Here is a 65,390-nt window from a genome sequence, read left to right as displayed (position 1 = left end):
CCAACCAACCAATCAACCTACCAACCAACTGACCAACTAACCAACCAAACGACCAATCTATAAACCAACCAATTAACCAACCAACCTACCTACCAACCTACCAACCAACTGACCAACTGACCAACCAACCTACTGACAACCAACCAACCCACCAATCCACTGACCAAGTGACCAACATACCAACCAACCAACCAACCAACCAACCTACCAACGAACCTACCGATCGACCTACCGACTGACCAATCAACCAACTGACCAAACGACCAATCTACCAACCTACTGACCAACCAACCAAATGACCAACCTATAAACCAACCAATCAACCACCGAACCAACCAACCAACCAAACTACCTACAAACCTACAAACCTACATATATATGTAAAATTTATAAAAAAAATGACAGGAAAGCATTATCTTATGATACAATAACTATGGGATTAAAATTTGTTTTAACAGTTTATTCAAATGTGGCCAAAGTTCTCCCAAAAGGAACACATGGGTGTGGTAAAGTTACAGTGAGGTTAAAAAAAAAAAAAAATGAAATAATGAAATTAGGACTTTTAGGCTTTGTCAGGAAAAAAAAAAATCATGTGTGTTGACTGCACCAAAATAAATAAATAAAAACACAGACAAATATAAACATGCGACTATTTTACCCCATGCGACAATACAAGAGTTAAGTCAACATTCGAACTGTCATCATGTGCCTCACTGTCAAGATACTGTTGATGATCCTTTTTAAAACGGAAACAGTTTTAATTTTAAAATGGTCAAATGTGAGTTTCAACATGAAGTGTTCAGCTGCCTGCTTTGAGTTTGTGGCAACCCCCCCCACCCCCCCCCCCCAAAACCCCTGGCATGGCTCTGCCACAGTCGCCGCTCCATGACTGCCTCTCTAAGCTCTCCAGAAGGCTTCCAAGGAGAGATTTCCATGCTTGAGCTAATCTCAACACCCAGAACCAAATCTTGAAAGTGGCAAGCGACTGGTTGACTGTCAGGAGAGATCCTGCTCCCTCTACCTCAACAACCAAACCAACCAAGCATGCCCCCCCCCCCCCCCCCTTCCCCACTATCCCCTGCCTCAGTGGGACACCCGCCTAAGCCAACAGTCTTTCCCGTATCTGACATTCAGTTTCCTCTGAACGCTGTAATCCAAATTTCAAGGAGGGATGACAGATACAGCACCAATTGTATGAGGCTCCTGTACTATTCCAGCTTTTCCCACTAGTTTTTATTTTATTTATATAATATATATTTGACATTGTTTTGTGACTGCGGCTGCACAAAGGACTGCTGGACGAGGCAAAGCTTCCAGTTGCGGTATCAAAGCTGCATGATGTTCGAACTCGTCTGAACACTTTGTTCCAGCAGCACAGACTGAAGGTTCAGCTCAATACAAGCAAAACTACTTTATATACAGCACCATCCTGGCTTCCTGCGCTGCAGTAAAGTTAGAAAGTACACGATGCATTTGTACAGGATTCTGCAGGGGCTTGTTCTCTTCAGAGGAGGCGAACGATATTGATGGTAGAACCGCAGGACGATCAAATCCATGAATTCAAAGATTAAGCTGCATGTAGCTGGAAAAAAAAAGAAGAAAGAAATGATCTGACTGGAGAATTTTGTCTGATCTGTCCATCCTGCAGATGAAATGTCCAGTTAATATCTCAGAAACATTAAGTTTTAAGCTTCCGAGCAGCGTTCCTTCACGTTTATTGTGTACTCAATCAGCAACAGAGAAGGATGGCATGCAGAGGCGCCACACGGCGAGCATTATTTCTCACCACTGGATAGCAGAGTCTGTTGCACAAAAGCAGGTCGTAGGTAGTGAGTAACAAACCCTGCAGAGATGCAGATTATCTGAAATGAGGGCTTTGACGCATCCCCCCCTCACCCCATCCTCCAATACCACAGCATTTATTTTTCTGTCCATCCCACACGACTCAAGCATGCCTCACTTTTTCCCTCCATTCTCCCCATCATCAGTGTAAAATACCTCACCCCTGCAGACAGAGACAGATGAAGAGAGCAGCACCAGCCCCCTGCTCAGCTCCGGTGATTTATGCCACTGTAGCACAGACCCACAACTGCAGGCACACACACACTCTGATGCATTCGCCGTATATGCATGCCATCATACATCAGCGGACGAGGCTGCATGCATAAGTACACAAACTCAGCTGAACGCATGACGGCGCCTGTCTGGTGTTTGAGTTAAATGCCACAACTCAAGGGCTTTTTAAAAGGACGTGTGCATCTTTGAAGCAGTGGCATCGGGCTCTGACATCATTTGTCCCTTCCTTGGACACTTAAAGAGGAACCATTCGTCCTCCTTTCGTCCATTTCACCCAAGTGTCAAACGCAACAAAAGCCACGATAAATTCGATGTTGTGTTGCAACAGAATCCAAGTTGAGGTGTTTGTCAAGCAAACGGAGTGTATCATTAATAAGTTGGTAATGATAATGATAAAACCTGGTGTAGAATAGAAAACAAACAAACAAGCAAACAAAGAAAAGAAACGTGTGTTTGCGTCTTGTTGAGGTCTGGGGCTCGGAGCTGTTATGGCGTTGCAACAAGGACACGCTTGCTGTACATGTGGCAACGATTTGTGAGTAAGGTCGTTGTAACAAAGTCTTCCTCTCATTCAGCCTCCTTCAAGCACACACACACATATCTACACACACACAGAGCCAGCCTTTTAATATTAATCCTGCACTAGGGCAGGAAGGGTGGGGCTCTGATGAGGTTGGAATGACGAGGAGAAGGATGGAGGGTGTGTCGCTGCAAACAGGAGACGGAAGGTGGACGGAAGTGGCGAGAAACGAGAGGCGAGGAGGTGTGCAAAGTGCCGGAGGAGTGAGGAGAAAATAATCATGGTGGGGGTAGATTTGTGGTGAAGGGTGTGTGTGTGTTTATCTGGGAGAGCGGGTGAGGGTGACCTGTTTGTCTCCGTTGGCCTCTGCTAACTCCCCTGATGTCTCTATAATGGCTCTGTGAAGGAGGTGGACACGGCAGCACAGACACCTGCAGGAACTGAGCCACACTCTGGCTTCATTTTACCACAATAACTTTGAGGGCTTGGCAGAAATTTCAATTATTCAAATAAATAATGAAAAAAATGAGTGAACGCCCTATTAAAAATGTAACAAGCTTGTAAGAAGTTGAACTCCTGGGATCTCTTTGGCAGCTGTGGACTGAATTTTGATTGAATTAAATGTTGTCAGACATGAACTTCACTTGCTTATTTTCAGTATAGTCCCCTGAGATTACTTTTGATGTGTGTTTTTTTTTACTATATAATTAAGCTGGGTGGAAAGTCAGTTTGTTTTAACCAAATATGTAAATGGAAGATTGGTAATGGCAATAAATCTGTTCACAAGCCAGTCAATAAAATTCTAAATTCAGACAGATTTTTCTTTTACCTCTAATTTACAATAGTTTTTATGTGTAACGTTTAGAAAGAGATATGTTTAGCTTGAAAACAGCAACATTTTTTTTTAAATTAAAGACGCCACTTGTATCTTGAACTCCACCACAATATTATGGTAGCTCAGAAGGGACAAATCAAAATCTGCCTCTAAAGTGAATATTTTACAGCTGTTCTAATATATATTTTTTAATAACTTATAAAAAATCAGATTAGTGTAGGGTCTAAAGCTGGTTGTATTAAACAGGTTATGCTCTTACGTTACTATGCCTAGGGACTCTTTGAAAAGTATACATGAAGTATTGCAAATTTATTCTTGACATTTTTTTGTGATAATTACTTTTTTAAATTGTCAGAAAGGTATTTCAAACATGGCTTTAGGTTTATTACTTTATATTTTATTTCACATGTTCATGACAAAACAAAATAAAAACTCAATGGAAAATTTAAAACACTATATATATATATATATATATATATATATATATATAGTGTGTACAAACATATAATAGCAACAATTGTAAATAATTTAATGCACTTTCACATACAGAAACCAAGGATGGGCAATGATTTTCAAAGATTTATGAATTTATGCGCTTGACTTTGTTGTCTGCAGTAACGCTCTGCTACCACCAGGTGACGGTAATGCGCCAAGTTGTCTGACCATCGGGGGCGCTTTTTTCAGCACAACACCTGTCTCAAAAAGAAAAAGCGGTCTGTATCTGTCATGTCACGTTTTAATTTTATTTTTTAAAAGGACAGCAAATAAAAACTACAGCCACTACGACAACAGGTGAGTTACACATTTATTGCTAGAATATGTTCACACTAGTGGTACATGAAACTTGTAACAGGTGAAGCATCACGAACTAGCTAGCTTAGCAGGTGAAGGTCTGTGTACGGTGGTGTACCGGTGGTGTGCAGACCAACCCGTAGTTTCTTGTTTTTGTTGTTGCAAGACTATAATATTCACAGCAAATCTTTAACCCGGATAAAGACACCTTTATTATATAAATAAAATCACAAAACACGTTGCTAATTTAGCGCTTGTTAAGTTTAGGGAAAAAGCCCATGTGAGTCAGGCGTTTCTTGCTTCTTTCAGAATCACGTTGTAAAAACGCAGCTCTGTGTTTTTTAGTGACGATAGAAACAATTTGTTGCACCTTTGAACTTTAACTTTGAACTTATTAATATTGTTTGAGTAAAGGCTAAAATATGCCATGTGAAGCATGTTGTCTTTTTTCCCTTTGTGCGCATGCGCGCTGTTGAGGGAGAACATGAATAAAATAAAAAAAACAAATAACAGCCATTGATTTTCACAGTGGTTTAAACTTTTTATATGCCTTTTGTAGAAAGACTTTTTCAGGCTAGAATGCTGTTTACGTGTTAATATATTTTTTTATATTCCATTTTAAATAAAAAGAAGAAAACCTGCACTTTGCTAAAAAAATAAAAACAGTCTACACGTTCAGTCTCCCTCGGATTATTAAACATCCATCCATCCATCCATCCATCCATTATCTTTACCTGCTTATTCCATTTTGGGTCACGGGGGTCGCCGGTGCCCATGTCCAGCAATCACTGTGCGAGGGGCGGGGTACACCGTGGACAGGTCTCCAGTCCATCACAGGGACACATAGAGACAAACGAGACAAACAACCATTCACTCTCTCACTCACACCTAGAGACAATTTAGAGTTACCAATCAGCCTAACATGCATGTTTTTGGTCTGTGGGAGGAAACCAGAGTACCCGGAGAAAACCCATGCATGCACGGAGAGAACATGCAAACTCCACCCAGAAAGGCCCCGGGACTGGGATTTGAACCAGGGACCTGCTCACTGAGAGGCAGCAGCTCTACCAGTTGGGCCACTGTGCTGCCTGATTATTAAACAAATAAATACAATTAAACGTGCAATTTTAGAACTATAACAAAAAGTTTAATCCGTGTTCAGAAACCCAGTAACCATTAATTTAAAAGATCACCGTAGTAATGACTTCAATGTGTCTAATATTTGTAAATAACAATAACAATACAGTTCAGTCTGTTTTAATATGCCTCATTAGTGAGGGCAGATGTCAGTGTATTACAGTATAATGTGCTTTTATTCCTGACTGATGCTGTTTCTGAAATGGGTTTTGTTTTGTGAAAATCACATTTTCTTTTAATACCTTTGTTTGCTTACACGATGCAATATCGAAACCATATTAATTTTTATTAAACTTCTTTCAGACAAACAAACGTAATTATTTAAAATCTCTTATCCTTTGTTGTAACTCCAACATCAAAGATGTTAATTTATTTTTTATTTATTTTAATCCAGCTTTTTTTGTTTTGTTCACATTCACATGCTGGCGCACGTTGTGAGTAAATCATTTTGGAACAACATTCACTGGACGCCCCTCTCAGATCCAGTGGTGAGAGCAGTATTTTCCCACCTTGACCATTATCACTCTGACAGTTCATTCATTCAACCTGTATTTATACAGGTTAATCCCACTGAGCCTCTGGGACTCATTTACAAGAGAGACCTGATTCTAACAAAGCGTGATGACAACAGTAGACAACAAAGACAACAATAGACAATCATAAGGGATGCGTACAAATTGAGAATAACAAGTGAAAATAAAATGGTATTAAAAAAACAAAAACAAAAAAAAAACCCAGCTAAGTTGTAAGGCAATGTAGAGAACTAAAAACAGGAACATGTCTGCATTGGTTTTTGCCGTTTGAAGCCACTTAGAGAGGTCTAGTTCGAGAGCTTCAGATATTTTTGCAAGATATTCCAGGAAACAGAAGCGAAATAGGAGAAGGCCCTTTTGCCTAGTTCAGTTCTCACTGAGGGAACACTGCAGGTAATAATGTCCTGAGAGCGCACGCTGTAGCTGCACTCACGCAGAGATATGCAGGAGGAGATGTATGAAGGCAACAGACCAAGAAGTGATATAAAGATGTAAATAAGTTCATCCCCATCTGAAAGTGACGCCTCCTCCACACAGCAAATTTTTCTTCTTTGAAAGAGAACCACTTCCCTTTCCTCCTGTCATCTCCAGAACCCACCGGAAATCAACCTTTCGCCTCCCTTGGAGTCACTCCCCACCGTTTCTTTCCTAAAACCCTGTCTTTAGCAGTTCTGAACTATTTTTTCAGTGTTCATGTTCTACAAACTGACAGCACAGTGGTTAGAGCTGTCGCCTCTCAGTGAGAAGGTCGCAGGATCTCCTCGGTCTGGGAGTCTTTCTGGGTGGAGTTTACATTGTCTGCCTGTGCACGCATGGGTTTTCTTCAGGTATTCTGGTTTCCCTCCCACAAACCAAAAACGTATGCTTGGTTAATTAGGAGCTCGAAATTGTCCCTATAGGTGTGATAGCTGCCGTCTCCCTGTGATCTGCGAAGAAGTGAGTAAAGAAAATAGATGGGTAGATATTCAAAAAAGTTCAAGACAAAAACAACTGGACTTTGTTTGTAACCGAAGACGTTTCACTTCTCATCCGAGAAGCGTTCTCAATTCAAAGAGCAGAGAAGTGTGTGGTTCAGGTTATAAAGCTAAGATACACACATGCAGATTGACCTATCACACCTCACAGTAGGAGTTTGGTTTGAGGTGTGATAGATCAATCTGCATATGTATGTGTGCATCTTATCTCAGCTGTATAACCTGAACCCCACACTCCTCTGCTCTTTGAATTGAGAAAGCTTCTCGGGTGAGAAGCGAAACGCTTTCCGTTACAAATAAAGTCCAGTTGTTTTTGTCTCAAACTTTTTTGAATTTACCATGTCCTGGATGACTGAGAACCTTCACCAGCATATGGGTAGATATTCTTCAAACACAGTACTTGGAGTAACACAGGCATTCAAAAACAAGTTGAACAATTAAATGATTGCAACATGAACAACTGCCAGGAAAAATATATTTGTAGCCTTTTTTATATAAACCATAAAAATAAAACCAAATAAAGAAAAAAGTAGTGGATGGTGAAGTCCAGGTTTTATTTAGCCTGGACTTTCCCCAACCGCTGTCCTCCATCTCATTATTATCGTTGTTGTCTGTCGAGCAGAAGTGACACAGCGAGTGTGAACTGACTAATATATCACCTAATGTGACAGATGCCAGCAATCCCATTGGCCGCGTAAAAGCATGCAGAAAACGTCCCTGAATGCAGCTCTGCAGCAGCTCCTGCGTGGCTTGTTGCCCTCAGAGTTTCTGCTGAACAATTTGGACTATAGAGCACCTGTCAGGATATTTCAGCTGCTACGATACTGGATAAACTGATTGCAAGATGACATTTGTGGTTTCAAGAGGATGAATCCAATTCACCCTTAATGTCACTTGATTTTTTTCTCCTTCCACCTTTGGCAAAAGTTTCCAGTATATGTGACAAACACGTACGAGATTTCCCTAAACACAGATCCTCACTGACTTTGGTAAAATCTTGTCTTTTCATTTGGTGCCGCCTTCGAGCTTTAAGGAGAAGTTTTATAAACATTTGATAGACACAGTCGTGCAGATTTTGACTCTAAAAGGTTTTGATTTCCTGTCTTTTCAGCTGATATTTATTTTAACCAAGAATTTGATGAGGAAACCCTCAGCATCAACTCTGTTTCATGTTTGAACCTGATCAGAAAAATGCTGTCATGTTGACAAGACCGAAGCATGATATTAAACTTGGTTAACCTTTAACACCGGTATAAAGGCATCATTAGCTGCACGCACAGCCTCACAGGGCTGCTCCCATAAATCACTGTCAAATACCGAGCACTGATCCAGTTGAATAGCAGAGGAAAGTGACAAAAAGCACCTCAGGAAAACAAAAAGGGCGAGAGCTTTCTTTAGATGTAAGATTTTTGCACCGCTGCTCCCCAGTCGTATGGGAAAAATGCATCGTAGAGTAAAAATGTCGACAGGGTTTGGTTACTTGTAGCGCTGTAGCGCTGTAGGAACAGCAGATTCTTCCTGAAGGCAGCAGCTGAGCATCTTGCTGAAATCTGAACGCAGCCAGGTCCGTTTGATTTGCCTCTCAGCTCGCTTTCCTACTTCCATTCTCTCATCATCCCCTCCGCATGACAGCAATGACAACCTCCTGTTCGCCCGTTGCAAATGTATCTCAGTGATGATCCATTTCATTACTTTAATTTGGAAACAAAATAGAGAGCTGGGGCAAAGTTGGAAATGAGACGGAACGCTGGACCGAGAGCTATGGAAAGTTGTATTGGATGGTAAGTGAGCAGCAGGAAAATAAGAACACGTATGTGTTTATATAGAATTAAAAGTTTGCTGTTCATTAACATCATTTTTTTTAAACTTTTTTTTTTGCTTCAGCTTTCTTTTATTATTTTATTTACTATTTTTATAAATGAACATACATGAACAAGTCATAACATCAGGCAAGGGAGAAAAAGTCGTTGACCTATCAAAACCCAGTCCCCCCACCCCCAAGGGAACAAAACAAAAAAACAACAACAGCTGGTCAGTGCACTAAGAATAAGTATAAATTAAATAATACACATTGCATTAAGTATTTGAAATAAGAAATGCAGCTACATAAATTAAGTAAGGCTGCCAAATTTCCAAAAAGCTGTTGTATTGTTATCTAAGACTGTCTATAATTTTTTCCAGGGAAATGCAACTATTCATCTCCGAAAACTACCTGCCAGTAGAGGGAGGGGAGTCCAATTTCCATGACATTGCGATGCACTTCTTAACTACACACAAGGCAACTTGCATGAATTTTATTTGTGTGCTTTTTAGCGAACCCTGAAGAGTTGTAATGTTCCCTAGTAAACAAAGCTCTGGATCCAGCCAGCCATTAGTTCTTAGAATACTGGTTAAGGTGGAACAGATATCCCAAAAAGGCATTGTCTTTGTACATAGCCAGGTGCATTGCAAGAAGGACCCCGTCTCAGTACCACATCTGAAACACATCTCTGACAGGTTAGATTTAAATGAGTATAATTTTTTTGCTTTAGATTTCATGAAGGTGGAATAGTATTTATTAAAAATTTGCTTCCAAATACGACACAAATACTGTATCAATTAGCTTAAACTCTGCCAATTTTTTTCAAAAAGAAACAAAAATTGTCTGCTTTATGACGCAACCTCAACCCTTTCAAACAAAACATGGACGACTAATTTTTGGTAAACAATTTAATGTTAAAACATTAATGGCATTAAAGTGCAACTGCAGATGTTTGCGAAGTGTGCAGGTAGCAAAGTGACAAGTGGACGTTGGAAAATGAAAGGGTAATTCTGCTCCAACAAATTGGTGGACTGGTACCTGACTGTTTCACTGAACTGTCAGTGGAAAACCAGTCACCAGCTGTCGTTTGTCTTCCCATTTCCACTTACACTGTCACTTACACTTGGAGCAACCTGTCAGCATGGGGCTGGTACTCAAACATATGTCAGCAGAAACACAAAAGAAACTATGTCTGAACCCTGTTACCTGAAATGTAGCGACATTTTTTAACATGGCGTAAACACCCAAACCTTTTACTACTTAGAAAGTAATTGATAGCTAATACACTTAATTGTAGTGAGAAAAAAAATAGAAAATGAAGTAATGACCAACGAATGAAAGGGATAGTTTGGAATTTTTGAAGCTGTTTTGTGAAGTCATCAGCAGCTTGAGCTTTAGAGCTTACCTACTGTAGATATCCTGTTTATTGTTTTAGAAAGAGATGTAGTCTTTGCTGTTGTAATTATTCATTTTTAGTCAAGTGTTTTATCGACAGTCACCAGCTGTCGTTTGTCTTCCCATTTCCACTTGCACTGTAATTTACGGTGCCACCCCCAGTCTTATGATCTGTGGTGAGAACAGGGAACAGGTGGAAGAGAACTTGGAGAGGTGGAGGTATGCACTTGAAAGAAGAGGAATGAAAGTCAGCCGTAGTAAGACAGAGTACATGTGTGTGAATGAGAGGGAGGACGGTGGAACAGTGAGGCTACAAGGAGCAGAGGTCACAAAGGTGCAGGACTTAAAGTACTTGGTGTCCACTGTCCAGGAACATGGGGCATGTGATAAAGAGGTGAAGAAGAGAGTCCAGGCAGGATGGAATGGATGGAGAAAAGTTTGAGGAGTGATTTTTGACAAAAGGGTGTGAGCAAAGGTCAAAGGAAAAGTTCACAAGACAGTGGTGAGACCAGCTATGCTGTATGGTCTGGAGACAGTGGCACTGACAAAAAGACAGGAGAAAGAACTGGAAGTGGCAGAAATGAAGATGCTGAGGTTCTCCTTAGGAGTGACAAGGATGGATAAGATTAGGAATGAGATCATCAGAGGTACAGCATCAGAGGTACAGCACAGGTTGAACAACTGGAAGATAAAGTTAGAGAGGCCAGACTGAGATGGTTTGGACATGTCCAGAGGAGGGACAGTGGTTTGGACATGTGTAGAGGAGGAACAGTGGGTATAATGGTAGAAGGATGTTAGAAATGTAGCTGTCAGGAAAAAGACAAAGAGGAGATATATGGATGAGGGCATGGAGGTAGTTGGAGTGATGAGAGAGGATGCAGAGGACAGTGAGATGGAGGAGGATGGCTCACTGTGGCGTTCCCTGAAGAGGGAAAAGCTGAAAGAAGAAGAAGTCTTGTAAGTGTTTTGAGCTCAAATCAATGATTTGATAAGCCTCAGCTAATCAGATGGTTTGATGCAACCAGCAGCTTCGGCATATGTGTTGTTGCGCTGTAACACAATCCTGTAGTTATGATAATGACAATCAACTAAACAAATGGCTTCATGCAGAATTTAGAGGTTTAAAAACAGTTGATAGCGTTTGCTCACACGGTACTGTATAGACTTTTTACATGCCCGTCAAAAGGCGGACATATTATGGTATAATCTCGGTTTGTCCATACGTCCGTAAAATTTCTCTTGTCCCATCCATAACTTCTGATCTGCTCAAGATAATTTAACAAAACTTCATACACAAATGTCTTCACCAGATTGAGTGCTGCATACACTTTTCATCACCCCAGCTGAGCTCTGAGGTCAAGGTCACAGATCAAGGTCAAGTGTAAAATATGGTCTTTGCATTCTTATATATTGCTGTTTTGCTGTATAATAGTTTGTCGATGGGCGCATACACGTGGTGCTCTCGTTCAGTTTGATTTGTTATACAGAGGGCAAATTTGCTTCCCCCCCCCCCCCATTGTTTTACGACTGTCAAGCACACTTTATGACATTTTGTTGAGTGTTTCTGTTGCAGGAGGCAAACACTCCCAACATGTGGCACGAAGATATATCTGCAGCATAAACCTGCCTGCTATTGATCTTAAAACTGCCACAATTCTGTAACCCCACCCCCCACCCACGTAGTGTAGTGTAGTGTCACAAAGACAACATTTTAGTTTTCGGACAATAGAATGTGTTGTTCCTACAGCCTGTGGGGCATCTTTTGTTTTACAATAATGTAGTGCTTTGTCCTTGCAGTCTCTGATGTACCTCTTGCTTTACAGTAGTCGTGTCTAAAGAAGCCTCTTTACAACAGGGCGGTGCATTGTTCCTACACTACATTGTGTCTCCTGCCATTTGTTTAATGTTGTTCTTTGGAGCTCGCGAGAAAGTAATGTTGCTGTTTGAATGTACGTCTCATGGGAAATGTAATTCTGCTTTTGTAGATCAATAAAAACTATTGTATTCCAATGTATTCCATTCACCATCCTAATCCATCCCCTCCCATTAGCAAACATATGGTGACTGCAATGGCTGTTATGTAATTAATAGTCACGGTGGTGCAATTAAAATTTGGAGGCTTTATGGGTTTGCTGATTAAGATATTTAAAGCATGAAGTACCTAAGGCTCTTATTTTTGTGCAACTTTCTGCGTTTCTTCTTGTTTGTTCTTGTTTGCCTTTTGTTTCCTCTGGCAAATGTGTGTGCTTTGTGTGTGTGGAAAAATAAACGCAGCCTTTGTGTGCGACATGTGCACAAGGAGAGGAACAGTTTTAACACTTATCCTTGACTTATCCTTTACCGGCACGCAATTAATTACTGCCTGGAACTGCAGCCCTGGGATCAAGCGCTGCAGAAATGAAAACACATCAGTGTAAATGCAAAGTGCGGCTGTGTGGCACTCTGAGGCCCTGCACCACCAACCACGTGCAACGACAATCATTATCGTGGAGAAGCAGTGGTCTGCAACTCTATTCTGGAGGGAACGTGCGTGTTCACAGTCCCACCGTAATCCATATTCACATTCTTAATTGGTTCAATTAGTTCTTTCAGATACTGTATGAATTTTGCACACTGCCTGTCCCCAGATAAAGTCCAGTTAACTTATTACTGGGCACAGGTTACAAATTGTGCTCCCACTAGTGAGGCTGAATACACAGTGGATTTAAAGTCATTTATTTGGTTGAGTGGGCTAAAAACGGTATCACTGACACTGTAATGAGTGAACACAAGCATCGTGGCCTCTCCAGTTAGTCTTAAGGGACTCTCATGCTTGTGGGAATTCAAACACACATACTGTATCACTTAGAGATAAGCTCACAATGGGAGGTAAATATTCTTAGAATATTATCACACTTGTGTTGACTAAGTTGCCCTTTAATTTGCTTAACCATCCATGCTTGCAGATGACCACATTAATCCTTTCTCAAATCAAAGTCAGCAACTGGACAGAGAGATTAAGTTAGAACCTCATGGCTTAATGGTCCCTCATTTTAAAAGCAGAGGGAAAGTTACTGTACAGCCAGGAAATGTTGAGTAGCTTAAAACACATACATTAGAACACGCACATGCGCGTGTGCGCACGCACGCACACGCACACGCACACGCACACGCACACGCACACGCACACACACACACACACACACACTTGTTTGTCTTTCCATCTTTACAGGGATTTTGCATTGACTTCTCTTCATTTCTATAGCCTAACGCTAACCTTTACTCTAAACCTAACCATTACCAGTACGTACCTTACTCTAAACCTAACCATTACCAGTACGTACCTAACTCTAAACCTAACCATTACCAGTACGTACCTAACTCTAAACCTAATCATTACCAGTACGTACCTAACTCTAAACCTAATCATTACCAGTACGTACCTAACTCTAAACCTAACCATTACCAGTACGTACCTAACTCTAAACCTAACCTATCTTCAATTCACACCTTAGTCCTAAACCTAACCCCTAACTCACCAATGACACGTATTTATGGGGACTGGGCTTTGGTCCCCACACGGAGCAGTTGGTCCTCACAATGTAACTTGTTTTGGAAAAATTGGCCTTACAAAGTAACATAAACACAGACACACACACACACACCCCATATCCTCAAACAAATGAGGCAGTTGCATTACTGTCTGTCAAGCGAATGGAGAACGAGTATTGATCTGAAACACAAGCTCATTCATCAGAGTAGTTAAGCAAAAAACATTAAGGTGGATTAGAAATTATGTACAGACACACACAAACCCACATTTAATTTCGTTTAAGCCAATGGAAACAGATTCTAGCTCAGCCTCACGCTTCACTAAGTCTATTTTGCTATTTTTCCCTGTGTGGCCATACATAATCATCTCAAGTCATCATCATCTCCTACCTTCTGTATGTAGCACTTTAACTGGCTTCAGTTTGCAGAAAAAGAGTTTATTTCTAATTGGATTGATGAGCTAATGGCTAGTCTGAGTGGGCCAAAGTGGATCGCTATTGCCTTAAAACAACTAACATTTCTGAAGTTTCATAGAGGTCCACACTGAAAACTTTACATCATCTTCAGTTTCACATTATAGCATCTGTTCAGCCTGGATTACTTTCAGCAGGAATATCTTTTTTTTTTTTTTACCAGAATAAACATGAGATGTGAAGCTAACAAAAAACTAAACATTTTTAAATTAACATTCGCATGAATAGTTTAGGGGTGGCATGATGACACAGCTGGTAGAGCTGTCGCTTCTTAGCAAGAAGGTTGCCAGACCAAATGTGGCCTGGGACCCTGAAAGGTCCTTAACTGGGATAAACATGAGAGCGACTACTACCTTGTACTTTGCATGTTCTCTCCATGCATGTGTGGGTTTTCTCCAGGAATTGGTGTCAGAAGCGATTGGAGGGGTGGGGGGGTGGGGGGTCTGGGGCTCCTCCCCCATAAGATTTTGAATAAAGTAGATGCCATTTCCTTCATTCTGGTGTATTTTAATGGGTTGTGTACATTTAGCTGCATAATGAAACACTTGATTCAATAACTATAAAAGCATGGCGCAATGCTGTCTCTCCCCCCCCCCCCATGACGTGCTAGCTAAGATGCAACAGATGTAGCACTCCACTTCTCTTGCACATCCTAACCCCATACCCCAGTCAGCAACTGCCCGCACTAATGTGACACTAAGCTAGTGCACAACACAGAGGTGTCTCCCCCTCCTACCCCCGCCCCATCAAGTGACCTCAAATAAACGCAGCATGCGGTGTGGTGACTTGTGGTAGGTAACCAGGAAAACCTGGAATGGATTTTTAGTGGTTTGAGTATTCTCCTATTAATCAAGTGGAATGGATTTGTTCACGAAGAAGTAGAAAGAGTGCCGGGTGAACTAATATTTCATACTACATGTGTGTGTGTGTGTGTGTGTGGGGGGTGGGGGGGTGGGGGGGGTGTTCCAAACAAACAAACAAATCTTTTTTAAATGTGAGGGGGACACATCCCCTTCACATATTGTTGTGATGCCTATGTCTTCGGGCACTCCGGTTTCCTCCCACAAACCAAAAACATGCATGTTAGGCTAACTGGCAACCCTAAATTGCCTCTAGGTAAGAGAGCGAACGGTTGTTACATTTGTCTCCATGTGACCCTGTGAGGAACATGAGCTGTCCAGGGTGTACCTTGCCTCTTGCACATTGACTGCTGGACATAAGTATCAGGGATCCGTGTGACCCGAAAAGGAAGGAGCAGGTAAAAATAATGGATGAGTGGATGGATACATAGTTCTAAATGTTTTAGGAGTTGAGCTGTTTCAGTGTGGCAACCATCTATTTTGGTATTGGCCTTGCATAAGTTGGCAACTCACTGGGTTGCAACTAGTAAATGGACGACATTCATGAGGAAGTCTCCAGAATGTTTTGTGATGTTTCCAGTTGTGCTCAACTTCCTCACAAGAGTCATGCAGCCCTGTTTCTTGAATTTTGAACATGTTCAAAATGTATGTAACACTTTTTTTTTTTTTTTAATGGTCACTGAGTGGTTGTAGTCAACTCCAACTTGTCTTAAACCCACCTGAATCGTGTTTTGGGTGTCCCCAGTCCAGTCTAAATTTTAATTCAAATTCAATTCAAAAATACTTTATTAATCCCAAAGGGAAATTATTTGTTGCTATAACTTGTTATCCTCATTTCTTTTTTTTTTTTCATTTATCCTTTATTTATACAGGTAGTCTCACTGAGCCACGCAAACTCATTTTCAAGAGAGACCTGTTTAGGGAGCAAATGGTGGGGATTAAGGGCCTTGCACAGGGGCCCAGAGTGGGGCGAATGAGGGTGGAGGGAGGTGTGGGTGTTTCACCTTTTTCACCCACATTTTGATGTTGACGGTACCGGGAGTTGAAATTGCAACTTTTCGATCACAGGCCCATCTTCTAACCTCTGCGCCACCACTCCCCAAATTAATTCATTGAGATGTTATAGATGCTGATGGCTGTAGGCAGGAAGGATCTCTTGTAAAGGTCCATCCCACAGTGGATCCTAAGAAACTGGCTGCAGATGCCGTCCAATCCGTCCACCCAGACTCAGCTGGCCTCTCAGTTGCCCCGGGCTGTAGGATCGCCTGCATGGCGGGCAGAACTCCTCCCAGAGCGATGGCCACTCCTCCCAGCAGTCTGCTGAGCTCCTCGTCGCTGCGGACATCCAACTGTAGGTGCCGTGGGATGATCCTGTCCTTCCGCTGTCATGAGCCGTGTTTCCTGCTAGTTCCAGGATCTCAGTGGTCAGGCACTTGAGCACAGCTGGCAGGTAGATGAGAATGCATCCACAGAACATCCTTTCATCTCATTTGAGATTTGTGGCTGTAGTTGAGATATTATTTGAGCTTCTGAGATGTTAATCAGCTGCTGTCGGTTGTAGAAAACTGCCTTGTTGCCATGGTTACGCGTCATAACAAATGTCCAAAACTAAAAAAGTTTCAGTCAAAATCCTTCCAGCTGCACAGCATCTGATACCAGAGGAAACAATCATCCAAAAAATGTGATTTACATCCAGAAAAAGAGGAATTCAAGTTTCCAAAAGCAAACTCTCAGAAAGAAAGAAACAGAGCTGCTCCAACATGCAGCCACCTTGAGCAGTGCAATTCTAGAACTAGAAAATTCTAGAATTAAGAGCACTAGAGCTGTATTTTCAATTCAATTCAATTCAATTCAAAAATACTTTATTAATCCCAGAGGGAAATTATTTTGTTGTTGTAACTCGTTATCCTCATTTCATTAAGAGATGTTATAGATACTGATGGCTGTAGGCGGGAAGGATCACTTGTAAAGGTCCATCTCACAGTGGATCCTAAGAAACTGGCTGCAGATGCCGTCCGACCCGTCCACCCAGACTCGGCTGGCCTCTTGGTTCCCCTGGACTGTAGGACCGCTTGAATGCTGGGCAGAACTCCTCCCAGAGCGATGGCCACTCCTCCCAGAAGTCTGCCGAGCTCCTCATAGCTGCGGACAGCCAACTGTAGGTGCTGAGGGACGATCCTGTTCTTCCACTGTCACGAGCCATGTTTCCTGCTAGTTCCAGGATCTCAGTGGTCAGGCACTCGAGCACAGCTGGCAGGTAGATGAGAATGCGTCCATAGAACATCCTTTTCAACTCATTTGAGAGTTGGGGCCATAGTTGAGATATTATTTCAGCTTTTGAGATGCTAATCAGCTGCTGTTGGTTGTAGAAACTGCCTTGTTGCCATGGTTACGCATCATAACAAATGTCCAAAACTAAAAAAAGTTTCAGTAAAAATCCTTCCAGCTGCACAGCATTCGATACCAGAGGAAACAATCATCCAAAAAATGTGATTTACATCCAGAAAAAGAGGAATTAAAGTTTCCAAAAGCAAAATCTCAGAATGAAAGAAACAGAGCTGCTCCAACATGCAGCCACCTTGAGCGGCGCAATTCTAGAATTTTGCTGATGAAATCAGCTTTTTTTTGTTAGTTTCAAAAGCGTACTTCAGGAGATTGAAAGATAAACTTGGGTGTGACTGTCTGGTTACAAAATTAACTGAGGTGGGTATCTGGAGTGTGCAACAAAATAAGAAACATGGCCAAAAATGCAGTTTTATAATGTGTGCACTTGGAAAAAAATGTAGTAATTTTTAAAGCCTGGTTGCTCAAAATGTGGCAAGATTCAGTGGAACTGTACTGGAAAATTAATCTATTCTCACACAATTTTGAGTTCTGAACAACTCACCCAACAATTGCAGCCCAATGAGATACCAACTTTATACTGGCTTATATTTAGCTCATAAGTTTGGTCTGAATTAAACTCTAATGTTTCCATATTTGAGATAATTTAAAGAGCCATTCACAACAGCAAGTGTGCAGTAATGTGCAGCTCTGGAGAACTTCCTCCACTGAGCCATCTGTGGGGTCTGACTGGGAAAAGTGGGGGAAAAAAACCAGCTCCGCAGGGTCAGAATGGATGATAATGCACCAGGGGGAACATTTCCATATAATGAACACAGTATATCTTCTTTAGAAGCCCCTCTCAAGAAACACAGATGAGGACGCAACGATAAAGAGGAAAGAAACGAGAAGGAAATCAAGAAAGATTTCAAGAATAAAAGAGGACGAATGAGAGACAGGAGAGTGTCGGAAGTGGCAATAAAGCGAGAGAAAATTTAATGGGAGAGACAAAGTAGTAAGAGAGAAGGAGGTAATGTTAATGCAGTGCAGCCTGCAGGTTGTGCTCCCTCTGCACCACTTGTGAACACTCCTGGCTGTGGTGAGCACTCGCTCTTTTATATCAGCCTCCTGCTGCTACTGTAAAAGGAGACACCGAAGACTTTTGTGTGAATGTATTTGTTTGTGTGTGAGCGTTTGACTGTGTGCGCATTCGTGTCTGCGGTTCGTTTGTTTGGAAGCCTATAACAAACTGTCATGCTGGCTCTTGATTTGTATGGATAAAAGAAGCCATAATGAGCCCCATGATGTGAGCGATTTAGCATTCAAAACAAGCTGCCATGTCTGTCAATCACAGGAACTTTCTAGTCTCTCTGTGACGTTTGCCTTAAAGTTCTGAACACTAAATTGACAGACATGCACAGGCGCCCTACAACGGCATCTGTTAAACATTTCCAATCCTCTTGTCTGCTGAAAATAATCATGTCCTCCGCTGCTGCCGCCGCTGCAGGTTCCGCATGGCACACAAGTGTGAAATTGCTGAGTAGATTATGTGAGTGCTGTGATGCCAGCAGCTGGTTCATCTTTACAGGTCAGTCCAGATCAAACATGACTGATAATGTGTGCAGCGGTGCCATTTCTCCCCATGTTTGCTCATCTGGGCAAATATTACACGTCTTTAATTTCTTTGGAAAAATTTATTGATACAAATCTACTATAAAAGATTATACAGATCATTGTCTTTGTACATATACACTCGTATATTTGTTTAAAATTAGACTTAAAACATGTACGCTAACAAAGTGACTTTTCATTGTTGCAGTCTATGATCTCTGAGAAAAAAAACCCTTTTTATTTAAAAAAATTAAGCTAATAGTATTATAAATAGATGCATTATTGACACATAATTGAAGTTTAGCCTTGGCTTGACCCATTCGCAGCTCTCAGCTAGGCGATCAAGGAGCCAATACCACGCCTCACTGCCCTCTGTCAATACACCTGCTCTGACCTATTGGCTCAGATGAAGAAAGGAGCAGATCCACTGCGTCGGCAGCCTCCTCCCTTCTCCCCCGTGTTCTCATTAGATCAACTCTATTAAACTTCTTATGCATCCATTCTCTGCAGGTTGGGGGCTTTGAAACAATCGTGTATCCCAGCCAGTGGTTGGTACTCTGGTAAATTTGCGTATAGAAGTTGTTGAAGGCGCTGGAAGGATTGCTTTCTTCTTGTCACTTATAAGCAAAAAGGTGTTTATTGTAAAATTGTGCAGCATTTCTTACCACGCAGTGACTGTAAACGGAAAATAAATATGTTTGTGACTGCATTAAAGGAATTGTTTAACATTTTGGTGCTGTCTGGCTGTGAACTGAAGAGCTCAATACCACTCTTTTTTTAAAAAGTGTACAGTGATCAGAAGCTGCAGCCAGTTAGATTAGCTTCACATAGAGACTAATAAACATCTTAATTGGCTAGTTTGATTCTGTCCCAAAAAAAGCTACAAAATTTGTGTTCAATTTAATCGAAATGCTTTACCTTATATAAAATAAGCGCACTATAACTTCTATTATGAGATAAATTGCTTATTTTTTTATATTTGTGTAAGAATATACTGAATTAAGGAAATAAGCCATAATGTCTTAACTGTTCAGCTTAAACTCGACAAAGTTAAGTCAGATCCTCTGGACGATTTCTTTTTTTGTTGTTGAAACGTTTCGTCCTTCATCCAAAGGACTTCATCAGTCCAAGAAGCCACAACAAAAACTCAGTTCCACAAGCAGCACACTCACATAGTGGACCAACCAGTTTGATGGTGATAAGATGGTTTCTGGAGTCAGCCCTCTCCCCCGTCTTACTATGTGCGTGTGCTGCTTGTGGGACTGAGTTTGAAGTCCTATGGATGAAAGACGAAGCGTTTCAACAACAAAAAAAAGAAACCGTCCAGAGGCCCTGACTTAACTTTGCTGGATTTTTAACCCGGATTATTGGGCATGAACTTGATGTTCAGCTTAAACTGCTTTTAAGTAGGGATGCACAATATTGGATTTTTGGCCGATGTTCGATATGCCGATATGTTAAAACTTATTTGGCCAATAACCGATACAAATACCGATATTTTATGTACTTTCCTTTGTCAGAACATAGCCCTCTTATTTAGGCTTATTTGCTACAAAAAATGTGTAACAGCTGTAAGAGCTGGTGACATATATTCAGTAACAGCCATATGATATGCTTAGCACTTTAACTTCAATTAAATGAAAAGTATTAAATGTTATTTATTAGCATTAGTCATTGTGGAGGCTTGTTCCAGGTTCCTAGCTGCAGTAAGGTTACGTCAGAAAAATATCTCTGACTAGGTAGCGAGGCTCACCGTAGTCCACAAATCTTTGGAATCCGACATCCTCAATGGATAAAAAAAACTTGCACACCACTGACATTTTGACTTTTCCTCTCTGCTGTGATCAGATCAGGTAGGTGTGTGTGATGTCATCATGTGGTGATGCCGCTGCAGGCATCCTTGTCACTGGGTTGTCGTACAAAAACAGCGTCTTTTATATCGGTGAGTTATTTTGATGGAATGTCCGATATTGAACTTTAACACTAATATCGGCCAATACCATGCCTATAATGTTGTGCATCCCTACTTTTAAGTGTATTTTTTGAAGACTGAACTGTGTTTTTGCATTGTATTATTTTCCAGTGGTACTGATCAACACTTTGGTCCTGTATGGTTGTTTAAAGTGCTTTATAAATAAAGTTGGATTGGACTGATCACCTCGTCTTTTCGTTCCCCAAAATGACAAAAAGGGCCCTTTGGAATTATGTTGCTCTTTGTGCCTATGTTCTTTCATTCTTTAGAAAAAAAAAAAAACATGGCTTAAGCCCGGTTGATTTGGGTTTTGTGTTGTGCGCCGGGTCTGAAGTATCACTCAGGAGTTGAGTTGAGGCGAGCGGGGCTGTGCGGCACGGTGAGGGCTGACGTGTCAGTCACGTCCACTGTCGTCACTCCCATCTTCTTCAGGGAACGCTCGTCTGTCACAGAGATGGAGCGAAAGAACGCAGGTCGGGAGGGAACCTGGGAGCCTGAGATGGAGAGACGGATATTTCCTTTACGTTTATGACAGAGCAAGTGTATTTCATACTTTGCATATAAATCAGACTGAAAATGAACAAACCAAATATGGTGGAAAGAAGAAAATCTTCAAAATAAGACGAAATTAATGCCTCCTTTGGGTTTCTAATGTATTAAGAATCCTTAAGATCTGTGTCATGCACTTCAGCTCCCATTAGTTTAATCCTTTATTAGTATTCAGTTCATGCAGCCAGCTCCTTATTAGATTCTCTCGAGTAAATGACATCCATTTACTTTTATTACAGCAGATGAATGAAATGAAAACTACGGTATTTCTCAGTCTGTGCAGGGCTGGACGCTGTGGCAGCTTTTGGCCTGTAGGGGGTCACGGCAGTGCAGGAGCTGCAGCAGGTTGAGCAATGACTGCAGATTGGTTGCAGCTTGATGTCTCTCATCATCACACACAGAGGGAGCGGGGGAAAGAGAGCACAGGCTCAAGATGGCACAGACCATATGGGGATTTGTACTTTAGATTTCTCTCACACGCTGCTGAGGTTCGACAGACAAACCAGCAGGGGGCAGGGTGCCCACGCACACACATGCACGCCGTACATATGTGCCCAAACCCACCAGGTCTGACATTTACAGCTAAGTGCTGCAATGTCTGGTTGTTTATGTTCAGCGGGCTGGTGATAGGGCGTGCAGCAGGTGGCTGCATTACACTGGTTCTCAGAACATAGGAGCAGCATTATCACTACACAAATCACCACATCTCCAATGTGCACACACTCGCACACTACATCTGTCTCTCTGTTGTGTTTTTCTGGGCACACACTCTCTGTTTGTCCCTCCTCGCTGCTCGTTGTTGTGAAATGCCTTTACATTTTTCTCACACAGATGTTCTCCGACCATTTGGGTACTTGTAGGGCACTGTGAGCGCACTAATGGTCCAACCTGCTCTCTGGCTATTCGTTCGTACAATTTAGCCGTTTCTTTTTACTATAAATGAGTAAAGATGTGTGAATTTCTGCTTTCCCTGCCTTCACTCCTGTTTTTTTTTTTTAAATTTTATGGTGAACTCGAATGCAAAGATAATTAGTGGGGCACAAATATACATTTCAGACCTGCTGCTCCTTTTATCTACGCCTCATTGCTGCCGCTGCCTTCACCTCCACCTCCCTCTCTCTCTCTGCTGCTCACCCATGCAGCTGTCCCTCTCTCTCCTCCTCTCTCCTCCTATCCTCTGAGGCTTTTCAGTACAATGCAGGTCAGGCGCTGCAACCTCACCTGCGTCAATCTGAGTGGATGTAACTTTGCTGTTGGTCGTCTCTTGCATGTTTTTCTCGTACTCTCTCACGTCTTTCAAGCTCAGCCCTGTGGGGAAAGCAGAGTACAAGCAGACATGTGCAGAAAGCATCAAACAGAGTGGAAAATATGGGCTTGATTTCACAGATGTCAAAGTCAATTTTTTTTTTTACATTCTTTATATTCTCAATTTGGTTTTGTAGAATCTAAAGTGGTGCTTTTGACCCACCGTGCCACTCGTCAAGCCATGCCACCGCCTGCCTGTGGGCAACCAGAAGAATGTCTTTGATAATCTGAGATTAGAAACGGAACAAGAACATGTCAAGAACTGAAGTATGATTAAAAGCGCACCGCTGTTGTGTGTGTGAAATGCTGCATTTCAATGATTTGGCCATTAGAGTCAAAGTTTGTGAAATTGTTTTGATATAATTGGTTATGCCCATCAAAAGTGTTATCTAAATGAAGCAAACACTTTTGTTCACGCTTCGTTGCAGGTTTCATGTGTGAGAAATGACGTTTTTCTTAGAAGTGAAACAGCGAACGCCCTGAGACGCAGTGCAGAGGTCATTAGAGACTCGCCGCCCTCGCTGTGTTAGTAATTAAGCTAATGTCCGGAAATTAATGTGGTGATGATTTATTTGTGTCAGCATGCCACAAAAGGCAAGCTGGAGTCGTTAGAAACAATCTGCATCAAATGAGGATTGTCATTTTGTCCTCGAACCAGCTTCCTCACATCAACACGGCAAAAGGTGAAAGAAAAACTCACTTTGTGCACAAAGTCCTCCGTCCTGGTCTGGAAGCCGTACACCTCGAAGCTGCACTGCACTCTCTTATAGGAGCACATGATGGGGTTGTGGTGGTCTCTCCAGCCCTCCTTCAGAGGCCCTCGGTTGGTTTTACTTGAGCGCCAGCGGCTCAGGTCCTTAACAGAGCAGAAACTGAAGCTGACTCTGCAGAAACGGCAGCTCTGTATGGATGTCTGTGCATGTGCTGCGAGCTTGTCTTTGTACAAGGATGAGTTTTGACATTCATGTGGAGGTGTCAGCAGGTTGTTGCTCAACACAACCCTGAAGAGGAATGTATGCGATTGTACACATTATGCACTTGTAACCAAAGGGTGTTTTGGTATTTTACATTTTCAATAAATATCAGGTGTTTTTTTTAGACACGTTTTTGCTTGTAAGTGCATTCCCGTGTGCTTGTACGCATCCCCGCTAAGTGCCTGTGTGCATCCTTTTTTTCCTTTTTGCACACAAACCTGTGAATTCACCTTTGTTGCTAAGGGCTTGCAGGCACTAAGGAAGTGTGAAATCTTGGATGAGACGGAACGAAAAAAGGAAAAGAGGCTGAGTCGTGTTTTCTGTTCAGCGGGGGGAAAACCTAAAGCCATTAAGGATTTTGGTGTAGTGGATTATAATTTCTGTGTCCACATGCTTATACACTATAAACCTTTAAAGAAGTGTTTAATGTCTGTGTGCTGATTTTATTGACCTGGAGTAAGGACATAACGCTGGGAATCCAGATGAGTTGTTTTTAAATCAAGCTGTAACAAATTTCAGTTTTATGTTTTCTGTCATAAATGATGAAACGCCGCATAAAAACAGGATCCGCTGTGTTTACATTTATATTTATGTGATAATTAAAATAATATGTGCAGCAGCAGTTGTGGTGGAGAGCATCACAGGTGCTAATGAGGGTGTTTTTGGACTGCCTTAAAGCATTTTTTTTTCTACAAACTGAATATTTTTAAAGCAATACTAAGATCATTCACAGTGGAGTTACCATAGATTGAGAAGATACAAACAATTAATATCTAACCTGTTATACATAGCTCTTCAGTTTGGAGAAATTGTTTATTACTGAGCTGATTGATGGGCAGTTTTTCCACACTGAGACTCTTCAAACAACCATCTACAACAGGTAAGATATTATTTGTTTATATCTTTTCTGCAGAACCACAGTTTAAAAGAGCTACTCTATTGCTTTACTGTAATCATGCACATTTTACTCATACAATGGTGTTTTTTCTGTGCGTATGTGCTGCTTTTTGTGTTTTAATAGTGTCTCACATACCTCTGATTCTATTTTGTGCTTTTCTGGAATAGGGTCACTGAGGATATCCAGGAAACTCACATTTTCAGCTGGAGTTGGCGTGTCCCCAAATACCTATGTCCAAAACAGATGGGGGGGGGGGGGGGGGGGGATCATTCATTGTAATGACAGCTGACGCACAACCACCCATACACACATGGACTCTTCACTCAGCGGAGAGCAGGATAAGAGTAGATGAGTAACTGTGGAGAAAACTGAGGTCACACACCATAACACCCCCCCACTACTGTATATCCCACCCTGGGGCCCTCAGAGGAAATCACACTGGAGCAAACAGATGAGAGAACAGATAGAGAAGAGGGGATGAGGGTAAAAACAACACAAATGTAAGAGGGATATTAAAGAGATGGAAAAAGAGGTGCTATGAGTTTTCCTCATGAGTATGGTGTGAAAATGGATAAAAACTGCACTTTTACCTGACCTTGTACAAAATTTGTTGTAATGCCACACACATTGTTTATTTCACAGTAGCTAGCAACTAAGGTACACCAGGCGTAACAGCTTGCTTTGCACTGTTACCTTGTTGTGTCTAAACCAATGTCCTGCATGTTCGTACGTTGCATTAGCTGCAGGGATTGTGATGCCTTTCACTGTGTATCCTGGGTATCAAACAGGCAACTTTTCCACAGGTTTTCAATGGGATAGATATAACCTGTTCTGTTAAAATACTCAATTCAGTCATCTATTGAAAACGTTACCAAGAAATTCAAGTGAAATCAAAATGTGAATGTAACCCATAAAAAGACCTTCTCTGTTTTTGCATGGATAATGACACAGATGGTTAGTACTGCTGCCTTGTAGTAAGAAAGTCCTGGGCTTGACCCCGCCTAGGAACTTTCTGCTTGGAGAGTGTGTTGAAAAGACATCTAAAATGTCTTAGAGTAGACATTTACAGACAATCGTGCTAAATTTGGTGTAAAACTTAAAGTTTAGCAGACGTAAAAATTGATTTGGACGTCAAATAGATACAGTCTCATTAGCAGAGACGGACTAACCACACAGAGGTTCAAACTCCTACTTTTTGCGTTGCTAGTGCTTTTGCCTCCTGCTGAGCAAATCAGCTACACAAGACACTTCTACAATTAAGGCATTCTGCAATCTGTATGTGGTGTTTTCAAACTTTAATGTGTCAATTATGCCAAAAAGTCTTGATTTTCTTTTACAAATGGAAGTTTAGGTCCTTCTTTTATTAGGTATTTTGCTAGGAGCACATGATATCCTATATTGTTACTTATTGCTACATTGTTTTATAATATATACTACTGACCTCTTGCCCAGGTCATCCTGGTAAGATATCTTGATCTAATGTTTTTTTATTTGGTTAGATAAAGGTTAAATATGGTTTGTTGTTTCTGCGACTAATTATGAAAAGTTATATTTTTTCATCTGCAAACAAAATCTTTTTCTTTTGGCTGTTCTCTCTTCAGGGCTCGCCACAGCGAGTCATCCTCCTCCATCTCAGGATTGATTGATCTCACTCTGTCCTCACTCCAACTACCTCCATGTCCTCTCTAACTGCATCCATATATCTCCTCTTTGTTATTTTCCTGCAGATGCATTTCTAACATCCTTCTACCAATATACCCACTGTCCCTCCTCTGGACATGTCCAAACCATCTCAGTCTGGTTTCTCTAACTTTATCTCCCAGTTGTTCAACCAGTGCCGTACCTCTGATGATCTCATTCCTAATCTTATCCATCCTTGTCACTCCTAAGGAGAATCTCAACATCTTCATTTCTTCCACTTCCAGTTCTTTCTCCTGTCTTTTTATCAATGCCACTGTCTTTAGACCATACAACATAGCTGGTCTCACCCCTCTTGTAAACCATCTGCAAGTAAAATAGAAATGTCTAAATATTTTCATTCAACCTTTATTTAGACAGGTAAATCCCATTGAGCCTCGAGAACTCATTTACAAGAGAGACCTGAAAATGTGTCTTCAAACTAACCATGATTTTTTTTTCCCTTTTCAACATGTTGATGTTTTGATTGAATTTTGATGATTTTAAAAAGTGGGGACAATAGCCATTGAAAGTACAACTCAATATTTTCAAGTTGGTCTGTAATCTTGATTGGTGTTCATTGACACATGTCAAATAATTTCCATACTTGAGTTGCTTTTTCATGTTTCCTTTTGTTTGTGTCTTGCATAAATTAAGTAACAAGTACAAAACTGTGGTTTAAATGTGGTCTAAATTTAGCTGGAAAAAAAAAATCAGGATTACCGGTACATGAGGGTTATCACTAAATTAAAAGTGAAAAACACAAATTTCACTGAGTGGGGAATGTTTTCTGCAAGCTTTATCACAAAGTCATGAATTGTAGGGAAATACTACCACCTCTGCAGGGATATTTGGGAAACAATACAAACAAAGGCCATCTTAGCACCAACATAACTGTTTAATTCCACTTTGGAGTAGGTGGTTGGAGGAGAATCGGTTTTGTTTGGCGTTTCCTCAGACTGATGAAGCCCTTTGGTTGGAGGGCGAAACGTCTCAGCACAAAAAAAAGAAACCATCCAGATGACCTGATTGAATGATGTTGGATTTTATACCTGGGTTATTGAGCATGGACAATACAAACAAACAAAAAAATATTCTCCGGGTTCTAATTGTAATTTTAGTTCCTGCTGTGTAAACTTGTCGAGTTCCTTCAAATGTTCCTAGTTTGTGAGCAAAGTTTATTCAATAAAGATCCCACTATAGCAACTTAATCAGAAAATATTTCCTATGGAGACATAAAAATAAACTGAAGCAAATAGAACATTTGATTTGTAATTCTCAAGGAACCAAAAATGTGATTTGATATATCTTTGAACCTGCTGCATGTGAGAAAGAGATTACTTCAATATTTCCAACATGCATGCTTTGAAAAAAGCTGGCATGTCAGGGTCATTCATAATGTTTCTTTAATGACCTTAAATTGCAGGTTTGCAAATACTGAAGTGAGTGCAAACCTGCAGTGGCATGGAACAATTTTAGCAGCGTTTCTCTCAACGTGCAGCACCATTTGAATTCTGACATGTTGGGTCTTGTTTCTTGTCTTTCCTTGATTACATCGTTTAAACTCAGGGACCAGATAGACCTGCATTTGCTTGTGAATCTCTGAGTATGTTTATGTGCAGTGGCTGTGCATCGAGTGCAGCATGGCAGCAATGATCAGCACCCTGCACATCTGGTTAATAGATCTGCCAATAGTGCATTTTGTGCTTTGCTTGTTTTCCTTGTAATGGCCACATCAATTTGATGAACGTTTTTTCGTGGCGCTGCAGAGAAAATTGCAATTCCTCTCTTTCCCCTTTGTCTATCTCACCTTCTTCCCCCCTTCTTTAATCACTCTTGTCTTTTTCCACCTCTCGCTTGGGCCCATACTCACATTGTTGTTACTGCCGTTGTTGTTTTCGAACCTCGTCTCAATGCGAATGCTGAACCGGGGGACGAACGATACCTACAGACAGGAGTAATGAATAAATAAATAAAAGGGAAAAAAGAGCTGAAATACAGAAAGCAAAGTCAGTGCGCAGATTAAATCCACTGATGCTGGAAAGAGGTGCTGTTGCTTTCATGCAAAGTAAATGATGTGTGAGAATACTTACTGAGTACTCTGCAATACCAAGGACATGCAATATGAAAAGGGAGAAACAGCATTTGTTACTCAATTGCAAGAGCATGAAATTGCAGCTGCACATTCAACACAAGCCAACCACAGCTCAACTCGCACACGTTCAATATTAAATGGCACTTGTAAAATCACTATGTGCATGCATTTAGATATTTATAGTTTACCCAACAAGTAGTGACCCACAAATACCTGTAATGGTATATGGGTAGAAGTTCCAGGCCTTTTCTGTCACATAGAAGAATCGTGGGACAAAAGCTTTGATCCAAGATGGAAGTTTACTGAAAGCAGAAGAAAAGGTAGAATTTCAGAGTGAGTTAAGGTATAGGAGAGCAGGAGGGAGATTATAGAAGTTTTATTGTACCATTTATAGCTGGATTACCTGTAGGCTTCTTTCATCACAGTGATCATTTGTATGACTCATTCTCAGTTACATCTGTGGTGATAAACTATTTCCGTGGCTTCAAAGTCGGAACAGAACTGAAGTTCAATAGTCTGTGTACCCATGTGTCTGTTTCTGTAGTCCTTATTAACAAGGACCAAGTGTCCCACAAGTGCTCATATATTAGAAAAATCCTCCAGAGTGAGAGTGTCTTCATTTCCTCAAGTGTTTATTTAAAGGGTAGACCTTGGGTTTATGGTAGTAATTGGAATAAGACTTGAGGTTGTATCAGGGTAATAAGTGGGGCTATCCCAAGGCTAGGAAATGAGTTGAGAGAATTCTGGTTATTTTAGATACATATTTCATAATAAAGAGTTTTACATTAAGAAGAAATAAAATACATCTTTTCAGCAGAGTGGCATGAAAAATGCACTTACGCATACAATATCAAGCTTAAAATGACAATTCGGTGTTTTGAAAACGCGTTTGTTTTGTACCTTACCGCTTGCAGTTAGGGTTTTAATTTTGATTTAATAGTTTGCTCTTGACCAATTTGACAAGCTAATCATGAGTCCAAGACCAAAGTGGATTGCTGCCATCTTCAGATCAGATCAGATAAGAATTATTCGCCACCTTTCCACAGAACACGACTACTATAGAACATGGATGAAAAACCTTAAAAAATAAGGAGGCGCATCATATTTTTTGTATTTAAACTTGTTATTTTTGTGGCTTGGGATGCAAAGACAAGCTTAAAACTAATCTTATGTGTCAGTTTAATATGTAACAACTTCCTATTAGCTTAGATCAGGGTAATACTTTCAGTGCTTATCAAGTGGAAATAGATTGACATAAATGTCTACATGTATTTTTGTCACCGTGCTTTAAGAAAAACAACGGTGCTTGTGCCTAAAGATTAAAACAAGCACATAATTTGAGATAAAGCGGTGAGAAAATAGATTAGATTAGCAAGAGTGACATTTTGTTCTGATAGGCTGTTAATTTGTTACTAAACTGCTGTTGTCAATCATAACTGGAAGCACGGAGTATAAAAAGCCTAAATGACATGTGCTGCCCTGAGCAATGCTTTTGAGTTGACAGACTATAAATGGCGTGATAATCAAGATAATTTTATACCCCCAGCTCCCTTAGCTTTTTATTAAGTTCAGTCGTGACAAAAATCTCTATCTAATCAACAATGTTTCAAATTGTGACTTTGCCAAGAAAGGAACACAAAATAAGGAAAACTAAACATGGCTTTGGTGCAAAATGTCCATGAACTTACAGAAATATTGTTGCAAAATGATTTCTACTTCTGGAAAGTTGCCTCAAGTGTTGTTAGGCCTTGGCTAACGGTGAAAATATGCAACCAGAGCAGAGTAGATCACCCTCTTGCCTAGGGATGAACCATTTTGGAAAATATTCTAATTTCGATTTTTTTTACCTCAGTATTGCAATTGCAATTTAATATGCCATTATTTTTCATTGTCTTCTTCTTGAGTATTTTTCAACGAACACAATCAATAAATCAATCTCTTTCAGTTGCAAACAACTCCACTGTTTTCAGCTCTGCTTCAGCTCTGTTTCTGCATTTTTTTTGTGTACCTCCGGTATAGCAACTTGGCTAAAATGTGTGTGTGAGGACATTCTGCACCGCTTATCCACTTGGTTTACCAAAGCTGTAAACCCAGGCTTGGTCACAATATTAATGGACATCATGTCTTTCGCTATGAACTCCGTTATTGCTCGAGTTATTTCCGCGTGCTGTTTCGAATTATGTTCATACGGAGTAATAGCTTCGAACAGTTGGGTCAGTGATCCCTGTCGGCTGGTACTTTGCTTACTTGAAGCTGAGACGCTGGCCGTTGGCATTCTAGCCATGCAACCATCGTAAATGGTTTTGTGGTGTTTTTTAAGTGTTGATTAAGATTTGTGGTGTTACCTTGAGAGGTAGCAAGAAAAAAAAACAAAACCTTGAGAGGTAGCGGCAAGGCAGGTTCTGCACAATATGTCGTTGTGTAGCATCTTCTTTTTTATAGTCAATATAGATAATGTAGACTTTTCCCACTACCTGCTCTGCGTTGCTCCACTCACTCGCAAGTCACGTAACCAGATCACATGACCAGTAAAATTGCAGCCTTTGTGATTAGGAAATCTTCTTTTATCATATCGCACACGATATTATTGCAAATGCAATGAATTGTTCAGCCCTACTCCTGCTCTTTTTCTGCTGATTTCATTTAGATCACTTTTGTTCAAAACGGTCTGATGGTGATTTTAGACCTGGTATCGCGATCTCGACACTTTCAAAGTCGTTTGCTTCCTTTTTTGGTGTAATTAAAAGTCTGAGTGGAGGAGTTAAAATTGTTATTATGCCTCTGAGCAGAAAAGGGAGGTAGTCACAGAGATGAGTTTGTGAGTGAGATGCCAGCTTCATATTACACACATAGTTGTGGGATGGGGTCAGTTTGATGGATTCATGTGTGAAGAACCAAAGGCAGCTTAGAGAGAAGGGTTCATCCTTGCAGTCATAACCTGAAACATTCATGTCAAATGCTAAAGTCTATATTTTAGCATTTGGCTGCCAACATCTCAGTCTTGTTGAGCCAGAGGTGCCCATAACCCGAGGGTTGAGCTGGAGAGTAATAGTAGTTATTAGAATTGTAATTGGACAAGAATTATACATTTATAGAATTGCTTATAAATGACTACCAGTATAAAAGTCAAAATGAGTAAATCTAGCTCTTCACACCATTAAGATCCTTAAGAAAAAAATAAATTACTGCTATTTAATGTAAAAGGGTATATATTTTGAGGCATTGTGCTATTAATGCTAAACGTGTTTTGAAGTCAGCATAGTATGCTCATCATTTGCTGCTTCATACACTTGCAGAAGGACTGTGTCTATCTGAGACTTATTTAAAATAATAATTATACCAAAAATAAAAAAAATATATACAAAATTTTGTCCAGACTGGGAAAAGTGGGGGAACCAAAACAGTGGCAGACATATTTTCTGGTGATTTGCAACACATGCATAGTATAATGTGTGTTCAACATAATGGTACTTCCTCCAGTTATTTAACAGTCAACAATGGCGTATCACAAGGCTCAGTCTTAGGACCCACCCTCTTTATAATCTACATACATAATGTAGGTAAAAACATCCCTGATGCATCCATACATTTCTATGCTGACAACACAGTTGCTTATTGTCGAGCTAAAACAGTTAAGGCTTTCCAGCTTTTGAAATCTGCATTTAACATCATCCAGTCTGATTTGTTCCACCTCAAACTTGTTCTAAATGCCGACAAAACCAAAGGGATGCTTTGTTCAAATAGGAAGTTGGTCCCAGCAGTTCTTCCTCAGATTTTATCCTCAAATGATGTCCCAATTGAGTTTGTTGATTCCTATAAATATTTGGGTATCTTGGTCGACTCGCATCTCTCTTTAAAGCTCCATGTGGAAAACTTGGTAAAGAAACTGAAAGTTAAACTGGGTTTCTTTTTCAGAAACAGATCCTAACCCTGAATGCTAGAAAATGCCTTGTATCTGTGACTTTCCTTCCCTCAATTGATTACGGTGACATTATTTACATGAACGCTCCTACAAGAACCCTGCAGATGTTGGATGTTGTCTATCATGGTGCACTAAGATTCATAACTGGCTGTGATTATCGTACCCACCACTGCACCCTGTATTCACTGGTTAACTGGACATCATTAACTTCATACAGACTCTCTCACTGGTACATTTTATCTTTAAATCACTTCTTGGTCTGCTGCCTTCATACATCTCCTCCTACATGTCTCTGCGTGAGTGCAGCTACAGCGTGCGCTCTCAGGACATTATTACCTGCAGTGTTCCCTCAGTGCGGACTGAACTTGGCAAAAGGGCCTTCTCCTACTCTGCTCCTGTTTCCTGGAATATCTTGCAAAAGACTTGAAGCTCTCGACCTTGACCTCTAAGTGCCTTTAAGAATCTGTTGGACTCCTGGCAGGGACCAATGCAGACATGCTCCTGTTTTTAGTTTTCTAAATTCGCCTTAGAATCTAGCTGTTTTTTGTTACTTTTATTTTTTTAGCCATCCTATTAAATTTTTTTTTTTGTATGATCAGGTCTCTCTTGTAAATGAGTCCTCGAGGCTCAATGGGATTTACCTGTCTAAATAAAGGTTGAATGAATGAATAATAAAGGGTAAATGAAAAATGTATTTAATTTCTTCTCTGTATTCGTCACAAAACAGAAAAAAAAAAAAATTGTACAAGCACACATCAGTGGACCTACAGAGTACATTCTGACCCTGGATTAAAATAAAACAGGAAAACAGAGCAACTAAAGACTTTGCCTCCCAGCACCCTTTTATTTAAACTCACTAATAAACTTGTTACAGTTGATTTCTTAAATTAGTAAGAATAAACATTTAGTTTTCTTTTCTGGCTGCTGCTCTCAGACGACAAAAAAATACATAAAAGTAACTCCTCTGCCCACGTGTTTATGTATGGATAAGTAAATTATAATATAATCTCACACTTTAACAGTGGTTTTGTCTACTTGCGGTTGTGATTAGGATTATTACCGTAAAGCCTCTTTAATGAGTTGAAACCCTCAGAAATAATATGATTTAGTTTTTTTATTTAAATATTTCGTGCTAATGTTTTGTTTTTGATCATTTTCACTTTTTCTGCACATGGTTTAAATAGGCTCTGACTGCTGACAGAAACATTTTCCTCTCTGCAAAGGAAAATAATGAGAAGCTGAAAACTTTCCTATCATCCTGCAATTACCGCCATCGGGATGACGCGGACGTTTTCCTCCCAGCTGTGTTTACACAATTAGAGCACTTAAAGGTTTACTGGCTTGTGAGCTCAGGGAACAATAACATATTTCGCTGTTGCTTCACAATAAAAGACTTTGACGTATTTCAGATTAAAGGTACTTGGACTTTGGATTTAGGCTGCTTACAGTGCTCAGTGGGTACTGCTGTGTTGAAACGATGTTTTATTGCTCGTCACTAACTTGGAAGTACAAGACGTAAAGCTTTAGAGCGAGGGAAGAGGCTAAAGATCGAACAGCATCGGTTATTGTAATGTTTGAACTGACAAGCTCGGACTGGGGCTGTAAATCGTGCAGCAGCACAGTCGTTAAATTTTACCTGCTGAGGTAGATTCTCTTCTCGGTCACCTGTCCGGGGCCGTGCTGAGGGTGAATGTCCGGCTCATTCTTCACCACCTCCACCCCCTCTCCCCCACCGCTCTGCTCACAGCAGTGCTTACTAATCATGTAGAGCTGCCCGATCCGGTACTGGAACCCAATAAGAGGTTTGTGGTGGGAAAATATGAAAAGAGAGGGAGAAAAGAAACGTGCTTAGAAACCATGATTCACAAAACAAACATCATCATCATCAAGATGGCATCCCAGCTTTCATGGAATTGACATTCAAAGTTTCTTTGTCTCGACGCCTGTAATGTTTATTTGCAAAATAAGAACGATTTTAAACGTGACAAACTTTTAACCGCCCATTTTTCCTTATTTAAATCAAAACACTGCTATGAAGTTCAATTTTCCCAGATGTTCAGCAGCTGCAGACTGTAAAGCTGCAGGAGGAAGTTGTGGAAAGTACATTTATAAAGTGCTGCGTTCAGCACAGTTAACAGGCAGATTGTACCTTTCAGTGCAACTGTGCACTTTGACAGCTTTTGTCACCATAGTGTTTTTGAAGATGAGTAACTACAGTAAAAGCTGGGGGGGGGGGGTTGAGCAACATCAAGGTGAACTTAATGCTTCATCTTGTTACAGTGCAATATTTTGCAGAAAAACCTTGGATCCTGGCATTCTTGCGGTAGTTTCTTTGACTCATATTATCCATTTTAACACTGCTGCTAACCCAGCACCCCCTTCCTCCCGACCCCTCTTCCACCAGTGCTGACCAACATTCCCACAATAGAACAATGTGCGCCTAGAAAACTTCTTAAAACCTTTAGGAAGGGCACCAACTTCCCCCAAATTCTAAGGGATGGAGCACCAGGGACAAGCACGATCCAAATAAACCTCCCACAAAACCTGAAGATTCTCCTGTGCCAGACCCCACAGGACATCCCCAGATGTTCACTTTGCACAGGCAGACCCCCTGAGGGACGGATTAGAGATGCTGTGATGGAAAGAGGAGGACCAAAGTCATGTATTACTGATACCACAAATAAGCATTTTTAGGATTTAAAACTTTTGTTTTTACTAGATTATTTCAAAATATAACAGTACTGATTGTAAATATGCAGAGTACTTCATTAGCTACAGCAAGGACCAGCTGCTTTGCGTTAGGTGTCTAACATTAGGAGTCCTCGCCACTTGTGCCTCTATATATTTTCACCCATTCTTGCTCAGTCAGTTGTAGCAGCTCGTCAGAGTAAACTTTAGTTATTTAATCAATAAAAATAAATAAAAAAACAACAAAACTAAACACAGTAAAGCCACTCGAGGCAGCTTTGAGATTTTGTGCTAATAAGACTGAATCAACTTGACATTTAAACAGAGATATACATTTAAAAATGTCAAACTGGACTTTCTCAAACAGGATAAGAAGGCATGGGAAAAAATGTCTTGTCATATCAAATGTAGTTAATTATCAACAATAAATTGTCCCTAGGTGTGAGTGAGAGAGTGAATGGTTGTCTCGTTTGTCTCTATGTGTCCCTGTGATGGACTTGAGACCTGTCCAGGATGTCCCCGCCTCTTGCACAGTGACTGCTGGACATGGGCACCAGTGACCCCTGTGACCCGAAAAGGAAGAAGCGGGTAAAAGATAACGGATGGATGGATTTTTTTTTTTTCACTTGAGAAAATTACTACAAACTAGTGCTGTCAATCGATTAAAAATTTAGTCAGATTAATCACTATATACTTTGTAAGCTTGAAATGTAAATATGCAGGTTTTCATAAAATGTTGAAGAAAATATTTCTTTGTCTCAAACCAAACCGTCTTCCAGGTTTTCGTACTTAGCAAGGTTTGCAGAAGTCATTTTGTTTCAAACATTAATTTATAAATGTCAACTCATATGTCTCATTAAGTGTTATTCATGTGATGAAAACATGTAACCCTTCTTCTTCTTCTTTTGATTTTATTGACAGTTGGCAAACTAATTTAAGTGCATTACTGCCCCCACTAGACTGGAAGGTGGATCTGGAGAAAAACCAGGCAACCTTCCACAGGATATAGGCCTTTATAGGTCAAAATAAGTAATGCGATTAATCTGCATTATGTAATATTAATGTGAATCTTTTTAGATTAATCGCATATGTTAACAGGCTAACGTTGACAGCCCTACTACAAACACAAGACCCTATGGGGAAGTAGAAGGAAAAAAATGCCATCGCTACAAGATCAGCCATATTCGCTGAGTTTCGGTGTAGTCTTGACAGACACTCAGCTGTGTTTGTCTTTCATTTTTTAGACTGGCACTTGCTTCATGCGAGAAATAAAACCCAAAAGGGTCCATACCAGGGTTTTAAAGTTTAATGCAGCCAGTAGGGGTGAATGTGTGGTGGCTTAATGAGGGGGATGGAACTTTGTTCTCAGCTCCAGCTCCAGTTGGAGCCTGATACTGATGAGGCTGCAGTATTTTCTTGTACAGGGTCTAAAGAGGACGAGGCCTTTAGGCACCGAAGGAGGTCCTCACTGCACTCAGTCTGACACAGTACTGTATACGGCATTTTAAGATACAGTATATATAACGTCTTCAAACAAAAATCCTTAATCTTTGCACTAATTCAATTTTCAGGCCCATATTTATTTTCCTAATCTTCTCTCAGCTGTTCCACAGTGAGTCATCCTCCTCCATCTCACTCTGTCCTCTGCATCCTCTGTCCTCACCCCAGCTACCGCCATGTCCTCTCTAACTGCACCCATACATCTCCTCTTTGTCTTTTTCCTGGCAGCTGCATTTCTAGCATCCTTCTACCAGTATACCCACTGTCTCTCCTCTGGACATGTCCAAACCATCTCAGTCTGGTCTCTCTAACTTTATCTCCCAGTTCATCTGTGCTGCACCTCTGATGATCTCATTCCTAATCATATCCATCCTTGGAGAACCTCAACATCTTCATTTCTGCCACTACCAGTTCTGTCTCCTGTCTTTTTGTCAATGCCACTGTCTCCAGACCATACAACATAGCTGGTCGCTGTCTTGTAAACCTTTCCTTTGATCTTTGCCGACACCCTTTTGTCACAAATGCCTCCTGAAACTTTTCTCCATCCACTCCATCCATGCATGGACACTCCTCTTTACCACACTTTTCCTGGACAGTGGACCCTAAGTACTTGAAGTCCTGCACCTTTGTGACCTCTGCACATTTTAGCCCCACTGTTCTAATTTTCTCCCAAACTTTTATTGCTTAAAAAGTGTAAACCAGTAGCTGAACTCATTTTTATGTTATTGAATAAACAGTTAACTTAAGCGAATAACATGATTAACTACTGGAATTAAACTGCTCTGCTGATGCCTTTGAAATCTAATTTATTTTGTTGGCCAATATTGATTAGTGTGGTGCTAAATGCACAATTTTAATTAAAAGCAACAACAAAGAAAAAAGACAAGGGCAGACATCTTCATGCCATCCTTCACTGCTGACACCATGCGACACTCCTCCTTGTTCAAATTACAGTGGAGTGTCAACATTCAGTGTTTACCTGTTGGGTATTCATTGACCTTAATGCATCAACGTGATGTGCGCTTTAATGCCGTGATGAGATACCACAGCATTGAGGTCCTCCTACACTTGTTATGAATCTTTTTTTGTTTTGTTTGTTTTCTAATTTGGACACTTGCAGAAAGTTTAAATAGACTTTTCTGTCCTTGAATCACCATCATGGACTGAACTGCTGCCATGAGTCACAGACTGACAGTTTTGACCTGTCAGCTTATATTTCTTCCTATTGTTTTTTAAAGACCAGTCAGAAAAGCACCAGACTTGTCATAAATTTTAGAAATGTGTAAATATAGCTCATCATATCAAGAGAAACTTTGTGTCAGTGGGACAGGAAGTAAACGAGATAAATTTATACTTCTGCTCACTTTTAACTAAAGCTTTTCACCCAGCATTTTTAAATGTGCTAAGCGGCTTATGTTATGCTTAAACTACTCATTTTGCTAGAAATTAACCATCGGACACTCCACTAGCCATTCTGCAAGATTTTTTTAAAAAGTTGTTTTCAGTCCAGTTATTCTGATAACAGTATCTGACCATTTTCAGAGAAATCCTATTTTGCGTTTGAAGTTGACTTTATGAAAAGTTGAGCTGTAAAATCAAAAACTACTGTTGTTTACAGATAAAATCACTTTTTAAACTGAATCTGTAGGCAACTTTTTCTAGCAGCTTGTTGCCAATGTACAATCTATTTATTTATTTAGATATTCATCTAAATAAATAATACATACAATACAAACATACAATAAATCAATTGAATCACATGATAAAATTATTGACCTCATTTTCATTTATCAGTTTTATCGTTTCTTTGTGTGTCTCTTTCTACTGAAGACACTGGATGACTGGTTTTTGTATTTTGCTTTGTGTGTTACCTCTTGTTCTGTCTGTACAGCACTTTGGTTGGCCTTGTCGCTGTTTTAAGTGCTCTATAAATAAAATGGTATGGTAAAAGGCTCAACTCCGGTGCTCTTCACTGATCCCTCCCTTTCTCCTTTCTCTTTAAAATCTGTTTTAACCATCTGAAATTGCATTTTTGGATCGTTAAAAGCAGCTAAGCTAAAAGGCCAACCTCAGGGAAAAACTTCCGTCTTGTCGAAACTGTTGAAAATTCATGGTTGAAACCCATCCCTTCATGTAAAAAGTTGTTTTTCTCTACAAAAAGAAGCTGAGAACTTGTTTACTGATTTTTTTTTATTAAAAGCTTTGTGTGACAAATGCTATGCTAAAGAGCTCAAATCACACCGAGCGTCCGCCATTATGAGAACTGGAATAAAGGAAAGAGAGACGACCCATGTCATGCCAAGAGGCCTCCCTCCCATTTTTCTTAGAGACACGCTGCTCGCTCCCTCACTATCCATCCTTCTGTTCAAACAGTCTTGTACTGCCATCCAGTGGTCAAAAAATATATTACACAAAAATTAACCAACATTTCTTCTTAAATTTGACAATTATTACTAATTATTGTCAAATTTCAAACAATATTATCGTTTATCGCAATAATTTCTGCGACAATTAATCGCCCAGCAAAATTTGTTATCGTGACAGGCCTAACTGTAATAATTGCAACTCAACAAATGATCAAATATTAATATTAAATGATTAATATTAAATGACTACATGAGCTGAAATCCTGTAAATATTGAAAAATTTAAAACAATTTTATAATTTTAATTTTAGGGAAGAAATCTGTCAGTCTGAGAATAAATAAAAATAAAATAAAATGTATGTTAATTTATTCTCTGCAAAGGACATCCTGAGCTTTTTTTAAATTTTAATATACCCGTCAGCCTCTCTACACTGAAATGACATGACTTCAGAATGCCACCGGGCTTGAGAATCTAGAGGGTGCAGGTTAAAGATAAATTTAAAGAAAATTTTACATGAAGTCATGTGTATAGGTCTTCCTTTCGTTTTGAACTTGCGTTTTTTTTTATACATTCAATGGTTCAAACCGACTAACTCGAGGCGGTCAAAGCTACTTTCTACTAGCTGCTGATATATACTGTATGCTTGCTAGCTAGCTATTCTGCGACTAAATCATGGACGACGCTTTGAGATTAAGACACCGTTACCATACCATACCACTTTATTTATAAAGCACTTAAAACAGCTACAAGGCCAACCAAAGTGTATTGAGCCTCATGCCATGAATGTATTCAGTAATATTTTGGGGGTGGGGGTGTTAATAAAATAACTGCGCTTGCACATACAGCTAATGAATCAGAGAGCACTGAATATCACTTTATGTTTAATAAACCAACAAAAACTAACCTTGAATGTGTCTCATTGAGTGACATATATGCTATGCTTGGTTGTAATACAGCAGGATCCCCCAACCATCTCCTATATTTATTGGCTTTTTGGTCGTAAATTTAATTCGAGGTGGCATTAAAAGGTCTTAAAAAGTCTTAAAATTGACTTGCTGACACCAGCTGATACCCCTTATGTATCTTATCAGGTCCGGATCCACTGGTTTGGTGCATTGTTTCCAGTTTTCTTAAGGCAAGACAGTTACTGATGATGTTCATCTGTTTTTAGGACGGGCACTTCTTTTGTTCACCTCTTGTTCAATTTCCTCACGTTCATACTGTCATGATCCAAGACTAAAAGCAAGTTAAAGAACAACCAAAGGCCAAAAGAAAAATTAAAGTTCAGAGAATAGTTGATCTAGACCACTTGATAGGAAAAGATCTGGCTCATTAGAAGCAAACTGTAAATAAATGAGAAGAAGTTTAACACTTAAGCTCAGTATTTAATGCGGCTTTTGACAGCAGAACAATACTTGGTTATACTTTGAGGGGGTTCACAAGTCACATGTCTGCAGCTTTTTAAAAACATCCTGCACACACTTCCAGTAAAGATGGAATCAGGTTTGTTTAACCTGAACAACCACTTTAAGAGTTTTTACTGATGATTAGACAACTAAGAAACACATATAGTGACACAGGGACATTTTTGAAGATGCTTTTCATACTTTGAAAACTGATTAAAAGCGGAGCATTTTAATTACTTTCTCAGTGCGAGCCAGTAAATTTTCAGAGAATGATTGATAACATTTTATAGACACTTCAGATTATTGTGTGAATACAGGTTGGAAGATGAATTATGCGCCTCTACATCTGTCCTCCGCTAACAGACTTGAGTATCTATGGATCATTGTCTTGCCCGAGGACATGTTTAGTTATTGCCGGGAGGAGGTGAAGAATGAACCATCCACCTGGCTGACACCCCCACCCCCCACCCGCTACTGTTACCTGTGAGCTCTACTCATAGCAGATAAAACAGCACGGGACATTTCTTAACTCTGAACTGCTGTGTCGTATTAGAGTAGTGCTCCTGGATATCTCACCGCTAAAGATTGACACAATTGTCCTTTAAAGCAGGGCGCTGGTTGAAACGGTGGTAAACGGTTTTGAACGAGGTATCCATTTTCATTTGATGCATCCTCGAAGTAAGCTGCATTCGAACTTGCACCACATTCAGGCAAAAGGGGATTTGCTGCAGACTCAAGTTTATGCGTGCCCTGTACTGATACTGCGAATCCCATTCTGGACCGCTATTTGTCACTGTCATTGTTGTGGTAACAGATAGAGGTGAGGGGAAGGTGGCGCTGGAAGAGGTGGAGGTGTGCACAGGAGGGGGATGAGGACATTCCTTTTGAAGGACACCTGAGGGAATAACTCCCTCCTTGCCTTTTTCCTCTAACAGGATCTGTTTGTGTATTAAACTGCAGGCCTTTGTTTGTGCTCAGGTTTTCCACAGCTGGAACCAGTCCGACTAGTTCGTGAGCTGCAAAAAAAATAAAAAAATCACTGAGGGAAGTGGAAAAGCAGACGCACGAGGAGGCATATTATGCACAAAAGAGTGCACAATAAAGAGCAAGGATACCGGTCAGGCTTTTTGCGTTGGTTCTGTTTGATTGTCAGTGATCATATCTGCAGAGGACGCCTCACGAAAGTGCCAAAACTTCCACAGAGCAGCTAAAGAAAGTGTGTGCGTGCGCCTTTGAAACTTTTTTTTTTTTAAATCAATGCATCAAGATTGCAAGTTATAAAAGACATGTCCAAGGGTGTGTTTGTGTGAGCGTGGGAAAGGCAAACACACTTACCTCTTCCACCGTCAGTGGCATACATATGCGATACTCTTTCATCAACATGGTGCTGCAACTTGGACGTGGAGAAACTTTGCTCGAGTTTGTTTACCTCAGCTGTCTCACTCGTATAGTAGACTTGCTCAGGCATGCAACCTCATGCAACCACTGTGACCTCTTTTCAGCCGCTCTCCTTTCCCCTTGTTGTGCTGATCTCAGTGGTCCGTGGAGTCAGGTCCCGTTCTCTCTGTCAATGAGTATCTGCTGTTTTCTTACTTCCCTCGCTCCTCAGAGGCTCGTCTCTGCTTTTTGTTTCTCTTCCTCAATTAATCTTTCAGACTCGACTCTTAACAGCCATCTCTCCCTTTCCCTTTCCTGCCTTTAGTTGCTCTCTGTGATAGTTCCCCCTCTACTTTCAGTTTGCTTTTTTTTGTTGTAGTGAAAAAAATAAAAGCAGTACAGCTGAAGTAAAAATGAAACCGTTTACTGTTCCTTCTGCCCCCTGTATGGGCTTTGTCTAATTCCTCCTCGTGAAACTATATAGTGCTCCTCCTCTCTTAACCCTCCACTGCTTTCAGTTCCTCACAAATTCTTTTCTGTTTCCCTCCTTATCTCTTTTTTTCCCTGCCATTTGTTGTATCCACTCCCCGCCCTCTGCACTTTAGTACCTCTTTACATGTGCCACCTCCCTTCCTTTTGTGTTTTTTTTTTCTTTTTTAAATGCAGTCAACAGTATTCTTACTGTAACTTGCAGCAGGAGTTTTGTTTCTTGAACAATCTCAGTTTGGCGAAACAGTTTAGTTTTTATGGGATTGACGAGTCCTGAACGGTGCCAAGATCACAGTGGATTTATGCTGTGTCAAAACACCTCTAGTCTTACAAATAAAGCTGCTCAAACACTAGTTTATAAACCATTTGCAGCATTTAGTTGTAGCACTTCTTGTGTAGCTTGGAGGGACTTCTGGCCAGACTGTCGTACAACCCAGATTCTGAAAAAGTTGAGATGTTGTACTATAAATAAAAACAAAACGCAATGATGTGCAGCTCTCATAACCCCGTAATCTGGACTGAGTTTAGTAAATTTATGAAATGTTTAAACCAGGGGTAATCCTAGAATCTGACTTCCAGGGGTGTTCAGCCCCCAGTGCTGACAAATGGCTCTTGGCTTGAACAACATGGTGGCCATTGGCATCAGAAGCATTAATGTGGGGGTGGGGGGCACACTGGCGGTAGGGGGGTCTGGGGGTCCTCCCCCATAAAATTTTGAATAAAGTAGATGCCATTTCTTGCATTCTGGTGTATTTTAACGGGTTGTTAAACATGTACGTTTACCTACATAAATAAACAATTGATTTAACCATTTTAGAGAGCATGACACAACAAGAAGTAGCGCTAAGCTAGCAGCATGCAGTATAGTTGCTCTAGCTAAGATGCTACAGATGTAGCACTCTGCTTTACATTACACTACCTAATAAATGCTTTGTATAAAATCAGTTTAGTGTTAACTGATCATAACAAATAAAGACTAAACTTATGTAACCAGAAGTTGCACCATATATCTACATACAAAACGCACAAAAGAAAGCACAAGTAGCTTTATGCATTAACCTTTAATTTAACCGTTAAGCATACAATGTACTTATGACAGAAAATGGATGATTTACTTGCAGTTACCTTTGTACACATGAACATGCAGTACTTCCTGTTTATTACTGTTGTATTCAGCAGCTCAGGGGCCGGACATCAGGAATTAAAGTCATTATGTTAAACCAAGTATTACAATGATCTGTTACCTTTTAAATTTGTTTATTTTGTTGCATTGAATCATAACTGCAATAAACAGAACCTAAAACCCTAACCCAGAACCACCTAAAAAATATAAAAAAATAAATCAACTTTATTTTTCAGTGGGGGCTGAGTTAAAATTTAAGGGTGCTTGAGCAACCCCAAAAAGAGGCTAAAATTGCCACTGGTGTAAACTAAGGAATGTTTAGGAAAAAAGGTAATATTGAATTTGTAGCAACACATCTCATAAAAGTGTGGACAACTTCTTTTTAAACTTCTGTTACGATTACTTTGTTCCATTGTAAATAAAATGTGGGTTTAAGAGATTTCCAAATCCTTGTACTGTTTTGGTTTACTTTTAACACAACATACCAACTTTTTCAGAGTTGGTAACATTCCCACTGGAATAACCAATTAATGCAGAACTGATGGCACTGTTAGTGTTTATACAACGGTTCACACGAATCGTCTTGAAATTTGTGTTTAAAGATGGCTGCAAACCACTTTGCGGTTGACTTTACTCAAACTTATGTCTGAGTCTCTATTTCTCCAGAGAGTGTTCACACAGCTACCTACAGCAGGTAAAGCAGTAATTATTTATAACCTAACACCACTTCAAAATGTCCAACTTATCACTTGAAGACTTTCTCAGCCAGGCGCCTTTCCTTCTCAGCTCACTGTCAGGTTACTCTCTGTGTGTATATGAATGTTCGGAGTGGGCTCTTGGATTAAGTATTATCCGAGCCAAATGAGCTTCAATGAAGCACAGCGCTGGACACGCTTACATTGTATTACCTCATGACCTTCAGCTGGATTTAATTGAATCCACTTTCAGTCAATGAGTGGAGGAATCGAAGCCGTCATATTATCTTTCTCATGTCCGTTCTCCAGTCGCTGGGCGCTTAGCCACTGCAGAGCATATATTGCTGCCTCCCTATCAAATAAGACAAGCAGATGCTTGGCTTCTCTGAGTCAGTCTGATGAGGCCCAAAACCAATAACCGTCCCTGGATTCCTCATCTCCACCAGAATCCACTTGGTTTTCTTGGTGCGCCTTGAGACAGGGCCAAAGTAGCTCTCTCTTCCACACGTCTTTGCTATCATCGGCTTCATACAGAAAGAGCGGTGAAAATAAATTCCTGGTGGGGTTTGCTGCTATCTTATCAGATCAGTGTTTGGAGAAGGGAAGCCACTTCAGAGGGTTGAGGTGTGTTTTGCTCGTCTCAGCCTCAATTTTCCCCAGATTCGCACCGCTCTGACAGCACACGCAGCGGCACGGTTTAGAAGATGATTGGTGGGGACTTGCATGTGCATTCTGAGTCACTGATGTCTTTAATTATTCAGCTGTGATTAAATGATGTTTGGGAAAAGTTGTGAGGCTCTTGGATGACTTGTGGAGCTGATCATATAAATAGTGTATTGATTGATTACTGTGAGAGTTGAGAAAAAGGTGTTTGTTGCAGTATCTTCTTTGAAAAATCCAAATCGGAGTTTGAAATAATGACGTAAAGGGAGAAATTACCAAATAGATTTGACTAAGAGTGTCAAAGTAATGCTACCAAGACCCCAGTGATGTCTGGTATTTACATGTAATCTTCATCAGATTGTTTTCCAGAAAATTAGCATTCTTACAGCTATTTAGAGATGTTCTCTTCGTTCTTGTCTCTATGCAAATATTTACACAAGGACTCACGATTCCAAAAAAAGGTAATGGCTGCTACGCTGCTTTGTGCTTGCACATTTCCTACCAAGTTAGAGATTACAGGAAATCAACCCGTATAGTGCTGGACAAAGCAGAACAACATTATAAACAACAGTAGGTTGCTTTTCAGGTTTTTCGACATAGCTCGTCCTGTTTCTTTAGTGGCGGCAAAAATGTAAAAGAAGCAGGTGATTGCACAAACACTGAGTGAATCGTGCCAAGATTGTAAATCTAAGGTCAGAGACTCATAAGCTTCATGAAGTGTTGGCAGTTATTTTATTAGTGCTTGGAGAATTTTCCAAGTAACTTGCATCTTGACAGAACAGGAAATGTGAAAGAAGCACCTGCTTTTTAACAGACTTTAACAGACAGAGACACCTAAATTGTTGAAACAACATGTCAGCATAACCGAAACAAAGGTGATGGGAACTTGGTCAGAATTTAAATAAATAAATTAAAAGAAAACTCGTTAAACTGAAGAAACATTAAAACTCACTGAAGTTCACTGTGGCGGCAGGACAAAAGTTGTCAGAGCAGCTTAAAAAAATTAACTTTTAATATTGAGGCACTTGTTTGATTCTTGTGTGAAATTGATAGTCTTTTGCCTTTAAATGTAAAGACTTGGCTGAGCTGCCAACTTTGAATTGTCAAAAATAATAGTTTCATCCAAACCATCAACATGTCTGCTAGTTCCCATCTCAACCAGACAGTTTAAAGAGGCATTTCCCCTAATTACCGGAATATCTCCATTTTGGATCTGCTTAATTTGTGTCTAATGAATGGTTACATACCACAGCACTTTACTGTAATTCTGGCCAATTATAGACCTATATCTAATCTAACATTCATATAAAAATTATTGAGGAAATAACTGCAACTCAATTATGTGAATATCTAGACAGAAATAATCTGTTTGAGGCGTTTCAGTCAGGATTTAGAGGTCATCACAGCACAGAAACAGCACTGGTGAAAGTTACTTTTGATATTCTAATTGCCTCAGACAATAGACTTGTGTCTATTGTATACTTGTCCTGTTAGACTTCAGTGGACTATTGCAATTGTTTATTATCTGGATGTCCAAAAAGTTATTTTAAAAAGTATTCAGTTGATCCTAAATGCTGCTGCCAGAGTATTAATGAGAGATGGTAAGACAATTGCCACCATATGATGGATGAGTTTGTGCACCTGACTGATCCTAGGAGCTATGCTGTCGGGGGCAGTTGTAATTGCCCCTGGTAGTGTCTCCCAAGACAGATTGGTCCCAGGTGACAGGCCAGACAAAGGGGGATTCCAAAGACTCCTATGGACAGAAATCAGCAAGGAGCTCAATGTCCCTTGCCTGGACATGGGTTACTGGGGCCCCACCCTGGAGTCAGACCTGGAGGAAGCGCATGCCGGCAAGTACCTGGTGACCAGGTCTCTGCCCATGGGGCCCAGTAGAGCTCAGCCTCAACAAGCAACATGGATTCGCCTTCCTGTGGGCCCACCACCTGCAGGAGGGGCCATTTGAGTCAGGTACATGACGCCATGGGTGGTAGCTGAAGGTGGAGAGCCTTGGTGCTCTGACCCTGGCTTACCAAAGCTGGCTCTTGGGACATGGCGCATAACCCCTATGGCAGGGCCCCCAATCTCATACTTGCAGAGCACCTCCCACAGTGTACCCTGAAGAACATGGTCAAATGCATTCTCCAAGTCAACAAAACACTTGTAGACTGGATGAGCAAACTCCCATGACCTCTGAAGGACCCTAGTGAGGGTAAAGAGCAGGTCCAGTGTTCTACAGCCCAGACGGAACCTGCATTGTTCCTCCTGCATATGATCAAGAGTCTCTATTCAAGGCCTCACCGAACTCCTCCCACATCCAAACTTGTGCCTCAGCAACAGCCAAGGCTTCAGCCTGCTTGGCCTTCAAGTACTCCTCAGCTGCCTCTGGAGTTGCACCAGCCAACAAGGCCCTTCTTGGAGCCAATGGACTCCTTCAGCTTGACAGCCTCCCTAACCATTGCTACGGGCCGTTCAGTCCCTATACAAACGATGCCGCAGTTTGGTTCGTATTGCTAACAGTGAGTCGGATCCCTTCTGGGTGGGAGTTATACTTCGCCTGTTGTCACCGATTTTGTTAATAATTTACATAGACAGCATTTGTCTGTGCAGCCAGGTGGTGGAGGGAATCTTGTTCGGTGGCCTCAGGATTCCATTTTTATTTACAGACGATGTGGTCCTGTTGGTGTTATTATGCCATGATCTTCAGTTCTCACTGGAGCAGTTTGCAGCCTAGTGTGAAGTGGCTGGGATGAGAATCAGCACCTCCAAATCTGAGATGATAGTCCTCAATGGGAAAACGATGGATTTCTCTAATGCCAACCCTTCCAACACTAGAGTTTTACCAGTTAGATTACATCACCTTCTGTGTATATTTTAATCTGCAAATTTGAGACATAATGAGGTACATTTGGAATAGATTAATATTTAAATGCTAAATATTTAACCGAAGAATACTGTTTTTTTTGTCAGCACTGCAGAAACTCAATACTTAAATCAAACATAAGACTCCTCCAGTGTGGGCCACATTCATCTCATAGCTGTGCTCATTTGGCCTGCGTGAGGTCAAAGGAAAATTAAAGAGCAAGTATTAAAAAAAATCAACATGCAACCAGCTTTTATTTGGAAATCATCTTTTTTGTGCTTTAATTTTAAAGGCAAGCGTTGTGATGTTTACATTATCAGCCCCCTTGGTGAGGTAGCGGCATCAGGAGTCTAACCACTGAGCACAATGACTTAGTGGTTAGCACTGTTGCTAAGCAAGAAGTTCCTGGGTTCAATTCCTAGTTTGGACCTGGTATCTTTCTGTGTTGAGTTTACATATTCTCCTCTTGTGTTTGTGTGGGTTTTCTCAAGGTACTTCGATTTCCTCCCACAGTCCAAAGACATGCATGTCAGGCCTCTTTCAGGCCCAGACCTCCCTTGCTAAAGAGATTTGTGTTCTCAATGGTATTTGCCTGATTAAATAAGGTTAATACATAAAAATAAATTGGTAAGCAGAGTTCATCCATGATTTATGAGTTACAGTCTTGTCAGCACATGCTAAAAAAGGCTGACATAGAATGTAATGTTAAGTATTTGTTTGCTGAAGCCACTGGTTAAGTATTGTGCTTAGTTAGCAGAAAACCGATTACTGTTTTAAGATTTGAATTCTCACAATGATTGGGTCTGATTTGTATTGCCTGGTTGCAATGTCTATTCTCAGCTGCTAATGCAAATTATATTTATAGCTACAGTAATATAACATTTGCATTTGGCAAAACTGGGTTTAGTCTGTTGTTCTCTGCAAGAGTTTCAGTTCGTCTGTGGCCCTTTGGCAAAGTTAATTGCCCGTTGTCAATTTATCTGACTGAAAATTTTGTTTTATGGGCATCTTTTCTCTTTTCTCAGGATAGGTATTCTCTGAACACAAGCAAGCAAAGAAAGTGACCTTGTGTAAACTGTTGGACCAGACACCAGTGCACAATGTTTGTTCAAATGAATGAAGGCAATACTGGGAACTCATTCGAAAAATACATAAGTCCAAGGCTCATTATCAAATGAAGAACATACAGTCTGAATATGACTTTATGTCACCCTCGCTTGCAACCAGTTACATCACTTCAGAGTTTCTGATGGTGCAAATGTAAATAAGAAAGAGGCCTTGAAGTTCTTTAGTTTTTGAGGAAGTTCCCTGTTGGATTGCCAACATCAATTTGTCCCCACAACTGTAAAGCTTGACATATATATTTTTTTCAATGTTCTTATTAGAGCCTTTCTTGATCAATTTTATTTAATTGAAATAATTTAGTTGTTATTATTTAGAGATGCCAAGTTGATGTTTGAAGAATTATTCATTAATTGAGTGCAATAATGTCTTATTGTTTGTCATCAGTTTCATAATGAGTTTTTTGTGTCGGATAAGTCAGATTCATGAGGACATGGCGAGGCATCGTAAAACATTAATTTATTTTTTTGTCAGAGCTGCTCGTCTCTTTTGTCCTGCAATATGAAGGAGCAGCTGCTGATTAAACTGGAGGAGACTTTGTCGAGGTGCTCCTGCCTATCTCACCCTCATGTCACTCAATGAAAAATGAATGTGGATGCTCTTAAAAACAGGCGAGATGTTCTTTGACCTCTAACTGTCCTGCACCTATTGTGCCCATGAGGGTGTGCTAAGCTATCAAGTGCAACAGCAGTGGTGAGTTTTATAGATGTGTATTTAGTAGAAAAAGGGGATCATTAACTGGTGGGCTGGCTGCCACTGCTGCATCACCAGCTCTTGAATCTCAAGGTGTCATCACAAACCAAGGTTAAGGGTGCGCTGGTGGTCCCACTGCCCTCTTCTGCCCGAGCCTGTGAATGATGGACCTCTTTGTCTGGATTAGTAAAAGCCATGTGGAGGGCACAGAGCAGATATGCTGCAGGTTTTTCTCCTCCTAGCTGGGTTAAAGGTAAAGCTTTGCAGTTGGATTCAAAATGATGAATTCAGCGTTCTGAGGATAAAGTCTGACTGGTCTTTGAGCTCTACGTTGTACAGTTATGAACCGTCATAAGCATCACAATCTCTCTGTGAGTTTGTCCAAGATCCCCTGCTCTCCTGCTCTTTTCTCCGCTATCGCGTCAAGCCCGCTGGAGGCCTCTGATCTCTGTTCTGGTCCAGTCATCAAAAACCTGAAGTATTTAGGTCAGACTTTAGCTTAGCAAAAGAAGAGATAAGAGCAGAAAAACAACAGCGAGAGAAAAGTACACATGCCGTTATTGTCTTTTGTTCAGAAAGTGTCTCCAAGTACAAGTGCCGTCAGCAGACACAAAAGAAGACTAGTCGTTGTGCTAATATGTTTGTGTGTTGTGATGTTTACTGGGAGTAGTGGATCTTTGTGTTTGTGTGGCTGGCTACATTGTGCTAAGATGTAAGCTTAGATTTAATCTCCCTGTAGCTGAGTATTATGCTGCTGCAAAGGCATTGATTGGACCAACTCCTTAATTGATACCACTGGTGGACTGCCTGCCAGAGCGGAGGGGGTGGATGTGGTTTCTTATGTACGATGTGTTAAAAACTCGGAAGAGAATCCCCCGATGACTTGGATGAAAAGAGAGTGTTCGCATATCTTTATTGAATCTCAAAATACACGTGCACGCCAGTGAGGGGAAAGAGGGCTTACTCAATACCGTTAGAGGGCTCCAGACAGTGTTCCAGGACACGCCACTCGCCACATCTCCCTGACGTAAGAACTTGGCTTAAGAAACTACACATGCCATCATTAATTCCACCCAAAATACACATGCACACACGCATGCACACACACAAACAAACAAACGTATGAACACATTGTACCCATTTGAACATATGTCATCAAACATCGCCTTAGTCCTGTAATCAACTCTGAGTGCAAATTACAGAGTGACTGTTAGAGGGGTCGGCTTTTTCTTCACCTGAAAGCAATCCCATTTATTACAGGCATGGACTTCTGGCTGAAATATTATAATTATTCCAATGTCTTCCTGGTTTAAATGTACTGTCTGCTATATTCAGGTCACCACTTTGCATAAAACACAATAAGCTCTGTCACAACTAAAGTTTTCTGGAGCAACGTTACTAAACATCAACATGATTAAGAGGAAGATCCTGATGTCAAACTTTTGCATTTGGTCTGCATTTCACTATTATTAAAAGCAAACCACAGTAATTTCATAATAGATATATACAATTGTCTGCTGTTCTCCTGAAAATAGTCTTAATAGAACAAATAAATCAGAACTCACCCTAATTTGATAATTTGATAAGATCAGACAGAAAAATAGATCTTTTGATCTATACTGATGACAGAAATTTAAAATATCAACATTTTTATCCCCAGCTGGTCTAAATAATATCAGTCTGTACCTTCTGTGTCTTGAGGACATTAGGGCCTGGATGACACTAAATCTGTTCAACTTTAGCAAAAAAAACAAAACAAAACTGAGGTGATGAGATTTTTTTGAAAACCCTACCGGGTCCCTCCCTTCTGAATTTAAGTTCTTGAGCCAAGCACAACAAATGGACTGTGAGGAATTTGGGGGTTGAATCGGATCAACCTGTATATACAATAATAACAACAATAATTACTAATTATTGTCTAATTATTAAAACTGGCGCATAACTATATCTATTAGGAAACTGCTGTGGTTTGCTTTTAATAATTGTAAGATGCAGACCTGATGCAAATGTTTGATAATTAATTATAAAACTACTTTGTAATTATTGACTTACTAATTGTCAAATTTTAAACAATATTATCGTTTATTGCAATAATTCCTGAGACAATTGCCCAGCAAAATTTGTTATTATAACAGGCCTACTGGTCACAGCATTAACCACTATATGTTTTATGGCTTTTAGCAGAACCAAAATGCTAAAAAAGAAAAAAAAAATTAGGGGTTTTGATACATAGACATTTTTGCTACTTGCATTTTGAAAATAACTTTTTATTTATATTTATTTTAATGGGGAAGTTGCAGCATGTAGGAGAAACATTGTTCTGTTACTTTTAAAATGAATTATTCCTTTAGACATGATTGGAAGGAAAACGGCAGCACTTGTTGGCTAACGTTAAGGCAAAGGTTACAAAGGTTAGCTTTCTCTGTCAGACAACTTGCACAGTTTTGGTTCTTTGCCTTGGTTTAAACTGTCATTGGTTCCATACCACACTGCACCACTTAAGGGCCTGCCTACTGCACCCACTCCCACTCAGCCCGGTTTATGGGACCATCTTGTTCGTGGTTCCAAGTGGACTACGCCGAGGTGACGATTTTGCCATCAGCAGACAGCAGCCGTTGATTGGCCAGTGTGTACGATTATAGGGCGATTAAGGACCACAACAGGTGAAGTGGCTCCATCACAATGACTTGTTTCAATCCCGCTCCGTGGACAGGAAACAAGTCATAATGGCAAATCAAATACACCTGAGAAGAACTGATAAGACAAAAGCCAAGTGGAGTCACACAAAACCTTGACAAAAAAATATCAAAAGATGCATAAAATGAATATGTGCTCAATAATTTGGATCTGTTTGAGTTGTGGCAACGGTTAACAGGAAGTTCAAATAGTAGTAAAATTGATTGCAATATTAAGCGTTGAAACATTTTTCTTTTTTTTTTACTGTCTTTTGAGGGAACCAAATCTCTATCGGGGCTGGGTCAAACCCATCCAGAATACTTATCGTATTTTTTTTTTAAAAAGAGGAAGAATCCATTTGCAGGTTTTCAACGTACAATAGTCTCTCACTACTTTGCAATTCGACTTCTGCGAACTCGATTTATCGCCATTTTTGGACATACAGTCCATAATATTGTACAACAAAAACAATTGTACAAGACACATAATTGTCAACTTTAATATTACTCACGTGATTGGGACGGTACCGGATACAGTACTGTACAGTAAAATGTTAATGAAAAAATAAAATACTTCGGACAGGCGCTGACATTTTATAGTTTTCTCTCAGTAAGCCTCCACTATATTCTCGCTCATGACGACCACATTTCCCAGAAGGCAACAGGGCCCCGCCTAGAATCCTCGTTTACTTGTGCTGAAAAAAACCAGAGGTAAATTTTTGATCTGATTGGCACCCAGCAGATGCAGAGAAGCTGCACTGAACCCACTTATCCAGACCAGAACCGGAGCAGAACCGGACCTCTAGACCCATCAGTGAATCTTGAGAGCTGGTAGCCGGCCCACAAGGACTTCTAAGCGCGGACACGCGTCGAAATCTCCGGAGCTGTTTCCGTAGCCCATTGGGACTTTTTACATGCAGACTTTGACTCAAATCGACCACCTATGGTCCCACGCCAGCCATCAGAAAGTCTGACCCGCCCCAATGCGCTTCAGCACTCAAGAGCTGCAATAATAATCATTGTCTACCGTTATTGTTGTCTGTACTTTATATGTTCTGTCTGGAACAGGTCCCTCTTGTAAACGAGTCCCCATGGCTCAATGAGGCTAGTTTGTATAAATAAAGGTTGAATGAAAAAACAAACTGGACCAGAACCGGACCTCCAGACTCAGCGTTGAACACGAGCGCAAGTAAGTAAAATTTATTAAGTACATATAAATATGTTGTTAAATTAATAAGTTTAGAGCATTGATTGTGGCCTTCATCTCTGCAGGTTAGGTCTGTAGAAACTAACCGGGTAGGACCAGAACCGTGAGATTTTACTTACTAGCTCATGTTGCTGTGTTCTGCAGAGCTAGTACCGGTAAGTAAAATTTAGTAGCTACATATAAGTATGTTGTTAAAATTAGTAGGTTTAAAAGTATAAACATTGAGTGTGGGCTTTGTTGCTGCAGGGTAGGTCTGCAGAAACGAACCGAGTTGGACCAGAAGAGTCGGACCGGAACGAGAGCCGCTGCTGTTCTGCAGAACCTGATAAATAAAATTTAGTAGCTACATGTACAGTACTGTATGTATGTTGTTAAAATGACATAGGTTTAAGAGTTTAGAACGTTGCAAGAATGTGGGAAGGATTTCTAAAGCCTTAAAATATTTATAAATACCAAAATAAATATATTATTTCTACTTTGCAGAATTTCACTTACTGCAGTGGTGGTGGGGTTCAGAATCAAACCCCCGTAAGAAACGAGGAACTACTGTACAGTAGTCCCTCGCGGCACAGTACTTCGCTGTTCGTTTTTCGCATACTCGCTCTATCACGGTTTTTCTAAATAAGACTAGACATGACACACAACTGGCTGATTGATGGATGAGCCGCAGGATCGGCATGGAATTGTTATTTAAAATAAATTATTTAAAATTATTTAGTACCTGCTGCCTTTGTGTGCAGCCCACAGCTTCCAGGAGAAGCTCCCACCTGCAGAGTGTCATATCTCATATATCATATAGTGGAGAAGTGGGCGTGGCCTAGAGCACTGGCAGAGTGCAGCCGGAGGCAGAGAGCTGAGTTTATAACATTACATAGAATATTGTAAGAGTGTGGGAAGGTTTTAAAACTTCTTTATGTATATATATATATATATATATATATACTAAAATAAACTACTACTTACTACTTGTATTACATATCCTACTTTGTGGTTTTTCACTTATCGTGTGGCTTCAGGGTACGGATCCCCCGCGATAAGTGAGGGACTACTATAATCCCAAATTCACTGACATACCACTGAACTTCATTCCCTCCTTTTATAGTTGGATGGATGTTCCCAGATGAATAAAATATGTTTGAAACTGTTCTTAAATGTCATCATTAATCTGAACAAGTGGAAATAAAGACAGCTTTTCTATTTTTCTCCCACCAAAAAGCAGAGTGGAAACTCTTTCTGAAGAGTTTGTGAGTGGGAGAGAAAAGAAAAGGCGATCCAGATGTATTCTTTATTCTGAATTCTTCCAAAGACTGTTGTGGATCTAAAGGCATTCAGCGACAGGATGATCAGAGGGTGTGAGCCCCCGACACATTCATCAGGGCTCTCCACGGGGACAGAAGCCAAGCTCCACAAAGACGAATAAAAATTCTGCGGACCGAAAAGAAGTAAAATAATTTATTCCAGGAATAGAGTGGCATGGCGCTGAAGACAAGTGCATAGAAGGAGAAGAGAGGAGGATTGGATCAAGGCTGCGTTTCGTGTGGCCCTGCACTTTTTCATATTCCACACAGCGCACTGAGTGGAAATTCAATTGCCGCTCTCTCTAACTTTCTTTTCTTGCAAGTGAAGGCAGGAGGGAAAAAGAGAAAAAGGAGATGGACTCAGTGCCTAAATGCAGGCTAAATGCAAGGTGGAGGAATTTGCAGACCGTTGAAAACATTTATTTACCTACTTTTAAAGGCCTGCAGGTGCTCGAAGGCTTTCACGTTGAGATTTGAGAGATTATTCCTGGAAAAAACAAATCAAACTTGCCAGGCAACTAAAAACCACTCGGGCAAGTTTCAACAGTTGTGACTTTTATTTAAGTCAGTGTAGATGACAAAATTGTATTTTGTCAAAGGAGCACCGGTGGTGGTTTTTTTTTTTTTTTTTTTTTTCCAATTCGAGTTGCTAAGAAAGATTTGAACAACTGGCTTCACTCAACTGGTCTAATTGGTTGAAGCTGATCTATGATGGGTGACCAACAGATGGCTTCTCCAATTGTGTGTCAGGGTTTTGTTTTATGTTTTAAAGTCCTTTTAAAACCACTTTCTAATGAAAACTTCCCAGATGGTTCTCTGTAACAAACCTCCTGGTACGCCAGGTTACTGCGGACCCTTCACACTCATTTTCTACCCCCTCCCCTCCGAGCCTACCTAACCAGTATTCCTCTACAGTAGTCCCTCGATTTTTGTGAGTGTTACGTTCCAGACACCCCCGCAATAAGTGAAAATCTGTGAAGTAGCAACTTTAATATTAGTGTATATATAAGGCTTTAGAGACCCTGAAGGGTGAAGTGTTTTCAGTTGCTGCTCTGTTGTTCATTTCTCAAGTGAGAAGACTGGAAACTGTTAAGTTAACAACATATTCTTTTGTTTAAAACATATGGCTAAAACTATATTTGATCTTTTGCACTGTTTTGCACTACAAGCAAGAAGCCTAATACTTGATTTTTTTATTAATTAAAAACTCTCTGGACCTAGTAGTGGAATTTTAAAAATTCAAAATATATGATGGCAAAAGGACACCCTATCCTTTTTAAAATTCCTATTAAGTTTTATACCAAAAACATATTGCGATATATATTGTTATCGCTACCCTTCACAATACATGTCGTGATATGAATTTTATACCATATCGCACATTCCTACTGCAGACACTGCACCAGTTTGTCTGTCAATCTCATGCATCAAAATAAAAAATGTGGGTGGGATTGGTGAAACACCCACACCTGCCTCCACCCTCATTAGCACCACTTTGGACCCTTGAGCAAGGCACTTAACCTCCACCATCTGCTCCATCGGGTGCCCTAGATAACAGCTCTCTGCTCCACACAGAAAACTGTGGTAGCTCGGTGGTCTGTGGTTGCGTCAGGAAGGGCATCCGGCATAAAATCGATTGCCAAGTCTTCGTGCGAGTTAGTTCTGTGTGGCGACCCCTGAAGAAGGAAGCAGCTGAAAGAAGAAGAAAATGAAGTAATTGGAATCATGTCATGTGACTTAAACATTAGTAAATCTATGTTTGTGTCAACGTAACTATAAAAGGAACCATCTATAGGTTCATAAAGCCGCTGCAGTGTCTTTAAAGCTAGAAAACACCTCACAGTTTAGTGTGTTCTTAACTGACTGTTGAATGTTGATCTGTGTAAAAACTCCCTGAGGTCTGTTTTTGTTCTAACTGTACGCCAGATGGAGAGACGTGACAGTCACACTGAGTGGAAACAACAGAACTGAAAATGTAAAAAAAACAAGTAATTTGTGAAGTATTTTTTACTGTAGACCAAGCTTTAAATACTGCCGTTTTGGAAGCCAAACATGAAACTAGAAGCTGCCACTTGGCCGGTGTGAACATGTCGAGTTCAGTTTCAGATCTAATTAGTTTGACACGACTCCTCCGAGGTTCTGTTTTCGCTCAACTTGTCAACATCTCACATTGTGCTTCGTTTTGCTCCGATTCATTTGAATATGACAGAAGTAAAGACTTTAAGTTATTATTTGTTTAAAGTTCGCCTTCAGTCAGTATTAAACTAACACTGAAACATGTTATAATCAAAACCGTCATCACCAACAAGTGAATGACAACCGCTTTATTCAGTTTTAGTTTCTTTAGAAAAACAATTTCATTTCCTGTAAAACATTCTTTAGTAGTCCATTTAAGTAAAAAAAAAAAAAAAAAAAGCTTTCATGTTGTTCAAAAGTAAAAGCAACTTGCACCTTAAACACATATTTGTAGTTTAAAAAAGTTCTGTTAGGCGTTGGCTATTCAAGCTGCAGTATGTTTGTGATTTCTTTACATGGGTTTCTTTCTAAAGAAACGAAAACAAAACTGTAGCAGATTTACATTCAACAGATTTCAGAGTTTCCCAGAAGCACAAAAATGCACAGCAGGGTTTATATTCCCGTAAAAACATCAACAGTGCCACATTGTACAAACATCACAACTTCCATTCATGCTTAAAAACTTTGATTATGTACAGTTTAAAGAAAACTGTGTGCACTAAAAAGAGGTTAAACATCTCAATGCAGAAAACTAATAATATTAAAGCAAATCTTAAATTATGAAACTGTAACAAAAATAAACTTATTTTAAAAGATTGAACAAATCATCCTATATTAACTGTCTGGTTTGTAATTTGCCATGTAGAGCCTTTGAGTTTGACATTTGCTCAGTCTGCCTTTTAGCTTTTCTGCAGCCTCAAGTGGCCGTATTTGGACCCGAGTGCTGAAATATAGAGTGATCCTGGAAAGCTGGTTGGACAAAGTTGCTTTTCTTTGAGCAGTTATAACAAATAAATAATAAAATTACTGTACCCGCACTCTGATCATACCAGGGAAATGACTTAATGGGTGTGTTTCATAAGATGACACTTTTAAGATCATGGAATGGGGCCACATATGTTTATATGCCAGTTTCCATTTTTCTTCAGGGCTTTTACACTTTCAGGGATTAATGCATTTGGTACCTTGAGGACTACGACTCATCCCTTTGGTCCTATCACAAGACTATTACTTTTCTTTTTGTTTGTCCCTTGTTTTAAATTGTCTGTTTAGCAAAATCAGAATGAGAATAAGCTTTATTATCATTGCACTGCGATACAACGAGAACATGTACGTACAGCCGTCCGAAAGATGGGCGTAGTGTACGTAGCTGCTGCTATATAGCGCGGCCTTATCCTTTTCAGAATACATTTTTTAGATAGAAAAAAGGGACAAAGCCATGAGGAGAGGATAGTGGCATTACAAAAAAAAGATCTCTTCACACCTTGTCCTAACGGGACACAATTTAAGACATCAAAAATACTCTGCCAGCAGCACATTTATGAACACGTTACATATGCATTTGACGACAAGGCGGTCCATGAAGCACTAACAGATAGTCTATTGTCCTTATGAGATGATGGTCAGCTGGCACAGTTCTAATAAGCTCCCGGGGGGGGCGGGGGGGGGGGGGGGGGTGCTTGCGATAGGCAAAGCTTTTCCTTAGTTTACACATTTCCCAGGAGAAATTGATGTTGGCCTGTTTTGAGGCAAGCTGGGAGTTCAATTCAGATAACCACAATTGTTGATTATTCAGGCAGACTATTTTTCTGTCAGCCTCGAGTCTTACTGATTCTTCCAAGGTCCGAAATGGCCAGATTAGGGTGCATTCTGCTGGTCTGTGCTTATGAGCCTCTTCAAGGTCGTTTCATGCTGACGAGTCCAAAGCCGCAGGTGGCCTGTGATTCAAATCACTTCCATCTTACAGTTTAGCTCATAAATCAGCTGATTTTGAGTCCTCAAAGCACAAACCAACCTTCACATAGGCAGCAGCCTGAAGAGGTCCAAATTAGCTGCGGCCGTCTTCTTTGTATGCTGATAAACCAGGAACAAAACATTTCCAAAAACAGGTAACTTGTTATCATAAATCCAATTATATGCAATTTCGGCATCCTTGATCGACAGCAGAGGTAGACACATTACATTCCACTTCCTCAGAGATAATCCAGCTGATTGCGTGTCGTCCGAGCAGATGAGGGTTCTCCAGGACCCTGTCGCTTTGTTGAAAAGATTTTGTCATTTGCGTCGAAAGTCCAGTTGGTCAGATCCAAAACGGTAGTTTTCATTTCGCAAGATGTGTAAAAATAGGAGCTCCTATGCACAGACAGAGAGCAAAAAAGCAGAACAGGGTGAGTAAAGAGAAAGCATGCGCCTCGTTCCAGGGCCAGTGAAGAAAAAAAGAGTGTTGAAGTTTAATATTTTGCAACCCTCTTTTCCTCTTTCCCAGGGCATCAAGTAAAGCCACTTTGTCAAACTTTTTGTCTTTGAAATAAACTCAGATGTCCTCTAGTGTAAGAGCACTCACGCATCTTATAATTTATCATTAAAGAACTATGACGTTGTTAAGTGTTAATTAATAAACACACATTAAAACCTCATAAAACTGGAGAGGAAGTGGGTGAGAGTCACGGATTAAAAACTTGGTGTATCTTCTGTATAGGTAGTAAAATTTTAACTTTTTGAGTGCTCTAAAAAAGTAGAAATGTGTTAAGGCCAATAAGTGTGATCCCACAAATGTACTTCTGTGTAGTGTATTTGTGCAACTGTGTGTGTCTCTGACAGTAAGAGAAATTGAGAAAAAATTGTCGTTTGATTAGTTGCTCAGAGCTAAACGATGCGTAGAGAAGGAAGAGCCAAGTCACATCAGATTACACTAAACATCAAAAATCAAACTCTTTCGCTCACTTCTCCCAAACACTCAGAAACAAACCCTTCAGTACAGCAACATGCCTGAAATGTCCATTGGTTATTAAGTACAAGAGAACATGCTTCCACACTGTAACTATAAAGTAAACGTCCTCGTATAGTGTAGCTTTTTGTAGGCTACAGAAGCGTGCCAAAACACAGCGATGACGCATACCATCACATGCCTCATAAACCCGAATGCCACCACTCCAATTTCTCCTCAGACTACAGGCAAAGCAACAGAGCCCAACGCTGACAGGAGAGAAGAGGGAGGAGCACGCGAGCTGCGATGATGAACTGATTGATGAATGCAAATGAAGATGAATGCATGTGGCAAACGCAGATAACAAGAAGAATGACGAGTGCAGCAGCTGGTTTACCATTTCGCCGTGGCAGAAAATATGAAGAGCTGATGTGTATCTGGCCTATTAATACTGCAGCAGCAACAGTGAACTCACCACTCAACCAGATATGGCTCCCTTATCACAAATCATACGACACAGGAACAGCAGCGGCCGCCGATCTCCCTATAATACCCCCCGGAACTTCAACACCGGGATGGAGCGAACAGATCTGCTTCATGGCCGTACATCCTAACCTTTATTGCCATATGGACTGAGTCCTGGAACTGACTGTGGATCAGTGCACTAGTAGAATAATGAGCAGCCCTTTGTTTGTCCCCATGGTACTATCACTTCATCGCAGAACATCCTGAGGGGTTATTACCAGGTGGGGGTGGGGAATTAGTGTATGTGAGTAACAATGAATAGTCACGATGCCAGTCACGATAACAACTTTTGCTGGGCGATTAATTGTCTCAGAAATTATTGCAAAAAACAATAATATTATTTGAAATTTGCCAATAGTTAGTAATTATTGTCAAAATTAAGAAGAAAGGCTTGTTAATTTTGTGTGTAGTACCTTTTTTGACCACTTGATGGCAGTATAAGACTGTTTGAACCGAAGGATGGATAGTGAGGGAGTGAGCAGTGTGTCTCTAAGAAAAATGTGAGGGAAGCACCTTGACGTGACATGGGCTGTTTTTCATTCCTGTTTTTCGGTTTTCAAAATGGCGGACACTTGGTGTGGTTTGAGCTCTTCATCGTAGCATTTTTCACACAAAGCTTTTAATACAAAATCAGTAAACAAGTTCTCAGCTTCTGTTTGCAGAGAAAAACAACTTTTTAAACAAAGGCATTGGAGCTTTGACAAGACGGAGTTTTTTTCCGCAGGTCGGCCCCTTAGCTTAGCTCGTAGCTTAGCTTCTCAGCCTAGCTGCTTTTAACGATCCAAAAATGCAATTTTGGACAGTTAAAACGGATTTTAAAGTGAAAAGAGAAAGGCAGGGGTCTGTGAAGAGCACCAGAGTTGAGACTTTTGTCATCCATTGTCCAGTAGAAAGAGAGAGACACAAAGATACGATAAAGCCGATAAATGAAAATGAGGTAGATAATTTTCATTTATCATGCGATTAATTGATTTATTGTTTATCGTGACTGGCCTAATAGTCACAATTAATATTTACAGCTAAAATTTGTGCTATATTACACTATGAAGTGTGGTATTTTCTGCAATGCTAAACTTACTAAATGTTATTCTTTGAAGTGATGGTCCTGAACTTTGATTTAGACTCCTGTTGGATAATGTCTGAGAAGAAGGATGCCCAAGTTTCCCTCCTGGACATGCAACCTGCAACTTAACCTCAGACACGTGGAAGACAACTGGATGGAAGTTCCATTAAGTATAAATTACATTAACTGCTAATGGCTAGTGGAGCTGGTGTGTAACTTAAAATACCAGCTGTCAAAAATAAAATGTCCATCACTATAAATTTAATTTAAATGTTTTTATCATCACTATTATCTTTTGCATTCAGTTTTGGTTTTATTTGCACAGTTGTTTCAAGAGATTTTTGTCTTCCTGTCAGGAAGTGTCTTTTTTTTCCCCCCTAATAATGTTTAGTCTGTGTGAAAACTGAGGACAGTTCGTTGTATATACTACCAACAGTAATGGGAGCACATTTGCTGGAAGGAGAAGCTGCTGCTGGATTCTTTTAGGGTTCTTTTTTTACTGTACCACAACAAATGACTTTGAGCTTCCTCCATTACATTAGACAGCAGACCTGTCTAAATGACATTTTAAAAGCAACATTTTATTTATAAAAAGAAAGGAAGTAAAAGCTGCTTTTGTGTGTGTGTGTGTGTACATGCTTGCACATTTATAATATCTAGTACCCAGACTTTTTAATGTATTTTTTTTTGGCTACTTCCTTTTTCAGGGGTCACCACAGCGAATGAACTCGCACAAAGATTTGGCGATTGTTTTTGCTCCAGTTGTCCTTTCTGACGCAACCACAGACCACTGAGCTACCATAGCCCTCTGTATGGAGCAGAGGGCTGCCATCTAGGGCACCCAGGGGAACAGATGGTGAGGGTTAAGGGCCTTGCTCAAGGGCCCAGAGTGGGGCAAATGAAGGTGAAGGCAGGTGTGGGTGCGTCACCTTTCCCACCCATGTTTTGTTATTGGTTCGGGGGATCGAAGCAGCGACCTTCCGATTTCAGGCTTGCTTTCTCTAGCCTCTGTGCCACCTCCCACTGATTTGTAACACAAACTAATTTATATCCATCAATATCTACACAAATGTGACTTGTTTGTCTTTTATATGATTACTCTTAGTTCTTATGGCTAATGGTTCTGGTGAACATGCGGTTCTGGTCCTGCTCTACCTCACCACTGCTTTTAATACAGTGGACCACAACATCTTAGTTTCACATTTACAGCACCATGTGGGTATCTGTGGGACTGTACTGAGCTGGTTTAGGCTCTATCTGGCAGTCAGAACCATGTATGTCAACAGAGCTGGTTCTGAATCCTCCACTGCTTCTCTGTCTTTTGGGGTTCCACAGGGCTCTTTCTTAGGTCCCCTGCTTTTCTCCCTTTACTTGCTTCCTATGGGCTCAATCCTCAGAAAGCACAGGATCTTTTTTCACTGCTATGCTGACGATAGTTTAATTGACTGTATAGACCACTAAAAACGAAAGATGCCCCCTCAATTTGGCCACTTCTGTTGTGTCTTGAAAACATCAAAGCCTGGATGTCCTTAATTTAAATTTTTTATTTTAATGAAAAGAAAGCGGAAGTGATGATGTTTGGTTCCACTGGCTCCTGTGAACTTTTCCTAGTTGATTTGGATCCTCTGGCACCGCATGTAAAACGAAATGTTTCAAACCTAGGTTTTAAAATGGATAGTGATTTTAAATGAGACAGGCTAGACTGGGAAGCTCAGTCCTCATTACCTTCTACAAGTGTGCAGTGGAGAGCATCCTGTGCTCCAGCATCAACGTGTGGCATGGAGGCTGCACAGCTGCTGTTGGAGTCAACCTCCCCACCATCACAGACATCTGCACCTCCAGATGCAGGAAGAGGGCGACCAGCACCATGAAGGACCCCACTCACCCAGCACACACACTTTTTGCCCCGCTCCCCTCAGGCAGGAGGTTGAGGAGCATTCAGTGTAGAACCACTAGACTGAGGAACAGCTTCTACCCTGAGGCTGTTAAACTCCAAATGGAGGCTCAGAGGGGACATATCTTTTTATGTAGCCTCTCCAAGGTTATGGAACGATCTTCCTCTTCCCATCAGAGGAGCCCCTTCACTGTCCATTTTTAAAACTCTTTTAAAAATGTACTTTTATTCTCTGGCTTTTGGCACCGCTCTGCGCTACTGTTATTATTATTTTAACTATTTTTATTATTTTAAAGTGTTTTAGATGTTCTTGATTTTACATGTACAGCACTTTGTTGCAGCTGTCATTGTTTTAAAGGGCTTTATATTTGTTTCTTCTTTCGGCTGCTCCCTTCTTCAGGGTTCGCCACAGTAAATGAACTCGCATGAAGACTTGTCAATTGTTTTTACGCCGGTTGTCCTTCATGACACAGTCACAAACTACCACAGCCCTCTGTGTGTAGCAAAGAGTCTAGGGCACTGGTGGGGGTTGGTGTTAGGCAGAGGGTGGGGGTGAAGGGCTTTGCTCACGGACACCGTGTGGGGCAAATGAGGATGGAGGCAGGTGTAGCTGTTTCACCATTCCCACTCGCATTTTTGACGTGGATGCTGTAGGTTTGGGGAGTTGAACTGGCGACCTTCTGATCACAGGCTCGCCTTCTCTGGCCTCTGCACCACCACTTCCCCCAAGGGCTTTCTAAAGTTATTATTCGTTATTATTATTAGTCAATTAAAATTAAAGGTTTGTAACAGCTTCAAAGTTTAAGATGCTACATTTTGGTAATCTTTGAAACTTAAATACATTTTGTCGTAACAAAAAGAAAACGAGCCTAAAGCAAAGGTTGAGGCATCTACAGTCAGTTCTCAGTAAAATCCCTTTTGGAAACACAGCTTGTGCAGTAAATACGTTTAGTAGCAGCTAAGAGTCGTTCAGTTCCCTTTTGCTGGATTTTGTGTGTGTTCCCTGCAAATGCCTTCCAGTTGTGTTAGATCCTCTGACAGTTTTGCACAATATATAGCTGTTTATATATATATGTATTAAGCGTGAGCCTCTTGAGGCAGTATATTGTGGATTCATAAGTTTTGTTTTGAGGATGCAGACTGATTTTCTTCTCTTGGCAGGTGCTGCTGCACAGTCGAAGAGCACGCCGCAAACTCTTAGAGTCGGCCTAATCTGCTGAATTTTTCTGACAGCTTTTTGCACTTAAATTAGAGGTTTTGATTTGCCGTTGAAACAATTCCACTTGCAGTTCATATTTTTTAACGATCATAAACTGTGGTAAGAGCTGCACAAACGAGCTTTAGCTGTTTCACCATTCCAGGTTTTTGGTCATTAATTATTTTAATTCTCAAAGTGCAAGTCAGCTTCTTAGAAAAGCCTCAGGCTGCTGATTGTTGGCACAGAGTTTTGGATTTTACAAAGCTTTGAAATTTGCTTCACATACTCTTTTCTAATGAGAAACGTAAACAAGTAATAGCTCTAAGTTAATTAGGGGCTGGTTTTAGTTGAAAACAGGAGATAAACTAAAACATTTGTGTGGCTTAGTTTCACTTTTGTCTTCTAAGACAGAACACAATGCAACATAAATGTTTATCGTATTTTAAATGAGTTTTAAAAGTTTCATTATCAATTTTATGCCTTTTTAAACTCAATGCATCTTCTGTTTTAGATTGAAAGACAAATTATAGTCTGTTGAAAAACTATATCCTGATCTGACGGTCACCTGATGCCCTGAGGTACTGATTAATGTACAATATTGAACCATCATTTCTTCATAGTTTGCTTTTAAGGAACCAGACGTTCTTATAATCCTTTAAATCGGTTTTGAACAGTCGTTCTCTGAACTTCTTTCAAACCATTTCATTGAACATTGGTTGCTTTTAGGGGGCCGAGGTAGGGCAGCTGACCTGGGACCAGAAAGTCGTGGTGTCCTTGAGCAAGAAACCCAATCCCTAATTGCTCCCTGGGCGTTTACATAGCTGCCCACTGCACCACCTGTGTTCATCTCAGGTGTGATGGGTTAAATACAGAGAACTAATTTTGTCATTGTATGGAAACATACAATGATGACAACACATAGCACTTATTCGTTAATTTTCAGTTCAAGTATGAGCATTTTTTCCACCTGTTGATAAAAGATGGACAATGATGATTTTGCTTGTGTATAATTTTACAGAAATAGATTGTTTTGGTGTTTTAATGGCTGAGAGTCACCCCCACACATATTCCAAGTACTAACATATTCACTGCGTCTTTGTTTGAAACTTTGGTATTATTGTATCCTGATGCATGCTCAATAATCCAGGTAGAAAAATCTAAAAAAGTTAAATCTGGTCCTCTGGACATTCAAAAAAACAAAACAAAGCAAATCAACAAAAAAATGTAGAAACGTTTCGTCTCTCATCCGAGAGACTTCCTCAGTCTGAGGAGCTGTATTCAGCTCAGTCTCTTAAATAGCACCGTCTCAGAGTGGATCAACCAGTTTTGCTGCTGACAACCAAAACCAGCT

The 65,390-nt window shown here is 40.4% G+C and overlaps 1 protein-coding gene across 2 annotated transcripts; it reads right to left on the bottom strand.

The window, feature by feature from the left end:
• Positions 1–20,868: 20,868 nt before the first annotated feature.
• pitpnc1b (phosphatidylinositol transfer protein cytoplasmic 1b) lies at positions 20,869–42,685 on the bottom strand. Of its 2 annotated transcripts, none has more exons than XM_037676882.1 (10): positions 41,548–42,685; positions 33,889–34,037; positions 28,544–28,632; positions 28,329–28,336; positions 28,109–28,180; positions 24,694–24,786; positions 23,387–23,542; positions 22,850–22,913; positions 22,576–22,689; positions 20,869–21,326 (listed from the first exon to the last, which is right to left on the bottom strand). In XM_037676882.1, the coding sequence occupies exons 1-10, from the start codon at positions 41,593–41,595 to the stop codon at positions 21,169–21,171; spliced, it is 951 nt and encodes a 316-aa protein (XP_037532810.1). In that variant the 5' UTR covers positions 41,596–42,685; the 3' UTR covers positions 20,869–21,168. The 2 variants fall into 2 exon arrangements, with proteins under 2 accessions (XP_037532810.1, XP_037532809.1); XM_037676881.1 differs by having other exon boundaries at positions 22,603–22,689.
• Positions 42,686–65,390: the final 22,705 nt, after the last annotated feature.

Source organism: Nematolebias whitei, chromosome 5 (assembly GCF_014905685.2).
Source record: "Nematolebias whitei isolate Nwh7 chromosome 5, NemWhi1, whole genome shotgun sequence".
In the NCBI taxonomy this organism is placed as follows: domain Eukaryota; kingdom Metazoa; phylum Chordata; class Actinopteri; order Cyprinodontiformes; family Rivulidae; genus Nematolebias; species Nematolebias whitei.
The sequence above is the reverse complement of the archived record's forward strand: the minus strand, read 5'-3'. Positions and strand labels throughout refer to the sequence as shown.

What these genes read in the sequence shown, in the direction of transcription:
- pitpnc1b (XM_037676882.1), bottom strand. Translation starts at nt 41,595, where the DNA reads ATGTTGATGAAAGAGTATCGCATATGTATGCCACTGACGGTGGAAGAG. An exon ending in AGCACAAAATAGAATCAGAG is followed by an intron (nt 23,543 to 24,693) that starts GTATGTGAGACA and finishes TGCTCTGTTAAG; the next exon opens with GACCTGAGCCGCTGGCGCTC. An exon ending in ATGGCTTGACGAGTGGCACG is followed by an intron (nt 22,690 to 22,849) that starts GTGGGTCAAAAG and finishes CTTTCCCCACAG; the next exon opens with GGCTGAGCTTGAAAGACGTG.